Here is a 72,089-nt window from a genome sequence, read left to right as displayed (position 1 = left end):
CCAGAAGCAAGCCAGAAAATTCAATAAGGGTGTTCAAAATTTTAACACCCTTTGCTAGTGATTAAATGTTCGCGTAGCCTTCTTGCCTCTCTAATATTCACACCAAAGTTAACAAGATCGAGGCATAATACAAGGCAAATTACATGCAAAAATATGGAGTTTTAGCCTAACATCAGCTAGCGGGCTATGCAAGGGTGTTCAAAGTTTATTTTTTGATCAATAACAAATAGTATTTTATCCTATACACAGTTTAATTTTTCAGCAAAGGGTGTTCAGTAAACCACTGTCACGACCCAATTTCCCCTCCGTATGACATCGTGACGACACCTAGTCTCTATGACTAGGTAAGCCTAACATTTTGCGGAATAAATAAAATAAAAACATAATTTTAGCAACTAACTGTAGCAATAACAACATAACTGAGTATTATGCCACTTGGCATGTACAATAACCAACTCCTCAATATACTACACAACATTCCCGAAATTCGGAACATCATGAATCACAAACTACAGGAGGAAAATCTAGTGTCTCTATACATCAGAGTCTAACAAAAGAAATACAGAATATAATTGACATGAGGAAGAGTAGAAGGGGACTCCGAGATATGTGGACGCGACATATATACCTTGAAGTCTCCAAAGCTGTCCCGACTCACTGATAGTCCGGCGGATAAGGAGCACCTGGTTCTGCACACGAAAAATATGTGCAGAAGAGTAGCATGAGTACACAGAAACACAAGAGGAGATCTCCCGAGATACCGTCTCGTAGACCTAAATATAAATATGCAGTACAAGGGGATCTCCCAGAATACCGTTCCGTAGTCCCAAAGTAAATATACAGTACTTGGGGATCATCTGGAATACCGTTCCGTAGTCCTAAAGTAAATATGCAGTACAAGGGAATCTACTGGAATACCGTTCCATAGTCCCAAAGTAAATATGCAGTACAGAGGGATCTCCCTGAATACCGTTCAGTAGTCCCAAAGTAAATATGCAGTATAAGGGGATCTCCCGAAATACCGTTCCGTAGTCCCAAAGTAAATATGCAGTCAAACAATAGAATTCAATAATTACGGCACGAAATTCTACAGCTCAACCTAAGTACTAGTTAAGGAAAGACAGGTAAATTCACTAAATATGTTGTACGTAGATCAAGTAAATAGTTAAGGCAAGTAGGCATGCTATTCTAGTCTAGCAGGATACTACACATCCTGATGAAACTCAAATAATAAGGAAATCGGGTTATTACTTAGTAGAAAAATCGGGGTTTTACATAATTAGCCCATGTACATACTCGTCACCTCACGTACACAACGCTCATATATCAAAACAGTACAAATCCTAAAGGGAGTTCCCTCACACAAGGTTAGGCAAGCCACTTACCTCTAACCAAGCTCAATCAATCGGTAAGAATGCCTTTTCCACGAATAGCAGACTCTGAATGGCTCGAATCTAGCCAAAATTATAGGAATCAATTTCATAAGAAAATACTATATTTTTCAATAAAAATCCAAAATTAACTCAAAAATTGCTTGTGGGGCCCACATCTCAGAAAATCCAGTGAAACTCACCAAATCCGACAACCCATTCAATTATGAGTCCAACCATACAAGTATCACTTAAATCCGACTCTAAATCGTCACCGAAATCTCAAAAATTCAGTTCTATGAGATTTCGAAATGTGTCCCAAATTTCCATCTCAAAACACTAATTAAATGGTGAAAATAGTGATATATTTGTGTGTATTGACCAAATCCGATTTACAATCACTTACCCCAATATTTGTCCTTGAAAATCTATCAAAAATCGCCTCTCCTCATGCTCCAATTTGTCAAAAATGGCAAATGGGACGAAGTCTCGTGTTTTATAACTCTACCTAGGCATCCCACGGTCCTGCCTCGATCCTGGACCTCGATCATGGCTTTGATCATGGCCCTCAATCATGGCTTCGATCATGGTCCTCGATCCTGGGCCTCAATCCTGACCTTCGATTATGAGCCTTCGATCATGGCCCTCGATCCTGAACGTTAGATCATGGCCCTCGATCCTGAACCATCGATCATGGACTTGATCTTGAGTCTTCGATTATGACCTCGATCCTGGCCATCGACCCTGGCCCTCAATCCTATCCTTCAACCCTGGGATCAATTTGTGGGCTTTGATTTCTGTATTTCCAGCAGAAGAAAAATTGCAGCAGCTTTTGCACCAACTTTTGATCCGTTAACTATCCGAAACTCACCTGAGGCCCTCAGGACCTCAAACAAATACACCAAGTCCTAAAGCATCATACGTACTTAGTCTAAACCTGAAATCACATCAAATTACGCTAAAACAACGAATCACACCCCAATTAAAGCTTAATGAAACTTAAGAATTTCCAACTTTTATATTCGATGTCGAAACCTGTCAAATCAAGTCCGATTGACCTAAAATTTTGCACACAAGTCATAAATGACATAACGGAACTATGAAAATTTTCGGAACTGGATTTCAACCCCGATATAAAAAAGTCAACTCCCCCGGTCAAACTTCCAAACTTAAATTCCTATTTTAGCCATTTCAAGCCTAAATGAGCTATATACCTCCAAAACACAATCTGGACACGCCCCTTAACCCAAAATTACCTAACGGAGCTAACGGAACTGACAAAATTCTATTCCGGAGTCATCTTCATACAGGTTTGACTATGGTCTAAATCCTAAGGCTTAAACCTCCATTTAGGGATTAAGTGTCCCAAAACACTCCAAAAACCAAAACAAAACCTCCTGGCAAGTAACAATAGCAAGGATAGATATGGGAGAAGCAGTAAATAGTGGATTAGGGCTATAACTCTCAAAACTACCGGTCGGGTCGTTAAATCCTCTCCCTCTTAAAACAATCGTTCGTCCTCGAACGAGCATGGAGACATACTTGAAGTGGTGAAAATATGAGGATAACGGCTTCGCATATCCTGCTCAGTCTCCCAAGTCGCCTCCTCGACCGGCTGTCCCCTCCACTGAACATTCACAAAAGCAATGTTCTTTGATCTTAGCTTTCTGACATGCCTGTCTAAAATAGCCGCTGGCTCCTCAACATAAGATAGATCCTTGTCCAATTGGACTAAGTGGGAATCCAACACATGAGACAGATCGCCGTGATACTTCTGGCGCATCAAAATATTAAATACCGGATGAATTCCAGCTAGACTGGGAGGTAAGGCAACCTCATAAGCAACCTCCCCAATTCGCCGCAACACCTCAAAGGGACCAATAAACCTTGGGCTTAGCTTGCCCTTATTTCGGAACCTCATAACGCCCTTCATAGGCGAAACCCGGAGCAAGACCCCCTCTCCAACCATGAATGCAACATCACGAACCTTCCAATCCGCATAACTCTTCTGTCTGGACTGGGCTGTGCGAAGTCTATCCTGAATCACCTTAGCCTTCTCCAAGGCATCCTGAATCAAGTCCGTACCTAATAATCTGGCCTCGCCCAACTCAAACCATCCCACTGGAGACTGACACCACCTACCATACAGAGCCTCATACAGTGTCATCTGAATATTGGACTGATAACTATTGTTGTAAGCAAACTCTGCAAGTGACCAGAACTTGTCCCAAGCACCCCCAAAATCTATCACACAAGCACGTAGCATATCCTCCAGTATCTGAATAATGCGCTCGGACTGTCCGTTAGTTTGAGGGTGAAATATTGTACTCAGCTCCACTCTAGTAACCAACTCCTGCTGTACGACTCTCTAGAATTGTGATGTAAATTGCGTACCCCGGTAAGAGATAATAGATACTTGCACGCCATGAAGCCTGACGATCTCACAAATGTAGTTTCGAGCTAGTTGCTCGGAAGAATAGTTAGTCATCACAGGAATGAAATGAGCCGACTTGGTTAGCCTATCCATAATCACCCAAACTGTATCAAACCTTCGATGAGTCCGTGGGAGTCAAACAACGAAATCCATAGTGATCAGCTCCCATTTCCACTCCGAAATCTCCAACTTCTGAAGCAACCCACCTGGCCGCTGATGCTCATACTATAACTACTGGCAATTTAGACATCGGGCCACATACTCTACTATGTCATTCTTCATCTTCATCCTCCTCCACCAGTAACGCTGTCTCAAGTCCTGATACATCTTTGCGGCACTCGGATGAATAGAATACCGCAAATTGTTAGCCTTTTGGAGAATCAACTCACGCTAACCATCTACATTGGGCACACATAGCCTTTCCTACATCCTCAATGCACTATTGCTCTAATAGTGACCTCTTTAGCATCACCTTGCTGGACTATGCCCTTAAGGACAAGCATATGAGGGTCATCATACTGACGCTCCCTGATACGATCATAAAGAGAAAACCGAGAGACCACACAAACCAATACTCGACTCGGCCTAGAAATATCCAATCTCACAAACTGGTTGGGTAAGGCCTGAACATCCAACGCCATGGGCCTCTCTGCTGCTAGTAGATATGCTAAGCTCCCCAAACTCTCTTCGCGGTGACTCAAAGCATCGATCACCACATTGGCCTTCCCAGGGTGGTAAAAATAGTGATATCATAATCCTTAAGCAGCTCCAACAACATCCTCTGACGCAAATTAAGATCCTTCTGCTTGAACAATTGTTGCAAACTCCGGTGATAGGTATAAATCTCACAAGGAACACTGTACAAATAATGCCGCCAAATCTTTAAGGCATGAACAATAGCTGCTAACTCAAGGTCGTGGACATGATAGTTCTTTTCATTCACCTTCATCTGTCTGGACGAGTAGGCAATCACCCTACCGTCTTGCATCAACACTGTACCGAGATCAATCCGCGATGCATCACAATATACATTATACGACCCCGAACCTGTAGGCAATACAAATCCTGGTGCTTTAGTCAAAGTTGTCTTGAGCTTCTGAAAGCTCTCCTCACATTTCTCTGTCCACCTGAACGGATCACCCTTCTGGGTCAGCCTGGTCATATGTGCTGCAATACATGAGAAACCCTCTACAAATCGACGGTAATACCCCGCCAAATCAAGAAAACTCCGAATCTCTGTAGCCGAGGAAGGTCTGGGCCAATTCTGCACTGCTTCAATCTTCTTCGGATCCACCTGGATCCCATCACTTGATACTATATGACCCAAGAATGCCACTGAGTCTAGCCAAAACTCACACTTTGAAAATTTTGCATATAACTTATTTTCTCTCAAAGTCTGAAGCGCAGTCCTCAGATGCTGCTCATGATCCTCCCAACTCCGGGAGTATAACAGAAATGTCGTCAAGAAAGACAATGATGAATGAGTCAAGATAAGGCCGAAATACACCGTGCATCAAATGCATAAATGTTGCTGGGGCTTTGGTCAGCCCAAATGATATTACAAGGAACTCGTAATGACCATACTGAGTCCTAAAAGCAGTCTTCGGGATATTTGGCTCCCGAATCTTTAACTGATGATAACCTGAACGTAAGTCAATCTTGGAAAACACTCTGGCACCATGTAACTGATCGAATTAGTCATCAATACGAGGCAATGGATACATGTTCTTCACTGTGACTTTGTTCAACTGGATTTAATCAATACACATCCTCATAGAACCATCCTTATCAAGCAATTCCTGTAACTGCTTCTTCAACTCCTTTAACTCTATATGAGCCATACGATATGGAGGAATAAAGATGGGCTGAGTGATCGGTAACAAATCAATGCCAAAGTCAATATCTCTGTAGGGCGGCATGCCCGGAAGATCAGCTGGAAACACATCTGGAAAGTCCCTCACTACTGGAACTGAATCAACTGTAGGGTTATCAATACTGACATCTCTCACATAAGCTAGATACGCGTCACACCCCTTCTCAACCATTCGTTGAGCTTTAAGAAATGAAATAACTATGCTGGGAGTATACTCTAAGGTACCTCTCCACTCTAATCGCGGTAAATGTGGCATAGCCAGCGTCACAGTCTTAGCGTGATAATCAAGAATAGCATAATGGGGCGACAACCAGTCCATGCCCAAAATAATATCAAAATCCACCATGCTGAGAAATAATAAATCGGCTCTGGTCTCAAAACCACTAAGTGCAATCAAACACGACCGATACACACGGTCCTCAATAAGAGAATCTCCCACAGGAGTAGACAGATAAATAGGGGAACTCAAAGAATCCCGGGATATGCCCAAATATAGGGAAAAATAAGAGGACACATAAGAATATGTAGAGTCTGGGTCAAATAATACCGATGCATCTCTATGACAGACCACGACAATACCTGTAATGACAAAATCAGAAGTGACTGCCTCTGTACGAGCAGGAATGGCATAATATCTGGCCTGGCCTCCCCCTCTAGGGCGACCTCTACCTCCCCGACCTCCACCTCGAGCTGGCTGAGTAGGTGGGGTGGCAGTTGGTACTGTAATCATAGCCCGAGGACCCGGTGGAGCACGCTGTGCCTGAGAAGTCTATGGAGGTACACTCCTCCTAAATCTGGGGCAATCCCTCACCATATGGAAAATGTCGCCACACTCAAAACAAGCTCTGGGAGGGCGTGGCTGCTATGACTGGCTCGAGCCTGGTCTGCTGGACTGGCCACCAGGAACACCCCGGGCATGAGGCACACTAGATACTGGCGGTGCATAATAAGGCTCCTCGGGCCTAGAAGGAGCTGGAACACCACTGGCGACTAGAAAAGCTGAATGAATGGGGCGACTCACATAACCCCTACAATGGTGAGCTGCTGGGACACAAGCTCCAGAATAATAACCAGTCTCTCGAGACCTCTTGGCCTCTCTCTCCTCTCTATCCCTGGCAAGAATGCCCTCAAATCTCCTGGCAATACTCACAACCTGCTCATAAGAAATATCCATCTCCAACTCCCTGGCCATATGAATCCCGATGTTGGGGTGGAGTCCCTCAATAAATCGTCAAACCCTCTCTCGGACTGTGGCAACCAAGACCGGTGTATGTCGGGCCAAATCATTAAAACAGACTGCATACTCTGACATAGTCATAGATCCCTGGCGCATCTGCTCAACTTCGCACGTCATGAGTCCTTGAGGCTCTGAGGGACATACTCTTTCTAAAACATGCCCGAGAACTGAGTCCATGTAAGTGAAGCTGCCTCATCCAGACTACTCAGCTCTTAAGCACGCCACCACTGATAGGCTGCTCCTCTAAAATGGAATATAGTAAAAAAAAACCACTCGTCTCCGCTACGCCCATAGTACGGAGAATACGATGTCACTCCTCCAGAAAATCCTGAGCATCATCTGTAGACAATCCGCTGAAGGTAGGTGGGTGGTACTTCTTGTACTTATCAAGTCTGAGCTGCTCCACCTCAAAAGCTGCTGCCCTAACCTTGGGCTGAGCTGGAGCTACCGGCTGAATTGGTGCAATCTCTGGAACCTAGTCGACCTGAACTAGCTGCTCTGGAGTACCGGCGACGGGAGTCTGTGCTCCTTCCCCGGCCTGATATGTGGCAAGAGCAAGTGGAATCAATCCAGCCTGAGCTAAGGTGCTGAACATGCTCAGAAACTAGGCTAGAGTCTCCTGGAGGGCTGGTGCAGAAGCAGGTACCTCAGGTGTCTGCCCTCCAGCTGGAGCTACTGGGGGCTCCTCTTTAGCAGCTCGTGCGGGTGCTATGGCTGCACCACATAAACGTCCTCGGCTTCTACCCCGTCCCCGACCTCTCACGGCTCTAGCAGGGGTCGCGGGTGCCTAGTCATCAGATCATCTTGTACATGTCCTCACAATATGTGAGAGAATAGAATAAATAAATTTAGAATTTTTGAAGTCAACAATTTTCGAACGACAAGGAATCAAAGTAGTGAAATTTTCCTAAAAATTCCATAGCCTCCCGAAGATAAGTACAGACGTCTCCGTACCGATCTGCAAGACTCTAATAAACCGGCTTATGGCTCACAACACCTATGAACCTAGAGCTCTGATACCAACTTGTCACGATCCAATTTCCCCTCTGTATGATGTCGTGACAGCACCTAGTCTCTATGACTAGGTAAGCCTAATATTTTGCGGAATAAATGAAATGAAAACATAATTTTAACAACTAACTGTAGTAATAACACAATAACTGAGTATCATGCCACTTGGCATGTACAATAACCAACTTCTCAATATACTACACAACATTCCCAAAACCCGAAATATCGTGAATCACAAACTACAGGAGGAAAATCTAGTGACTCTATACATTAGAGTCTAACAAAAGAAATACAGAAGATAATGGACATTGGGAAGAGTAGAAGGGGACTCTGAGATCTTCGGACGCGGCAGATATACCTTGAAGTCTCCAAAGCTGTCCCGACTCACTAATAGTCCAGTGGATAAGGAGCACCTAGATCTGCACAAGAAAAATATGTGCAGAAGAGTAGCATGAGTACACCAAAACGCAAGAGGGTATCTCCCGAGATACCGTCTCGTAGTCCTAAATGTAAATATGCAGTACATGGGGATCTCCCGGGATACCGTTCCGTAGTCACAAAGTAAATATACAATACATGGGGATCTCCCGGAATACCGTTCCATAGTCCCAAAGTAAATATGCAGTACATGGGGATCTCCCAGAATACCGTTCCATAGTCCCAAAGTAAATATGCAGTACATGGGGATCTCCCGAAATACCGTTCTGTAGTCCCAAAGTAAATATGCAGTACATGGGGATCTCCCAGAATACCGTTCCGTAGTACCAAAGTAAATATGCAGCCAAACAATAGAATTCAATAATTACGGCACGAAGTTCTACAGCTCAACCTAAGTACCAGTTAAGGAAAGACAGGTAAATTCACTAAACATGATGCACGTTGTTCAAGTAAATAGTTAAGGCAAGTAGGCATGTTATTCTAGTTTAGTAGGATACTACACATGCTGATGAAACTCAAATAAGAAGGAAATCAAGTTATTACTTAGTAGAAAAATCGGGGGCACAATTAGCCTGTGTACATACTCGTCACCTCACGTACACGACGCTCATATATAAAAACAATTCAAATCCTACGGGGAGTCCTTTTTCCCACACAAAGTTAGGCAAGCCACTTACTTCGAACCAAGCTCAATCAATCGGTAAGAATGCCTTTTCCATGAATATCCGACTCTGAATGGCTCGAATCTAGCCAAAATAATTCGATACAGTCAACAAAAATTATAGGAATCAATTTCATAAGAAAATACTGCATTTTTCAATAAAATCCGAAATTATCTAAAAAATCGCATGTGTGGCCCACGTCTCGAAAAATCTGGCGAAACCCACAAAATACGACAACCCTTTCAATTATGAGTCCAACTATACCAGTTTCACTCAAATCCGACTCCGAATCGACAGAAATCTCAAAAATTTGTTTCTATGAGATTTTTAAATTTTTCCCAAATTTTCATCTCAAAACACTGAAAACAATGATATATTCATGTATATTGACTAAATCCAAGTTAGAATCACTTACGCCAATATTTTTCCTTGAAAATCTATCAAACATCGTCTCTCCTCAAGCTCCAATTTGTCAAAAGTGGCAAATGGGACGAAGTCCCCTGTTTTATAACTCTACAGAGGCAGCCCTCGGTCCTGCCTCGATCCTGGCCCTCGATCATGGCCCTTGATCCCGGGTCTAAATCTTGACCTTCGATTCCGAGCCTTCGATCACGGCCCTCGATCCTGAACCTTCGATCATTGCCCTCGATCCTGAGTCTTTGATCATGGACTCGATCAGCCTTCGAACCTGGCCCTCGATCCTGGCCATCGAACCTGTCCCTCGATCCTGGCCTTCGACCCTGGGCTCGATTTCTGGGCTTCGATTTCTGCATTTCCGTAGAAGAAAAATTGCAGCAGTTTTTGCACCAGCTGTTTAAGTCCAACTTTTGATCCGTTAACTATCCGAAACTCACCCGAGGCCCTCGGGACCTCAACCAAATGTACAACAAGTCCTAAAACATCATACAGACTTAGTCGAAGCCTCAAATCACATCAAATAACGCTAAAACCATGAATCACACCCCAATTTAAGCTTAATGAAACTTAAGAATTTCCAACTTCTACATTCGATGTCAAAACCTACCAAATCAAGTCCGATTGACCTCAAATTTTGCACACAAGTCATAAATGACATAACAGAGCTATAAAAATTTTCGAAACTGGATTCAACCCCGATATCAAAAGGTCAACTCCCCGGTCAAACTTCCAAACTTAAATTCCTATTTTAGCCATTTCAATCCTAAATGAGTTATAGACCTCCAAAACATAATCCGTACATGCCCCTAAACCCAAAATCACCTAACGGGACTAACGGATCTGACGAAATTCCATTCCAGAGTCGTCTTCACGCTGTTCCAACTATGATCCAAATCTTACGGTTTAAACGTGCATTTAGGGACCAAGTGTCCTAAAACACTCCAAAAACCAAAACGAAACCTCCCGGCAAGTCACAATTGCAAGGGTAGATATGGGAGAAGCAGTAAATAGAGGATCAGGGTTATTACTCTCAAAACGACCGGCGTAGTCATTACAACCACCCTTGGCCATACATAGCTTCGCCTCTGGGCGCCCCGTATCAGGATATTTTTTATTTCAAGACTCGAAACTGAAAACCTTTGGTGGAGGATAGAGAGATCCTAATATGAAAACATCCTTCAAACTTGAACAAATATTTGCAAAAACGATCATCAACAAGAAACTAATTAATGTTGCTGAATTGCTCATATAATTCGTCTACGTATAACATTAATGGAAGCCATTTGGTAATTCTCCAAATGGAAAGAATTTGATTACTTAACCCCAGTAACGTAAAAACCAAAGATAACCCTTTTTTATTCCTTCCATGCATCATATTCCACAGTACTATACTCACACGCAACTTAATCTCAAACAAATTAAAGAAATATTGAACAATGCCATACAAGTCTTTTCATGTCACTCAAAAATAAATCTCAACTAAGTATAACACTGTCTATTAAAAACTCGAATATATCTAATCCTTATAAATTACCAAGACATACGCCACAACTCAAACTGTAATATAGTGTCACATGATTACTCGATTGAATTGAACCAGTTGTAACTTCCAACTTGAATATTTCTTACTTCAACGTACCCTTCACAATCAAATCCAAATCACTTCCTTTAAATTCCAAGATGTTGACAACATCAAATCTAGAGAGAAACTTTCTTTTTGCAATCCATATCCTTAACATTCTGCGTTTGTAAATCAACTACCATACTGCAATTCATTTGTATACCAACACTCTTTTTAATCACCAAAATCTTGACCTTTCCCTTAATACTTGTGGACATACTCAAAGGCAATTCCCCTTCCACCAAATCACTTGCTAGCCTAGGAATGCCTGATAATTTGTCTACCATAACTGTAACATTCACAATCATTCGGAACGTTCGTCGAGCCTTAGCATTCGCTGCTGGCGTTAAGACTTCTACGATGACTCTGTCATCGTATATCAGACTAGTAGTTGCCTCGTTAAACTTGAACGAGGCCGCGTTAGGGTTTTTAATAGAAATATCTGCAGAGACCGTTATGTTCACGTTGGTTTGTAGATTGGAACTACTAGTGAGATAACTCAACCCGTCAAATTTGATTGAGTTCATTTTTATAGTAGGCTTTTTCACCTTGAAAAAGGTGAATGCAAGAATTACGATGATCACAACTAGGATTATTGTTGTGATACCACAACAACTGCAACATTTGATGCATTTTTTACGATGTCGTTTTTTGGCTAACTCCACACTGGATATGGACGTGGAATTAATGCCTTCTTCGTTTTCTACGTGTATACGGTGGGATGCAGGTGCCAAAGGTCGAACTTGATCTCTAGATTCAATCATGGTGGAATTTGGAGATTGGGGTGGAGACATTTTTGAAAAGTTTGTAAAAATTGATGATGATAATTTTGCTATGAAATGGGAGTATTTAAAGTGACAAATGGTATAGAGCTGACTACTTTCAAGCCAAAGTTGAATATTTCTAGCTGTTTTAGGCTTTGAGTTTTTCTAGATATTCAACTAGTTTTGACCCATTAATAGCCAACTTGAGAGCATTGATGAGTCCAATTATGAAGTATCTAAGCCTTGACTTCTTTGGAAGGAATCTTTATGTTTTTTCATTATTTTATTTATCTAATAAGAGGATCAAATTTTCAAAATGTACTTATTTTAAGAAAAGCATTTTATATTAGAAATGCTTTCCGAAAAAAGTATTTTGGAGCTGTAGCAGCTTGTATAACGCTTTTAGTAGTATTAGTGTAACACTTCTCAAATCTATAAAAGTTTTAATATATACTAAATATAGTTTTTTTTTTAAATCTTAAATTATACTTCTTTTACGGATTTAAACCCTTGTGATTGACTTTTGAGTTACTTCTCTATTTTTAAATAATTGGATATACAATTAGGGGAATATTAATAATTTAAATTTTATTAATTATTAAAAGTAGGTATAATTAAATACTAGTTAAGTCAAAACAAAAAAAATAAAAAAAACAAATAAGGTAGCACGTGCCTTAGCCCATATAGGGTTGTGGAATGCAAAGGATTAAGCAAAGGCTTATACAAGAAACAAAACGCTGTTTTGTTTACGCAGCAAACGCAAGGCACGCAGGCGAAAAAATAATAATTCTAGGGTTCTTTACAAATCACTAATTCTTGGACTCAAGTATATAAAATTCCCTATTGTCAATTATCCTAAGGTAGTGATAGGTAAGAATTGAATAGTTAATTTTCTTCTTTTTCAGTATCAACAGTAAAGTTCCGTGTTTAGGTGCGAAACTTTGAAATTAATTAAAATACACTAGATGTTTTAGAATCAATTGTTTGACTAGTGTCAATTGGACTAGGGCCTACGTATAGGCTCGAGAAGTTTTGAGGTGAGTTGATATAACCTTTTACTAAAGTGATTTAACTCACAAAAGCATGCATACAAGGTGTTTGATGAATTGCTTAAAAGAGTTTATATTTACTTAATTGGAGCGAGTGAGTACTTATTAACTTAGAACTGTTCTAGCTAAAGTTTAGATGATTTATTATGATATATGTGCATAAATTTTCAGATTTTTGTGTTATTCTTATATGCCATTTTCATGTTGAATATTTATGAAGAAGCAAGAATCTTTAGAAATACTTTTGAATGTTTATTTCCTTCTTATGCCATGCTTTACATTTAAGGATACCAACATGAGTATGTATAGGAAAAGATTTAGACTTGAAAAGTCACAAGAAGAAGTTTTAGAAAGAAAAGATTTTTGGGAGTATCCTTTATTTTGAGAAGGGGTCATCGTCCAGGTCGGGGGTCCTGACCAAGGCATTGACTTCCTAAAACTACTTGTGCCAAAGTAGGGAGCACACGAGCCGAGGGTCTCGTTGCTGAGAATTTACTTAGCCAGGTTAAGGTATGATACATGAGCGTTGAGAACCATGAAGTGAGTGCCACCTCATGGATTGGGCCTATTCGTTTAGGTTGGGATCGAACCCGTGCCGATCACACGGCTCTGTTGGGTTCCGAAGACAATGCCGAATACATAGAGTGGGATGAAGTCGAAGACGATCAACTTGCTAATTTATTGGATTCCGCAGACGATATTGATCTGGATGCTATAGAATTTATCTAAATTGGATGCTAATTGCTTTTTCAATTGACGACGAGAATATACGTACTCTAATATATTTAGTAGCTAATTTAGTTTGATAGTAGATAAAGTTAAAGTTACAAGTTTTGTAATATTTTCTCTAAGCTATGACTCTCAATCAATATATTCTGAAGTTTTACTTGCATATCTTACATAAATTTGTAACTGGTTAGTACTATATGGTCAATGTAAATATGGTCCTTGTTAGTTTATTAAGATTAATTGTCACCTTCTGATGCTACTGTCATCTGGTTATTATTGTAGTTCCTTATTAATTTGGTAATTATATATACAAGTTATCCAGTTGCGGAGCGAGAAGATTTAAGTTCAATATTCTGCTGTGATTGTGTACTAGTGTATAATGGATTGTAACTCCTCTATGTGGGTATAGATTGTTCAAAGGACTAAGAAAATCATATTTTCATTAATTACTCTATACTTGCATTGTTTACGATGCTCAAATGTGGCTTAGTATGTCAATTATCATTAGATCTAAGCTCTAACGTGGTACTACTACCACTACTATATATAGTATATCTTTTGTATACAGCATGATCAGTGCGATGGCTGGGGCGCACATGCGACTTCACACCTACGATCAAACCTCTGCAGGTGCGAAAATACCAGAAGCAAAAATTCCAACAGTGGTTTTAAGTCCGAATTTGATCCATTAACCATCCGAAACTCACCTGAGGGCCCCAGGACCTCAACCAAATTTACCAACAAGTCCTAAAATATCATACGAACTTAGTCGAGTCTTCAAATCACATCCAACAACACTAAAAATACGAATCACACATAAATTCAAGCCTAATAAACTTTGAAACTTTCAATTTCTACAAACGATGTCAGAACCTATCAAATCACGTTCGATTGACCTCATATTTTGCACAGAAGTCATAAATGACATAACAGAGGTATTTCAATTTTCAGAATCGGATTCCGACCCCGGTATCAAAAAGTCCACCCCCCGGTCAAACTTCCTAAAAATTAAACTTTCGGCATTTCAAACCTAATTCCACTACGGACGTCCAAATAATTTTTCGGACACGCTCCTAAGTCCAAAATTATCATACGGAGCTGTTGTAATCATCAAAATTCAAATCCGAGGTCTTTTATACTTAGGTCCACATCCGGTCAACTTTTCTAACTTAAATTTCAATTATGAGACTAAGCGTCTCATTTCATTCCGCATTCCTTCCGGACCCGAACCAACTAACCCTATAAGTCATAAAATAACTATAAAGAAAAAATTGAGCAGTAAATGGGGGAACGGGGTTATAATACTCAAAATGACCGGCCGGGTCGTTACAGGAATATATGAGTGGTAATACAAATACAATACACAAAAATATACATCGTAACACAAAGGAAAAATTGAAGTTTACCACTCGGCTTGTGGATTATGTATACTAGGGGAGAAATTATTTCCTCGCTCCTCATTCGCCCGTGGAGATAAGTTTAGATCCAGCCAAACGCTTTCAGCCGGAACCTATTCGGCTAAAACTGCTCCAAAATAACTACCTGATGATTGAGGAATTTTCCTACTTTACGCAACCTCATTATTGCGAGCGTCTTCAGCCTTGACGTATATTTCCAACATTCTTATCATAATAAATTCCTGGTATTCATCCAGAGTCCTCAAAATATCTCTCAGAGTTTCATCATCTTCGATGTTAAATTCAGCATAACAAGCAACCCCTTACGGAGTCACAGAATACGGATATCTTCCGGTTATTTTAAGATTCACCGAACGTTTGCTCACACTCATTGTTTTACATAACAACGATACTAATGTATCGTACTCCATTGTAAGTGGCAACTTAACATGAGACTGTGGTGATAAACTATAGCTTACTGAGTTATTCGGCACCACAAACGCACCCCCCAATATAATAAAATCCTAATTTTTCGCTCTTCAGACATTATGACAAAATGCAAAATAACTTAACAAAGAAAAATTTTACAAGACTTGAGAGTATTTCTGAATGAATTTTTACAAAATCCTTAACGTCCTTAAATAAGGCAAAAACCATTCCGGGGGGGGTTAATTATTTGAGGTATAGCGTCTTAGCTTAAGACGTTATACCTATTTAAATTATTGTTATGTTAGTTAAGCCCAAAAGAATTATTTATGGGCCCACATAATACATATTGCATCTTAGGAAAAATCGTTATATATATTTTGGTCACTATGTATTTTTTCGACATATTTTTGTTTTTTGAGTCCAAAAGAACCACATTTTAGTTCCGGATTCCTCGGTTATCTCTATTGGCAATCAATTTTTCTTTTCTTTTTATTTTTTCAAATATATTACTGTGCTAGTATTTTTTTAAAAGTAGTCCTTGTTATAAATATATTATATTATGGATGTTCATTTAGTACTCCATTGTAAATAAACTTCCTGAAGAAGCTTATCCATATGAGACTCTGCCGTAAATATGTTTATCTATTTAGTACTCTATTGGAAATAAGCCTCCTAGAGAAGCTTATCCTTTCGGTACTCCTTTATGGATAAATATTACATATGGTAGAAGATTATCTATATCTGGTACAGTAGCAGCTTACATCGCAGCTTAGAGTAGCAGCTTATACAACAGCTTACAAGCAGCTTACAGCAGCAGCTTGCAGTAGCAGCTTACACAACAGCTTCCTTTCTTCTATAAATAGAGTAGAATTCAGTTCATTAGTACATAAATTTAAAGTTTGAATAATATATCAATTTATCTCTATACAGTCTTTATTTTATAACACGTTATCAACATGAGACTCTACCATCTAGAGAAAATACTTTGAAAGTATCAGAGGTACGAACTTTTTTTCCCTAAATAATGTCAAATATTTCTAAACTTGAGTTTGTAGCCCTGGATATATCGGGCAAAAGCTCCATGTCTTGGGTGCTTGATGCCGAAATTCATCTTGATGCGATGGGTCTGGCAGACACCATCAAAGATAAAAATCAGGCATCAAACCAAGACCATGCCAAAGCAATGATATTCCTACGCCATCACCTTGATGAGGGCCTGAAAATGGAATATCTTACTGTTAAAGATCCAGTCATACTGTGGAATAATTTGAAAGATAGATATGACCACCTAAAGATGGTCGTTCTTCCATAGGCATGTTATGATTGGACTCATCTAAGGCTACAAGATTTTAAATCTATCAGTGAGTATAATTCTACTATGTTCAGAATTATTTCCCAATTAAAATTATGTGGTGATAATATTACTGATCATGATATGTTGGAGAAAACTTTCACCACTTTTCATGCCTCGAACATGCTCCTGCAGCAGCAATATCGAGAGATGAGATTCAAAAAGTATTCTGAACTTATCTCACATATTCTTGCAGCCGAGCAACATAATGAGCTATTAATGAAAAATCATAAAAGCTGACCTATTGGTTCTTGTCCATTCCCTAAAGTGAATGAGATGAACTTTCACCAAGCTAAGCGTGGAAGAGGACGTGGCCCCAGTCGTGGTCATGGCTGTGGTCGAGGAGGAAACTCTAATCGTGGTAATAATAATACACCAAAGAACCCTCCTCACCACCAGCAGTGGAAAAGGAAGGAACAAAATCATGAAGCGGTGCAAGCAGCAAAGCCAGAAAATACATGCTATAGATGTGGAGGAAAAGGGCACTGGTCACGTACATGTCGTACACCAAAGCACCTGGTTGAGCTGTATCAAACCTGCCTGAAAAAGACAGAGAAAAATGCTGAAGCAAATTTTATTTTTGAAGATAATTTAGACTTCATGCATTTGGATGTAGCTGATTATTTTGCACTCCCGGAAGGAGAAACAAGTCATGTGATCGGTAGTGAATCTGTAGAAATGTAAATATTTTAATTTTGGTTGTTTGTAAATAGATAGTATGGTTATGTAATTGTTGTACATAAATAAAAGTTATGCTTTGATAATGATGTTTACTATCATATTTATTTTGTTTATATCATTTTGAAGAATATGGATAATCCCCAAATTATGTTTGGATCAAAGACAAATCATGAAGATATTTGTGTAATTGATAGTAGAACAACTCATGTCATATTCAAAGATCAGAAATACTTTTCTTATTTGCATAAGAAAAAAGCAAATGTTTCTACAATTTTTGGTAATATAAGTTTGATTGAAGGCTCCGAAAGGGCTACTGTATTTTTGTCTAGGGGAACAAAACTTATTATAAACAATGTTTATTCTCCTCCAAGTCCCGAAGAAACTTGTTGAGTTTTATAGATATCGCCGAAATAGGTATCATGTTGAGACAATAGATGAAATGAACGTGGAATATCTTTGTATTACAAAGAATATTTCTGGCCAGAAATGCATTGTAGAAAAGTTACCAACTTTATCTTCTGGCTTATACTATTCAAAGATTAGTACAGTTGAAACGCACTCTATCGTAAACCAGAAGTTTACTGATTCAAATACTTTTGTGCTTTGACATGACCGTTCGGGCCATCTTGGATCAATAATGATGAGACTAATTACTGAAAATTCGAGTGAGCATCCATTAAAGAACCTGAACATTCTTACAAATGATGAATTTTCTTGTGATGCTTGTTATCAAGGAAAAATGATCACTAGACCATCACCAATGAAGGTTGGCATTGAGTCCCCTGCCTTTTTAGAACATATACATGGGGATATATGTTGACCTATTCACCCACCAAGTGGGCTGTTTAGATATTTTATGGTCCTAATAGATGTATCTTCAAGATGGTCTCATGTATGCCTACTATCATCTTGCAACCTGGCATTTGCAAAGTTATTAGCCTAAATAATTCGATTAAGGGCACAATTCCCAGATTATCCTATAAAGGCTATTCGCCTTGATAATGCTGGAGAATTCCCATCTCAAGCTTTTGATAATTACTATCTATCAGTTGGGATAAAAGTTAAACATCCTGTAGCTTATGTTCATACTCAAAATGGCCATGCAGAGTCATTTATTAAACGTCTGCAATTGATAGCAAGACCACTACTTATGAAAACAAAATTACCCACTACTGTTTGAGGCCATGCTATCTTGCACGCAGCATCACTTATCCGTCTCAGACCGACATATTATAATAAATATTCTCCGTCACAATTAGTTTTTGGTCATGAACCAAATATTGCCCATCTACGAATTTTTGGATGTGTTATATATGTGCCAGTAGCACCATCACAGCGCAGTAAGATGGGCCCCCAAAGAAGGTTAGGAATATATATTGGGTTTGAATCACCCTCTATTATTCGCTATCTTGAACCATTGTCGGAAGATTTATTTACTGCTCGATTTGCAGATTGTCGATTTGATGAAATATATTTCCCACAATTAGGGGGGAAAGAAAAAGGAAATCAAAAGAGAAATTGTGTGAAAAGTTTTATCATTATCTCACTTTGATCCACATACCCCTATATGTAACCAAGAGGTCCAGAAGATCATCCATTTACAGAATATAGCGAATCAAATGCCAGGCGCATTTACTGATTTAAAAAGGATAACTAAGTCGCATATCCCTGCAGAGAATGTGCCTATCCGAATTGATGTCCCAGCAGGCCCATCTACTAGCAAGAGAGCTAGTGTACCTAAAGCACGCCTGAAGCATTGTAGGCCTTTAGGTTCTAAGGATCGAAATCCTAGAAAAAGAAAATCGTCAAATGATCAAAATGATATTATGAAGGGATCTCCTGAAGAGACCCAAGATCTGATTAGTTCTGAGATTCCTGAAGAAATCAATGAACCCGAGACTCAAGTGAGTGGAGAACTTTTAATAAGTTCTACTAGTGATGGGATTAATTTAAATCGATCTGAAATAGTGGTAGATAATATTTTTGCATATAATATTACACTAAACATTATGCAAGATAGTGAAAATCTTGAATCCCGATCTGTCGAAGAATGTTGACAAAGATCTGATTGGCCAAAATGGCAAGAGTCAATTCAATCGGAATTGAAGTCACTTGCTAAAAGAGAGGTCTTTGGACTAGTAATCCAAACACCTGCTGGTATAGAGCCAGTTGGTCATAAATGGGTTTTTGTGCGAAAAAGGAATAATAAAAATAAAGTTGAAAGATACAAGGCTCACCTTGTTGCACAAGGATTCTCACAACGACCTGGAGTCGATTATGAAGAAACATATTCACCCGTTATGGATGCCATAACATTTCGATAGCTCATCAGTTTAGCCTTACGTGAAAGACTTGAAATACATCTAATGGATGTGGTTACAATTTATCTGTACGGGTCACTTGATAATGAAATTTACATGAAAATCTCTGAAGGATTTAAAATGCCCGAAGCATATTCAAAACCTCGGGAAATGTATGCAATCAAATTACAAAGATCTTTGTATGATTTAAAACAATCTAGGCGCATATGGTATAATCGCCTCAGTGAATATTTGCTGAAATAGGGTTACATAAATGATGTTATTTATCCATGTATTTTTTATAAAGAAAATGGCTTCAGAATTTGTTATACTTGCTGTTTATGTTGATGACATAAAGCTTGTTGGAACTCTAAAAGAGCTCCAAAAGACAATTGAATATCTTAAGAAAGAATTTGAGATGAAAGATCTTGGAAAGAAAAAACTTTGTCTTGATCTGCAAATTGAACATTTAGCAGACAAGATCTTTATCCATCAATCTGCCTATACAGAAAGGGTCTTAAAATGCTTTTACATGGACAAAGCACACCCATTGAGTACACCAATAGTTGTTCGATCACTTGAAGTGAATAAAGATTTGTTCCGACCTCCAGAAGAGGATGAGGAACTCCTTGGTCCCGAAGTACTCTATCTCAGTGCAATTGGTGCACTAATGTATCTTGCTAATGCTACAAGGCCTGACATAGTATTTTCTGTTAATTTACTAGCAAGATATAGTTTTTATCCTACACAGAGACATTGGAACGGGATTAAGCATATATTGCGATATTTAAAGGAAACTCTTGATATGGGTTTGTTTTATGCTAACAAAGATAGTGCAGATCTTGTTGGTTATGCAGATGCAGGTTATTTATCTGATCCCCATAACACTAGATCTCAAACCGGGTACATGTTTATATGTGGAGGTACTATCATATCATGGCGCTCCACAAAGCAATCTATTGTTGCTACTTCTTCAAATCATGATGAAATAATAGCTATTCATGAAGCAAGTAGGGAATGCGTATGGTTGAGATTAATAATTTATTTTATTCGAGAAAAATATGGTTTGGAATGTGAGAAAAGACCCACAATTTTATACGAAGACAATATTGCATGCATAGCCCAATTAAAGGGAGGATTTATAAAAAAAGAGATAGAACGAAGTACATTTCACTAAAATTATTCTGCACACACGATCTTTAAAAAAATGGTGACATTGATGTGCAACAAATCCGTTCAAGTGACAATCCGGCAGATTTATTCACTAAATCTTTACCAACTTCAACTTTTGAGAAGATGGTATACAAGATTGGAATGCGGGGACTTAAATATTTGAAACAAGGTTTTTATTAGGGGGAGTAAAATACGCGATGTACTCTTCTTTTCCTTACTAAGATTTTTTCCCACAGGACTTTCCTTATAAGGTTTTTAATGAGGCAGCTAGCAATGCGTATTACTAAATATGTGTACTCTTTTTCCTTCACTAGGATATTTTCCCACAGGGTTTTTTTCTAGTAAGGTTTTAATGAGGCACATTATCTTTTAATGAATATCTAAGGGGGAGTGTTATAAATATATTATATTATGGATATTCATTTAGTACTCCGTTGTAAATAAGCTTTCTGAAGAAGCTTATCCATATGAGACTCCGCCGTAAATATGTTTATCTATTTAGTACTCTATTGGAAATAAGCCTCCTAGAGAAGCTTATCCTTTCGGTACTCCTTTATGGATAAATATTACATATGGTAGAAGATTATCTATATCTGGTACAGTAGCAGCTTACACAGTAGCTTAGAGTAGCAGCTTACACAGCAGCTTGCAGTAGCAGCTTACACAACAACTTCCTTTCTTCTATAAATAGAGGAGAATTCAGTTCATTATGTATATAAGTTTGAAGTTTGAATAATATATCAGTTTCTCTCTATACTTGTCTTTACTTTACAGTCTTTATTTTATAACAGTCCTCCTCCATTTCTCTTTTCCTCATTTTCTAATCTTCCATATAATTTTGCTTCTTTCTTTTTATTGTTTTTTTCTTAGTTATTAAATACTATTTTGTATTTTACTAGCTATCATTAGTATAAACAACTAATTCTAAACTCATATCTATATTTTGTAATTCAAAAAATATAATAAATCTTAAATTCCATATTACATTTATATTAGTTGGTAAAAAGGTTAAATTCATTATTAAAGCTTTTATCAATTGTTTTAAACTAATATACTAATTTTTTGAAAGATAGTCAAGTTACCGATTATTTTTTATTTTATTTGAAAGTGGGTTTCAAAATTGAGCTGACGCCCTAATTTTGCGCCACATCTGTAAAATTGCTCTTATATTATACTAGTTTTAGAGTACACGCATTACGCTTATATCCACGTCAAGGAGTATAAAAGTTTTAAAAATTATAAATATCAATAGAAAACAATATGCAGAAGATACGATCTATAAGAAGCAACATTGATTTCTTACTGGCCAAACAATATTGGCTTCTTACCAATACTAATGAAAAATTTTATATTTAATTTCTCTGACTTAATATTGAATTTGAAATGACCGAATATCTGTTATATACTTTTATCACGATTCTTTTTTAATATTTTTCTAATGACACAAAAAAGAAGTTGAGCCGTTTAGTCTTCTACAAATTCTGTGGATGATGGGGTTGGTCCTATAGATTCTAAAAAATTGATAGGTGATAATGTAAAATCTAAATATAACTAATATTGAGTTCATATTCTACAATAAAGAAATTAATATTTATAAACAACAAAAATCATTCGTTGGAATAATAAAAATGAAAGAAAAATAAAAAATGGCAATTCATTTAAAATATACTTTGTCTTCTACTATTTCATTATCATTCCTTCAAGTCTGATTTTTTAACCAATTTGACTCTTAATGAAATATTATAACTGACTTTGCTATATTTTTCAATCTCATTCACTGTAAATGCTCTTCTTAAGGGGGGGGGGGGGGGGAATCATGTAATCAAAGAGTTTTGTCAACTTGAAAATTCTTTTACTTATATAATGAATTTGGAACTTTTTGAATATGATTCATTTGCTAGATATTCAATTTAAAGACTTATTAATCATGTTTTCTCAACATTAAAGGAACTAACTTAATTTTTGTTGATTCAAATTCTTGATACGAGCTTATTCAAAATTTTAAATATTTAACTTTAATTATAATTTCATCCAATAAATCTATTTTCAAATGATAAATATTTTATCAACATTTTATTTTTGGATCTTTCTAATTGCATAGTCGTTATTATTATTGACTTTCGCACCTTGATAGAATCTAAGGGTCCACCAAACTATATAAAGAACCACGTTCTCTATTAGTTCTCACAGAACACACGCACACTGCAGTAAGTAAATGACACAATGAAGTTTTACGTGGAAAGCTCCCAGCTCACGGGATTAAAAACCACGACCTACCCTTGTAGGATTTCAACTTCACTACTGAGCATACTTTAGATTACAACCTATTGTAACCTAGAAATTAACCTTTTAATCCCTCACTAACTTGTAACAACTCTATTACAAGCCACTTTGTAATAACCCTATTACAAAGACTTACAACTCGACTTACTCTAGACAAGACACAAACACAAAGGTTTATGATTTACAAAGGTTTCCTACACAATGCTTCTAACTAAGCTAAGTAGGAATTACAAGTAAAGAACTTTAACAAAGGTGCAACACAACTAAGGACATGTAATAACTCAATACAGGGAACTGGTCCTTGTTATGTTGTTCTTTGTTCTTGATACCCTTGAGAATCAATAGTTGGATTGATGTACCGGTTTAGAGAATGCTTGATGGATTCTTCAACGTTCAAGTCATGTTTTCCTTTGGTTTAATGTTAATATAACATTCATGACAAACTTGAATGATGCAAGCATGTTTGGTACATGAGCATTCCCAATGAAGTTGACTGTTGCACTATTGCGTGCAGGCAATAACTTTACAGTTGTTGGAGAGTTGACTGGTACTGTTACCAGGGGAACTGGTGTCCATCTGTTCCCCTCGTTGTTTCTTTGACTTTTGAAGAGTTAATTTACGTCTCCAGCTTGAGACTTGTTATTCTCACGTACTTGAGGATGTGTATCAGGTTCCTTATCTGGTTCTTATCAGTAAGTTTGTTAGATCATCAAAACATAATAAATGTACATATGACCTATCAATTTCCTCAATTTTGATGATGACAAACTTATAATTGAAGTTCCCCCTAAGAACCAAAATGACATACACATATCCTGTTGTCACGACCCCAAATTCCCTCCGTAGGAGGTCGTGATGACACCTAGTCTCTAAGACTAGGTAAGCCTATCAATGCAGAATAATAATAGATATCTGAAATAAATAAACTGCAATTCAAATAATTATAACTCCCAAAACCCGGTAGAAATATGTCACAAGCTTCTAAGAATTTATTCTCAATGTCTCTATATATCAGAGTCTGAAGAAAATAAGGAAGCAACATAACAAGAATAGAAGGGGACTCCGGAGTCTGCGGACGCTGGCAGATATACCTCGAAGTCTCTGTGCGCAGGTAACTCACCGATGTCTGGGCTGGTATGATGTACCTGGATCTGCACAAAAAGATGTGCAGAAGTGTAGTATGAGTACACCGCAGCGGTACCCAGTAAGTGCCAAGCCTAGCCTCGGTAGAGTATTGACGAGGTCAGGTCAGGCCCTACTGGAAAATAATAATGGCATGGTAAAATATTTAATAATATAGTAAAATAAAATGACAATGGAAATGAATCAAGTATATGTTACCATTTAATTACACAAAATAATGGAAAATAATATCTCGTGGAAACAAAACAAAATTTCTTTCAACTTTAAGAAAATCACAACAAATAATCAAAGGCAACTGCGGCCATAAATCAATATCAATAAGGGCACTCACGGGATACCGCCTCGTAGTCCCAAATCATAAATAAATTCACAATATCTCATTTTCTTATATCACCACGGGATCTTTCATAATTTATTTTAAAGAAAATAATTTTTCCGAAATAGCATCTCGCGTTTTAGCCATCCTTATCACACCGCATGACTTCTAGTAGTTCCCCCTACTAGCCACACGTATCAAGCCACCCTTATCTCACCGCATGTGTTTCAACACCCAGACCTTATACCACCACATGCATATTAATATCACAATATATCACAATTTGCACCTCAAGTGCCCAAATAATTCAACTTGCCAAAATAATTCAACAACAATATTTTTTCACAATAAAGAGCTCACGGCTCATGCCAAAATAAATCATCAATAATATTTTTCTACAATAAAGAACTCACGGCTCCATTACAATGAGTACGAAAATCTTACAAAAATATTCAGGAATAAATAATTCAGCAAAATAATATTTCAAAATCTTTAATACGTTGCTTCAATACCAAATTTTAAAATGTCAAGTACTTCATATTAATAATATTTAATTTAAACAAAATCAACCTTCAAATAATGCACAGAATAAAAGAAACCAAGTTCAAACTAAACAGGTAAAATAATAAGCAGGAAAAGGTCAAGCAAATTTAAATTATAAACATTAAATCAATGATGAAGAATATAACAACGTAAAATTATTTAATTAATATGCAACAGTGATCTACACAATTTAAAGACATAATCTTCTACATTTAGCCCTTGTACACACTCGTCACCGCGTGTACACGACTTTCAACACATTATAATTTATCACTTTAATACAAATCCTAGGGGAAATTTCCCCCACACAAGGTTAGACAAGTCACTTACCTCGACTTGCTCCAATTTAACTAAGTAGTATGCCTTTTTTCAATTTTCCGACTCCGACCGACTCGAATCTAGTCATAATTAATTCGATACAGTCAACAAAAATTATAAAATCAATTCCATAAGAAAATACTACATTTTTCAATAAAATTCGATATTAACTCAAAAATCGCCTGTGGGGCCCATGTCTCGGAATCTGGCGAAAGTTACGAAATATGAACGCCCATTCAACTACGAGTCTAACCATACCAAAATGACTAAATTCTGATACCAATTCGACCCTCAAATAATCAAATCTATCCAAGAGGGTTTTCAAAATTTTCCAACTTAAATCACCAATTAAATGTTAAAAACAGTGATAGATTCGAGTAATCTAACCAAGATTGAGTTAAGGACACTTACTCCGATACTTACTCGGAAAATCTCCCAAAACTCGCCTCAATACGAGCTCTAATTTCGTTAAAAATGGAAAATGGGACGAAGTCCCATTTTCAGAATTTAAACTCTCTGCCTAGTCATTTGCCCTGCGTGATCGCGAAGCACAGATTTACACTGCCCAGGTTTAACCCTATGTGATCGCAAACAATGCCACGTGATCACGATGTACAAGATTCCAACTCTACGCGATAGCATCCCTCTTCACGCGATCGCATAAAGCAAACGTGTGGCCCAACTTCCTCTCAAGTTTCCTCTTCGCGAACGCGGTCTTAGCCACGCGTTCGCATAGCACAGCTTGCCAAACCTAAGCGATCGCGGACTCGCCCACGCGATCGCATAGCACAAAATTTCCAGCTGCCCAATTAACCCTACGCGATCGCAACCCTTCTCATGCTATCCCATAGAAGGAAACCAGAACCTGCAGAAACCAGAACTTTAGCTATCAAGCCAAGTCCAACAATGATCCGTTAAGCATCTGAAACTCACCCGAGCCCCTCAGGACCTCAACCAAATATACACCCAAGTCTTAAAACATCACACGAACTTGCTCGCGCGATCAAATTGCCAAAATAACACCTAAAACTACGAATAGGACACCAACTCAAAGGAAAATTTCAAGAAAACTTTAAAACTTATATTTTCACAACCGGACGTCCGAATTACGTTAAATCAACTCCGTTTCTCACCAAATTAGGCAAATAAGTCATAAATATTATAGTGGACCTATACCGGGCTCCGAAACTAAAATACGGATCCGGTGTCAATAAATCCAACATCAGTAAATTCTTAAAAATCATTAAGCTTTCAAACTTTTAATTTTTGATCAAAATTTCATATCTCGGGCTAGGGACCTCAGAATTTGATTCCGGGCATACGCCCAAGTCTCAAATCACGATACGGACCTACCGAAACTATCAAAATACTGATACAAGTCTGTTTAATCAAAATGTTGACCAAAGTCAACCCGGTTGAGTTTTAAAGCTCTAATTCACATTTTAATCCATTTTTCACATAAAAACTTTTCGAAAAATTTTACGGACTGCACAATCAAGTCGAGGAATGATAAAAAGTGCTTTTCAAGGTCTTAGAATATATAATTAATTATTAAATTTAAAGATGACATTTTGGGTCATCACACCTCTATTTCCCCTAAATTTGTTCCCCCTTAATTATCTTGCCCCCTTTTGGCATCATAAAAAGACCAGTAACAAGCAATAAGCAAAAAGAAGTCTAGCTTGGTTAACTCATGCCATATGTGTCATGACCCAATCTTTCCTCCGTTGAGTATCGTGATGACACCTAGTCTTTGGAACTAGGTAAGCCTAAAAAGTGCAAGTACAATATCAAAAGGTGACTCCAAAGCCTGCGAACGCAACAACAGGTTTAGCTTGAATCTCCACAGCAAAATTCGTACTACTAGCGAGCAGTCAAATGACTCCACATTAATTGGCTCTACACAAAAATGTGAAAAAGTATAGTATGAGTATACCACAGTCGGTACCCAGTAAGTATTAAGAATAACCTCAGTGGAGTAGTGACGAGATACAGTTAAGACACTCACTAGTCAACTAACCTTTGCAATATAGCAGTATACAATAATACTGGAAAACAACTAACAATGATAACGACAAAAATCAACTAGTGATATAACATCAAGGCAACATGAACATCATAATTATTGCTCAGACGAATAAGGAACACAAGTACAATCATTTTATCAAGTTCTTCAAATATAAATCCTTCACATATTATTCCTTAAGACAATTATCTTTCGAATATATTTCTTTTGAATAAATATCTTTCGAATATACTTCTTTCAAATAAATATATTTTCAAGTAAAAGTCACCATGTGACACCTCATTTCACAATCATAAACATTATGGGTCTCAGCCCACTTCCATATTTTTCACAGCATCTTGTGCCCATATTTATATCACAACCACACGGACAACTCACGTGTCAATAATAAAATCACCATATTTTCCCCGGCACCTCATGCCCATATTTCGTTTATAATCACACAGACAACTCACGTACCAAAATATCAATTTATATTAGATCCGCAGGATCAATTCATTTTCAATAAAGTAAGTTTACAACTTTTAAATCAAGTAAGAAGGCATCAAAGAAATGAGTTTATTTTTGAACTCGTTTGGGTGAAGAAAATGATATTTCAATTAAAATGAAGCATGCGATGACTACTAATTTGGATGTAAAAATTATTAATTAAAAATATAATAGCAATTTTTTTTATTCGAAACAACTCAAATCTCGAAAACTAGTAAACACAAATCCTTAGAGTCTTGTACAAAGAGCCAGAACCAATACAGTACAACAAGAAAAAGAAACACATAATAAAATTAAATACTACATCATTGAAGGACACAAGAATTTACATATCACGGAAAAACAAAATAACCAAAAGCAAGTGCAAACATAGTCCCAAAGTAAATGCTCAACATGGGATCTCCCGAGGTACTGTCTCGTAGTCCCAAAATAAATATGCAACAACAAAAATGCCCCCAGGCCATCACAATTCAATCCCCGACATAGCCCGCCTTGTTTCGCCATGTGTGCAATAGTAAAGTAAATGCCCACCTTGTCTCGCCACACGTGCATAATAATATTCCCACCTTGTCTCGCCACATGCGCAACCCCCCCTCCCCCCCCACACACATATATATAGCCCGCCTTGTCACGCTGCATGTGCATAAATCAATAATAACAATATCACGATAGAAACCTCGTGCAAACACCCGAACAAACCTCCCAAAAATATAACGTGCCAATATCACATATGTCACGACCCAAACTAACCCTTGTCGTGATGGCGCCTATCGTGGAACTAGGCAAGCCGACTCATTTCCAAAATAAACCAATATTCTCATTTCAAAGATAATTTCAATGTTATTTAACATAAAAACCTCTATAAAGAAGTTCCCAATCAAAAAATAAAAGTGCGGAAGGAAAAACCCGACATCGGGGTGTCACTAGTCATGAGCATCTACTATAATCTGTCTAACAATATCAAGGCTAACTCAGCCTGGAAGAATAGCTAAATACTACTAGAGGAAGATAAGAGGGAGAAGAGCAGGGGCTGCGATCGCCAAACAGCTACCTTGCTATCTCTAAGAAAATCTGCAACAAGAACACTCAATAACCGCTACCGTGTCCAGCCACACCTGGATCTGCACACAAGGTGCAGGGAGTAACGTGAGTACGCCAACTCAGTAAGTAACAATAATAAATAAAGACTGAGCAGTAGTGACGAGCAATAGAGCATATAACGTTCATATCAGGAAATCTCAGTAAAATACCACATGCTCTTAAAAATCAGGATTTGAATCAAACATCTCGTTTAAACCCATTTCCAATAAAAATCATTTTTTTTTATTTTCCAATAGTTTTTCAAACAAAGGCTTTATGCAAAGGTGAGCAAAAATGATGAAATCATAAACAGCCACTTGGGCAGACCTCACAGTCACTCGTGCCACTCGGGCATACATCACAATCACTCTTGCCACTCGGGCATACCTCACAATTACTATTGCCACTCGGGCATACCTCACAATCACTCTTGCCTCCCAGTCACTCAGCACTCGGCACTCGCACTCAGTAGGTACCTGTGCTCACTGGGGGTGTGTACAGACTCCGGAGGGGATCCTTCATCCCAAGCGCTATAATCTGCACGGACAACTCACGTGCGATAATAATAAAGTATGCTGCAGGCGGGCAGCCCCGATCCACACTCATCCTCACAAATCAGGCCCTCGGCCTCACTCAGGTATGCTGCAGGCGGGCAGCCCCGATCCACACTCATCCTCACAAATCAGGCCCTCGGCCTCACTCAGGTATGCTGCAGGCGGGCAGCCCCGATCCACACTCATCCTCACAAATCAGGCCCTCGGCCTCACTCAGTCATAAGTATCTCAAGCCACTCGGGCATTTCAGTAAAATATGGCATTCGGCCCAAAATATTTATATGCATCAAAATAGAGTCATAAACTGACTTATGTGGTAAACAAGCATAAAAATGACTGAGTATAGATTTTCAATCGAAAATAATGAGAGGATGGTAAGAAACAGCCCCTAAGGGTCCAAACAGCATTGGCGCAAGGCCTAAACATGGCATTCAGCCCAATTTACAGAAATTCTTTCTAAAACATATAAGTATCATATAGTTTCAACAAAGTATGCAACTTTACAATTGCTACGGGATGGACCAAGTCACGAATCTCCAACAGTGCACGCCCACACGCCCGTCACCTAGCATGTGCGTCACTAAAAATAGTAGAATGATACAAAATTCGGGGTTTCATACCCTCAGGACTAGATTTACAATCGTTACTTACCTCAATCCGAGCAATTCTTTATTCCAATAAGCCTTTTCCTCGCGATTCGGCCTCCAAACGCCTCAAATCTTAGTCAAAATAATTCGATACAATCAACACGAGCTATAGGAATCAATTCCATATGAAAATGCTAAATTTCTAAAATAAATCCGAAATTAACTCAAAAATCAACAGTGGGGCTCACATCTCGGAACCCAACAAAAGTTACAAAATATGAACGCCCATTCAAGCACGAGTCCAACCATACAAAATTTTCTAAATTCCGACTCCGATTCGGCCTTCAAACCCTCAAATCAATTTTTGAAACATTTCTATTCTAATCCCCCAAATCATGAAATAAGTGCTGGAAATAATGTTAGATTCATGAATAACGGACCAAATCAAGTTAAGATCACTTACCCCAGTCCAATTTGTGAAGTTCGCCTCTGAAAATTGCCCAAACCGAGCTCCCCAACTATTTTTATGTCAAAAATGGCCAAAAGACCCGTTTATAGAGCCTCTGATGTTTTCGAGCGTCACATGTAGCGTGGGGTGCTGCCTGTGGCGCAATTTCCAGTACCCTTAAATATCCCAGCGCCAGGGCTAGTGCCCCACGCTACCCTGGGCGCTTGCGGCGACGAAAAATCTTTTCCAATACTGAAATGGGCATAACTCTCTCATACGATGTCCGAATTCGACGATTCTTTTTGGTATGGCTCCGAAATTTCAATACGGATCTAATTATTCAATCAAATATTAATTTGGAACACATTTGCTTAATGTGATACCACTTATTCTCGAATAAACAACGTCGGAACATGCTACATTTGATGCCGAAACACCTGCAACCCAAAACCGACGATTCACACAAGTCAAAGTACATCATATGGAGCTACTCATGCCCTCAAACAACCGAGCGAAGTGCAAATGTTCAAATCGAACGTTCGGGTCGTTACATCCTCTCCCACTTAAATATACGTTCATCCTCGAACGTGCCCAAAGTTGTTCCAAAAGCCATCAAATCGCTGTGTAACTTCCCCATGCACAAACGCGGGGGTGATCCCACGTCACCCTATCCCATACAGGTCCAATAGCACAGCATAACCGAAATTTCTCAATTCAACCTAGCCCACAAACCTTCGAATCAAATTTCCAACATCCGAAATTTCCTATAAGATGAGATGTTTGCATCTACATACCGTATAAGTCTGAACACTCTCTACCAAAAGCCGTAACCATAACTCAAACACTCAAATTCAATACCGCATAGCTTGAATGCTCAAAGAAATGATTTCTAATCACAGTATCGACTCAAATCAACCCAGTGCCGGTAATAACCTCATATTAGACAATACCTCTTTTTCAAAACCTTCGTACACTGCCGATGATTAAAGAAACATACCAAATTCATAGCCATTGATTAGACCAACAGGTCATGGAGCTCCCGTTCCTTTAACAAGAACTATAGCCAATTTCAAAGCCGACTTCCGATATTATCCTCCCAATTATACCACAATCAAATCCGATAGCATCCATTCTAGGCCCAATGATCTCGTCTCATCCCACACGACCACTCCAGTGAAATGACACATCACTACAATCTAAAGCCACAACTCGTGCAATCCGTGCACCAGATAACAACATTCCAAAAGTACCCAATCGTAATAATGACCCAAACAGGAGAGCCGTTCCGCAAGCTCGATGAGTACCACCCCAACGCAATGCTAAGAACCAATCACACACCGCAGAACCATAACACACGAATCTTACATGAGGGATCATATTTCCACATAACTCTGCTGCAATACGCGACCCTATCCAAATACTGGTCCATATGAAACACCTCAAGCCACCTTGCTAAATCAATAACCATGCGCAAATCGACATCAAGTACCCAAAGTGCATTACCATAACCACGGAGAAGCAAACTACACCATGCCACATAAAACCCGAAAGAACATAACCAATACGTCATCAACCAAGCAATATCCAATACTATTCTCGCTCAAATTCCGCTATAAGGCCACAATAGAGCCGCACCTTATGTGCATATAACCAACGAATCACAACTCCTCGTAGCATAGAAGAGTAACTCACAGATCATTTCAGAACACGAATAAGCTTCACATCAACCGAATGGCACATCCTTCAACAATAGTAGTATGGAGTCAATCAATCCTGCTCGGTGTAGAATACACATCCTAATTGGGCCTACCAACGGGCCCCCAAATCAACTATGGTCAGCCACCAATAGATAAATAACCTTCGAAAGTCTAAAATGACGGAATCATAATACCTTCTATCATCTGGCTAGCTCCGACCACAACTTCACAGTCCACAACCATGAAATAATCTATTCCTGAGAACTCTCAATCTCCAATTCCATAGAACACATGAATCACCATATTTGATTCCACCTCCACCGCCCGAATGCCTAACACCTCTCTCATATACAATCATCCAACGAGAAATACTAAAAAAAAATCTTCAGTGCCACCTCACAAAAATTTGAATATCAACAATCGATCAACCAGGAGAGTGTCGCAATACCAGCGAAGTACCCATAAATCAAAACATACTACCCCTTCTGAAATGTACACTCTCATAAAGAAATACCAGATAGTGATATCATTTACCTAGACATCGGAAACCGTCCATGCTGCCTAAGAATTTATGTCCTTCCCTTCAAAATTGAACTGTGACCTTGTACATGTAAATCCTATTCCCGCATAACACCACATCTAATATGCCATCATGTGACAAACATAAGAATTCTATTATCAACTCCGAGTCACTAGCAAATTACATACCTTATTAGTCAGAAACCTCTTTCTTGCTTCTTTCAACGAGGAAATCATAACACACAACACGTTCCATACATCGGTAGAAAATATCCGGTTCAAACCATGGTAGAAACCATCATGAACACTTTGAAATCCATTTGCACATAACCAAGCTATCTGAACTAAATTCCTCTAACTCCACCAAGCCACACAAGTTGCCAAATCCGAGAGCATTGCCACGAAATCCCTGTAGATACTAGCCACGTCAGAAGTACCCAAAGAACCGATCATACCCATTACTATGCTAACCCAACCTACTACCAAGTTGTCCTATTTCTCCAAGTCCTTTCCAAATTGCCTTTAAATTTCTATTTATTTTTTTCCTTGTTAGAAAACTACTACCCTTAACTAAAACTTGCCCCACGAACTCTAGCATAGAATCACACCGCCCTAAGGCTTATAAGCTGCTGAACTCCCTTTTTATGTATCCCAAAGGTTCCACAACCAAAATGCTTACTCCGATGAGACTTCATGTGATCCTAAAACTGTTTCCTTCACCTTCTTGATACTGAAATGCATAATTCACAATGATATAAGATGCCACGAGTCTCAACACCGTTCAATACAACTCCCAGTTTTCTACCCATATTTATAAATCTTGAATGCATTGGAACCATTCTTGAGAGTCATCCACTCTACTCAAATCTTGAATTATCCAACCAAACGGACCGAAACGACCTATGCCCCGTTAGCACACCAACACCCCAGGGAATAAAGAGTAACCCACACTCATACGCAACCGACCAAATTCCCGCTCCATGTACACTACATTCTCTGTGAATAACCTCTCAATTATTTTATGGTCCTCCCATAACCATAGAGTATAATACAACTTGTGTCCAGAAATTCTTTTACCCGAGTCATCCTCGATCTCGACCTCTGCAAGTCATAACTGATTCACCGGTATACCCCTAACCAAAACTAATATGACTCATAACCGTGCAATAACCCAGTCGATAGCAAACTCCCCCACTTAGCCTTAAGCTGAAATTATATAAAATTAGAACCTGTAAGGATTTTTTCTTCTCAATTACCAAGGTCTCACACCGTTAACCTGCCAGACTTCTCGAAGTCTTTTATTAATCCTTTCACGAACATTCTGAATCTCCAGCCAAAATCACGTACGCGACCTCCTACCGGGTAGCAAGTAGTATTCCTCACAAAAGCTTCATCAACATCACGCCACCGTTAGCTGCACATAGGAGATAACTCACATGTGGAATTCCTTACTGATATCTTCCAATGACATTGCACTGAGTGCAACGACCACTAAATCCGTAAATTCTCCTGAGTTCATGCTCGCCCACCATTTGTATAAGTCTGCACTTTCCCTATTGACATCAATTGTATGTCAACAATACCTTACAAACTCAAATCATATTGCACCTGACACGATAATCAGATCTTCACGCCTCTATTCATTTCAAATACACTCCTTTCTGCCATATTCAAATTTTTTTTCCTTTGAACACTAACCATTACTCCAAATAGAGTCTGCATGACGATTCACATACTAACATGATTCCAAACCATTCTACACTCTCTCAAGACGCACGACTACCCTACCATTGAATTCATATGCCAATCTACCACTCTTACTTTGGTTAAATCACCTCATTTAAGAAACTTCTCAACCTCTACTTCTCCCACTTGACCTGCTAGTACTTCAACCACCGCGAAATACTTCCCGTCATGTTTTCCCTCATACTTTGCTACCCAACTGCTGCATCAAATCGAAAATCATCTTTGTCGCACCTGAACCAATAAAATGTTACCGACTCTAAGTCTCTTCGAAGATCATCTTTCTCGAGCCATCAACATCAGAAATACCCACCACAATTACTACACAATCAGTTACTCTTCTTGATTCCAAACTCATTGACAAGACATGAGAATTTAATTTGTCCCAAAATTTAACAACGTGAAAGATCTTTCAAAACATTTACTCGAGACCGTTCGTCAGATCAAAATGAAAATCAAGCGCCCAATGGACTTCCTTTACATTTCAAGGAAACACTTCTCGTCACATTCAAATCATCTTATCATATCTCGCAGTTATATCATACTCATCACAAAGCTATTCCACCGCTCATCGAGCCACAATTTCCACTTGTAGGGGCATTACCGGACATAGGAGTCCAAATGTATAGGTTACAACTGAAGCTATCGAGCCAAAGCTGTGATCTAAACCTGGCCTCAAGTCCTCCAGACAGGCCCACTACCAAAATACATAACACATCTCAAACATCGTTCGTAGAATTACAAGCTGGCGATGTACAACTGATACCTAGCGCTCATGTGCACATACGAGATGCGTGGAAGGAATTCAAAGAGTTATATTTCAAGCTAAATCAATTTCGCACGATAGAATACAAGGAAGTGAAATTTTCCTAAGGGTTCTGCAGCTTCTCGAAGATAAGTACAGACGTCTCCGTACCGATCCACAAGACTCTACTAAACCCGCTCATGACTCGTGAGACCTATGTAACCTAGGCTCTGATACCAATCTGTCACGACCCGAACTAACCCCTGTCGTGATGGCACCTATCGTGGAACTAGGCAAGCCGACTCATTTCCAAAACAAACCGATATTCTCATTTCAAAGATAATTTTAATGTTATTTAACATAAAAACCTCTATAAAGAAGTTCCCAATCAAAAAATAAAAGTGCGGAAGGAAAAACCTGACATCGGGGTGTCACTAGTCATGAGCATCTACTAAAATCTGTCTAACAATATCAAGGCTAACTCAGCCTGGAAGAATAGCTAAATACTACTAGAAGAAGATAAGAGGGAGAAGAGCAGGGGCTCCGATCGCCAAACAGCTACCTTGCTATCTCCAAGAAAATCTGCAACCAGAACACTCAATAACCGCTACCGTGTCCAGCCACACCTGGATCTGCACACAAGGTGCAGGGAGTAACGTGAGTACGCCAACTCATTAAGTAACAACAATAAATAAAGACTGAGCAGTAGTGACGAGCAATAAAGCATATAACGTTCATATCAGGAAATCTTAGTAAAATACCACATGCTCTTAAAAATCAGGATTTGAATCAAACATCTCGTTTAAACCCAGTTCCAACAAAAATCATTTTTTTTTATTTTCCAATAGTATTTCAAACAAAGGCTCAATGCAAAGGTGAGCAAAAATGATGAAATCATAAACAGCCACTCGGGCAGACCTCATAGTCACTCATGCCACTCGGGCATACCTCACAATCACTCTTGCCACTCGGGCATACCTCACAATCACTCTTGCCTCCCAGTCACTCAGCACTCGGCACTCGCACTCAGTAGGTACCTGCGCTCACTGGGGGTGTGTACAGACTCCGGAGGGGATCCTTCATCCCAAGCACTATAATCTGCATGGACAACTCACGTGCGATAATAATAAAGTATGCTGCAGACGGGCAGCCCCGATCCACACTCATCCTCACAAATCAGGCCCTCGACCTCACTCAGGTATTCTGCAGGCGGGCAGCCCCGATCCACACTCATCCTCACAAATCAGGCCCTCGGCCTCACTCAGGTATGCTGCAGGCGGGTAGCCCCGATCCACACTCATCCTCACAAATCAGGCCCTCGGTCTCACTCAGTCATAAGTATCTCAAGCCACTCGGGCATTTTAGTAAAATATGGCATTCGGCCCAAAACATTTATATGCTTCAAAATAGAGTCATAAACTGAGTTATGTGGTAAACAAGCATAAATATGACTGAGTATAGATTTTCAATCAAAAATAATGAGAGGATGGTAAGAAACAGCCCCTAAGGGTCCAAACAGCATTGGCGCAAGGCCCAAATATGGCATTCAGCCCAATTTACAGAAATTCTTTCTTAAACATATAAGTATCATATAGTTTCAACAAAGTATGCAACTTTACAGTTGCTACGGGAAGGACCAAGTCACGAATCCCCAACAGTGCACGCCCACACGCCCGTCACCTAGCATGTGCGTCACTAAAAATAGTAGAATGATACAAAATCCGGGGTTTCATACCCTCAGGACTAGATTTACAATCGTTACTTACCTCAATCCGAGCAATTCTTTATTCCAATAAGCCTTTTCCTCGTGATTCGGCCTCCAAACGCCTCGAATCTTAGTCAAAATAATTCGATACAATCAACACGAGCTATAGGAATCAATTCCATATGAAAATGCTAAATTTCTAAAATAAATCCGAAATTAACTCAAAAATCAACAGTGGGGCCACATCTCAGAACCCAACAAAAGTTACAAAATCTGAACGCACATTTAAGCACGAGTCCAACCATATAAAATTTTCTAAATTCCGACTCCGATTCGGCCTTCAAACCCTCAAATCAATTTTTGAAACATTTCTATTCTAATCCCCCAAATCATGAAATAAGTGCTGGAAATAATGTTAGATTCATGAATAACGGACCAAATCAAGTTAAGATCACTTACCCCAGTCCAATTTGTGAAGTTCGCCTCTGAAAATCGCCTAAACCGAGCTCCCCAACTATTTTTATGTCAAAAATGGCCAAAAGACCCGTTTATAGAGCCTCTAATGTTTTCGAGCGTCACAGGTAGCGTGGGGTGCTGCCTGTGGCGCAATTTCCAGTACCCTTAAATATCCCAGCGCCAGGGCTAGCGCCCCACGCTACCCTGGGCGCTCGCGGCGACGAAAAATCTTTTCCGATACGGAAATGGGCATAACTCTCTCATACGATATCCGAATTCGACGATTCTTTTTGGTATGGCTCCGAAATTTCAATACGGATCTAATTATTCAATCAAATATTAATTTGGAACACATTTGCTTAATGTGATACCACTTATTCTCTAATAAACAACGTCGGAACATGCTACATTCGATGTCGAAACACCTGCAACCCAAAACCGACGATTCACACAAGTCAAAGTACATCATATGGAGCTACTCATGCCCTCAAATAACCGAGCGAATTGCAAATGTTCAAATCGAACGGTCGGGTCATTACAACATCTCATAAATTGCACCTCAAGTGCTCAAATATTACAACAAACAGATTGCACATCAAGTGCTCAAATATTACAACTTATCACAGATTGCACATCAAGTGCTCAAATATTATAACTTATCACAGATTGCACGTCAAGTGCTCAAATATTACAACGTATCACAGATTGCACGTCAAGTGCTCAAATATTACAACTTGCCACAAAAATCAACAATACATTATTTTCCACAATAAGGATCCTATGGTTTGACCATAATGTGCACAAAAATCTTAACAAAAATATCCTGGAGTGAATAGCTCAACAAAATAATATTTCACATAACAATCAAGGTGGCAATCACACCAAATCATCGTATAATATAATTTCAACAAACAAGGATCTAGGCATGACAAATAGAGGATTTAATAAGTGCCAATAATTTTCAATTTAATACCTAAGGGCGTCTAAAGATTTTAATCAATAAAATCTGCACATATAAACCAAGTACGTACTCATCACCTCGCGTACATGGTTTTCAATTACACAGTTTGCACATAATACTCAATGCCTAAGGGGTATTTTTCCCACTCGAGGTTAGGCAAGATACTTACCTTTTTGAAGTTATGCCAATATTCCATAATCGCCTTCTTGCTTGAATTGACCTCCAAACGCCTCGAATCTAGCCACAAATAATTCGATACAGTCAATGAAATTTATTGGAATTAATTCCATAAGAAAATGCTAATTATCCAAAACAATCCGAAATTTAGCTCAAAATTCTCCTGTTGGGCCCACATCTCGGAACCCGACAAAAGTTATAAAATCTGAAAGCTCATTCAACAACGAATCTAACCATACCAATTTAACTCCAATTCGATAACAAAATCTCATTTAAAACCCCAAAAATCGAACTCAAGAACACTTCATCTTCTTCCCCAATTTTCCACCCCAAATCATAAATTAGATGATAAAATCAAAGATATAATCGCGGGATTTAATTAAAACCAAGTAAGAAACACTTACCCCAATCAACTCCGCGAAAATCCCTTGCCCAAATTTGTGATCTCTAGCTTAAAATATGAAAAATGGGCTCAAACCCTCGTTTTGGAAATCTTATATTCTGCCCAGGCCTTTATGCATCGCGAACGCGGAGAAAGGGTCGCGTTCGCGAGGAAGAAAATGAAGGCTGCTACTACGCGAACGCGAAGAAGCGAATGCGAATGCGAAGAAGGGAAAGGGCAGACCTTCACGAACGCGAGAGCTTGAACGCGAATTAGGCGGGTCAGCAGAACACGATGACAGAAAACAACAGTTCAAAATAGGAGGAAATGACTCGTGACCCATCCGAAACACATCTGAGGCCCCCGGAACCCCGTCCAAACATACCAACAAGTTTCATAACCTAACACGGACTTGCTCGGGGTCTCAAATAACATCAACAATGTCGAAACTATAAATCGAACCAAGAATCGAACTTATGAACCTCCAAAACTTCCAACACCGAAAACTCGTGCCGAAACCTACCAAACCAACCTGGAATGACGTCAAATTTTGCAGGCAAATCCCAACTAACATAACGGAGTTTTTCCAACTATAGGAATCGCATTCCGACCCCGATATCAAAAGGTCCACTTCCGGTCGAAATCTTCAAAAAATTGACTTTCGCCATTCCAAGCCTAAATCAACTGTAGACCTCAAATGCACAGTCTGGACACGCTACTAAGTCCAAAATCACCATACGAAACTATTGACGTAATCCAAATTCCATTCCGGAGTCGTTTCCTCAAAAGTCAAACTTCGGTCAACTCTTTTCATTTAAGTTTTTAAATAAGAATTGTTCTTTTAATTTAATTTGTGAATCTTCTGAAAATCAAACTCGACCACACCCGCGGGTCATAATACCTATTGCGAAGCTTCTCGAGACCTTAAATCACTGAACACGGCATTAATTCTTAAAACGAAAAGTTGGGTCATTACATTCTCCCCCTCTTAATCATACGTTCGTCCTCGAACGTGCTAAGAATTATTCTGAGGACATTAAACTACTGAATGTATTCTTACACACATACTCGCGGGTGATTCTACTTCACCTCAAATGTAACATGGATCCGACAACGCCATCTCAGTTGAGATTATTTCTTTTATCCATACTTATAAACCTTAAAACCAATTTCTTACTCTCCAAACATTTTCAAAAGGCTTGATTTTCACATCAACGCACGGTATTAGTCTCAACTGCCTATAGCAACTCGTGCCTACGCACACATCAACTTTCTTGATAGTGTTGAAGTACTTCGAAATTTTTCCGAGGTGTTACATTCTCCCCCGCTTAGGATCATTCTCCCTTAAACATATAACATAACTTATCTCTTCTTTTGCACGTCTCAAATCCCCAAATTTTCCTAACTCCCAAATTTTTCAGAAATTTCGGCAGAGTCTCCCCTGTAATTGGGCATATCCACCTGCTATGGTAACACCAAAATAACTCCTAACAACACATCCACAACCCAACAAAGCACCACAATGTATATATCAATAACACTAATCCCAGCGTTACAAGCACTGCATTATTATAATGATATCAGGACATAAAGCATATCATATGTATACTCATCACCATATCTCTGGTCTTAACAGTTATTCATAATTAATTCCAGCATCATCAATTAACCTCATATTAACCAAAACCTTGTTTTGAATTTTGTTTTTACAACACTGACCACAGAAAGTGAGGCATGAAGACATCATAACTATTTACCCGACTTAACGAGTCATATTTTACGCCACCTGGCACTCATCTCATAGGCTAAAACTCAATGTTTATAGCACGAAAATGGCTAAATATGCACAAAAATATATACAAGAATTATCAAATAAGTCTACCAGGCATGACTCCCTATTAATACTATAGTACAAATTAAATTTCACAAAATTAAAACTTATAAAATTTTCACCACAAGGACTTCGTCCTTACATAACTTCTACCGTGGTTCGTAGCCCAGTTTAAATGTTTCATCTCATATAAAAATAATATGAGGATCTCGTCCTTAACTCCGAATCACAAGTATTTTTGCACACTGTGCCAACTTAAATATTCAATTTCCTTTCTTTCTTCTTTTCAATAAATTACATAAATAATTTTCACAACACATAATGAACCCTCATACCAATAAGGTATATAATTCATAAAATTGAGATCAATTATTCCGAAGTCACATCAAAACCCACTATAGTGAGTAATATAAAGTCACTGTTGGACGTATAGCCCTCAGTAGTGTACAAAATAAAAGTGATAGACACGGGCTAACATTTTCAAATCTCCTAACAGGGATAAACATATATGTGGGTCACAAAATTATGAAGCTCACCCATAAGCGGAGCATAATAGGAGGACTCACCTCAATATTCAGAACTGAATCAAATTAAGGGAAAATATCCATTTGTAACAAATCGGGATCGTACCTATAACGACACCATCTGGTGTATCAGCCTCAACCAAATCATAACGATTATATCAACGGGTCGGGCCGCCACCTCTTAGGCACCCTCTACTAGCATGTCCTCACCCCTAACTGGCTGTGCTCGTAGAGTATTAACTGGAATAAAGCATGTAGCTTGAGTGCTCTAATGAAATCCATCTCTCCCAAGTATGGGACAATCTCTCATGATGTGCCTAGTATCACTACACTCATAACAACCTACCTGAGGTCGTGGATGCTCGTGCTGAGTCTGTGTCGGATAACTGAAATAACCACGTTAAGAATCTTGTGTCGGTGGTGCACTAAAAGTATTAACTGGAGCACTACGAGTACTCTGAATTGCGGACTACGTTGACCGAGCCTCCGCCATGATGAGTCATAACTGCATAGTAGAATCTACTAAATCCTCCAGAGTTCCGAGACCATTTTGGCCTCCTTAGACTCCTTCTCCTCCCTTCAAACATGTTCTAATATCCTGGCAGTCTCTACTACTTGCTGAAATGGAATGCCAGTTTGCAACTCTCGAGCCATACATATTTTAAAATCATAATCGAGCCCTTCAATGAATCTGCGGACTCGCTCTTTAACTGTAGGAACCAAGATAGGTGCATGGCGGCCTAACTTACTGTAGCTGATAGCATATTCTGACACCTTCATGGTGCCCTGATGCAACCGTTCAAACTCTGTGTGCCATGCATCCCAGAGAGTCTGGAAAACAAACTCTTTCAAAAAACCTCTCCGAGAAATAAGCCCAAGTTGGTGGTATGGCATCAGTTGGTTTACCTTCTTCATAAACGTGCCACCATTGATACACTGCTTCTGACAGCTAAAATGTAGTAAAGGCAACTCTGCTCACTTCCACAATACCCATATCACGGAGAATACTGTGATACATTTCTAGAAATCCCTGGACATCCTCGGTAGTTGTGCCACTGAAGGTAGGTAGACTATACCTTTTAAATCTCTCAAGTCTCTTTTGTTCTTTTTCTTATGCCTTTGGCCTGACTTCAGGCTGAACCGGAATAACAGGATGTACCGGTACTATACTCGGAACCTGACCAATATGAACCTGTTACTCTGGAGTACGGGCAGTGGGAGTCTGAGTTACTCCCCTAATCTGTGAAATATCTGTGAAATATTTGGAGTACGGGAGTGGGAAGGATTAGGAAGTCTCAATTTGATGCACTCCCTCCTTGTAGGGCCTTCAGTGAAAGGAAATCGTTTGTACTTCCAGTCATGTGCTTTGAGCAACCACTATCCAGTACCATTGTTGGCTGCTACCCTTTACTGCTCCTTGCACAAGGAAATCAAGGGTTAGACTTAGGAACCCAAACAAGTTTGGGTCCCTTGTAATGAGGAAAGGGGTGAATGAGGGTTCTTTTGGTTCAAGTAGGCATCATACGTCTTTTATATGAGGGACCAGGTTCTCTAACAGTGTTATCTTTTTAGCAAAAACTATATTTTTCTGTTGAGACTGAAACCTGCCCTTATAGGTTTCCTTAAAGTACCCAGTGTTACCACAGTGAGTGCAGAGCCAGTTGTCAGGTACAGTAACGTACTTGCTATGAGGGCTGTAGGGAGTTTTCTCCCTTTGGAATCCGATTCCCTGCCTGTTTCCCCCATTGTTCGTATGCATGGCAGTGATAGCATCAGAGGACCAGGTCCACTTGAGTGAATTTTCAAGATCACTCTTGACTCTACCTAGATCTTCCTGAAGTTGTTTGTTTTTCTCGAGTTCAACACACAAACTAGATTTCACTGATTTTAGCTCATCTTCAAGCCTAAGATGTGTTTCATCCGCAACTTTCTTTCCCTTTTGAAGAATCTCATGCCTACCTTCTCCTTTTAGTTCCTCAATTGTATCCTTCAGATCTACAACAACTACTAATAGGTCATCTCTCTCATGCTCTATGTTAGCAACCTTTTCAGTTAATGCTACTTTCTCCTTTTTAATACACTCAATGGTCTCTTTTAGATCGACCACAACAACTATTAGATCGTCTCTCTCATGTTCTATGTTAGTAACCTTTTCAATTAAAGCATCTTTTTCTTTCTTCAAATTCTCAATGGTTTCCTTTAAATCTACCACAACGACTACTAGATCATCTCTCGACTGTTCTGATTCTCCTAGTTCCATAGTTAATGCATTTTTATCATTTATAAGACTATGATAAGTATCAATTAAAATATTTACTAAGGACATAAGTTTTTTTGGAGAATAGGATTTCAGATTTCTTTGAACATCTAGAAAGTTTACCTCATCATCATCGTCGTCATCTTCATCATCGTCAGACTGTTCCATCAAGGCAAAGATAGAGTCATACTCAGCTGCTTCAATTTTCACTGTCATCATGGAGATGTCACCTTGATCATCATCTTCTTCAGATTCGCCGGTAATATGATACATTTTGGAGAGATAAATGTATCTTGCACTGTAAAAGTACTTATGGAGCAGACCATAAAACCTTATTTAGCGGTAATAGGTAATTTAAAATTTTATGTTGTAATAAGAAAATATGTATAGAGACGTGATGTTCTGCATGCAAAATAATACAACTTAATATATGAACATATTATTATTTTAATATTTAACTAATGTTCCTAAGTCCATGTGCATGTGAAATTCGGCAATGAGTGGATACCTTTTAGTATCTGCTGTGTATATGCTACACAATAGATATTGTTGGTTAATAATAGAGCATGACTGGAATTCCTAAAATATAGAAAAGACAATTAACAGGAACTTGGGAGATGGGGCTCATGGTTTCTGTGAATGAAAAATTACAATGATAAAGGAAGAAGAAATTTTGCTTTGGTAAATACAAGCACAAGTAATGTTCTTTTCTGTCCATACTTATGAACAATGAGACCGTATTCTATGGAGAACCAATTTCGTAGTTCCTAAGTATACTTGTCAATTCATATTTAGTGTTGATCAAAATCTTAAATATTATAAAAATAATTAAATGACTATTTTTAAATATTAAAAAATAATTAAATGATTATTCTTAAATATTAGAAAAATATTTAAATGACTATTTTGTCCAGTGTGAACTCTATTTTTAAAGCGTAAAAAAGGCGAACGGCATTTCACTAAAGGCCTTCGTGCCTTAAATATAACTAGTCTTAGGATACGCGCGTTGCGCGTGTACCCAACTTCAATAAATAAACTTTTTATAAAAATCACATAAATAGTATATTAAAATTATATCTGAATTACAAAATAAAAGTTTAAACTTTTGAAATTGATGAATATTAACCCAATATAGATAACTCAATAAATAAAGAGAAACTATCTCATAGAATTCCTCAATCATCATTCTATATATTCAACTTAAACTCATTGCCATCTCTATAATTTTATCACCTTAACTTCTCAAGCTATCATACTTCCTTTTTAATTTCAGTAAGAACACATAGCATTTGAAGATTTAAGAGTTTTTTAAATTTTTTTTTTTTTTGAAAAGCTATGTTCAAGTTCATATTTTTGTGTTTGTGGTAATTTTCAAGTTCATTCTAATAGATACAAACATGTTCAACTAACTAACAAAAGACAGTCTATTTTTCTTTAATCAATAAGAACTACTATACGAATTGTTTCTAACAGATTAAAAAAAAATTACTATAGCAAAAGTAGAATCCATCAGCTACATTTTGAACTATAAATTTTAGTTGATTTTAAAATCTTAAATATTAAGAGAATAATTAAAGGATAACTTTGTGTAATGTAAAATCTATTTTCAAAAGGAATTTTTATTTAAATAGCCGAACGGATTCACTATTTACTTTTTCCACTTGGTAGGCATATATTATATATTCGTTGGCTATTTTTAGTTAAGCGGTTGGATGACCGGCTATTTAGCTTAATTCTTCATTTTTTAAGTTGAAAAGCTATCAACATTAAATTTAGTTAAATATCTTCTTTGTCATACTTTTATCATAATTATTCAAAGATTTGTCAATAACATGAAGAAAATCAAAATTTTGTTTGTTTGAAATTTGAGAGTAATGGTTGGTCCTACAACTCCTAGAAAATAAAATGAATAATTGATAATTTAGAGCCTACAAAATAACTAATGTCAACCATTATACCACAAATTAGATGATATAAAGAACTACAATTAGCATCCAATGGATTAAAGAACTAAAAAGGCAAAAAATATTATGAGCCACATTTAATAAAAAATCTAACAAAAGATTGATGATAACTTTAAACTCATCAAAGTAATGATAAAAATGTTATTTCACTACATAATAAGAAACTAATCATGTAAAAGAAGTATAAATAACTTATAACATGCTTAATTTTAGTTGAAATGAGAAGTCTTGTATGTCAAGAGTTTCACATATAATATACTAATTTTTAACATACTTAACATCACGTATTCTAAATAGCCAGCTTAAAAGTTTCACTTTTCACATATTTTACGTCACACAATTATTCAAATAAATAAAGGATTATATTAGTAAAATTGCCTAATTTTAAGTTCTTAAATATTAAGAGTTTCTACATTGATCAAATAAGGAATGACTTAATGGCCATAATTTTAGTTGACTTCAAACTCCTAAACTTTAGGAAAATAATAAAACGACTACATTGCCTAGTTTGAAATCAAATTTTAAAGGGTAAAAAAGGCGAACGACGTTTCGCTAAGGGACTTCGTGCTTTTAATATAATATAGATATAGATATAGATTCTTACTATATATAGATTCATATATCATTACAATATTATACTATATTTCAGATTAGATCACACAAAACTTCAATTTTAAAGAAATATACATATAATTTTCTTTCTCAAATTACACGATTAGGTTATTTAAATAAGACTTTTTTACACCATCAGAAAATTCTAAAGTAATTATAATAACTGTCTTAAATAATATTATCTTGTTCAATAAGTATACTTTACTAGAAAAAAACAAAAACCATTAATGAACAAGTGATCAATGGTTGAATTTCCTTTTTGAGATTAATAAGGAGTAGTATTGCACTTAAAAAATCCTAGTGTAATGATATTCAAGTTAGTTCTTGGTGTATTACTGTATTTTCTAGTGAAACAACGTTCGACTTGAAGCTAGTTGTTTTGTGACAGTTTAAACGATTCTTTCGCTACGTAATAGGTATATATAATTGATGTTTTTGTTCTTTGATTAATTCTTTTTTTTTTTTTGGTAACAATGTGAAAATTACCATTAACAAGCCAAATTAATACACCTATAGAGCACTTATTTCCATAGCCACCTTCTAGGAAGGACACTCTGAACAATAAGCCTCCGACAGCAGCTAATTACAAATATGCAGAAGAACTATAATTCAACTAAGTATTCTATGTAAAAACTATCTACTCCTATATGTTTTTTTTTTTTTTTTACGATCTAAGTACTTCTTTCTCTATACAATTTCTCTCTTTATCTGTGTTGCTACTTCTATTGGTTGTAGTATAGCATCCTTAAACACTTTGTAATTCCGAGCTCGCAAGGTCTGGTATGTCATGGCTCCCCAAACAGCTGCTATCAGTTCCTTTGAAAATTCTTTCCAACGCTTCCTCTTGATACATTCCAACACATATTTCAGCTCTCCAGCGGGGAGCTGAACATTAATCCATTGAGTAAGTTCAACTCTCAAAGATGTGATCCAATTACGGTCCACAAATAAATGTGTACTTTTCTCCATGACCCGATGGTCACATAAGTAGTAATTGGGATTCTCTACTGGTATGTGCAATCTGAGCAATCTTTCTTTTGTCAATAGCCTACCATAGACTACTAGCCAAACGTGAAATCTGTATTTAGGTAGAGCTACTGAGTTCCAAATGAGATCTGCCACTTTCATTTTGTTGTGCTCTCCCTTCAGCTGCAAGTAGCTTTTAGTGATTGAATATCTTCCCCCAACTGTGAGAATGTATCTTGTCTAGTCATACTGTCACACCCCTTTTCTACCCCAAAAGATATGTGTTATGGATTGTGGATTAAATAGTTTTTCCAATTAAAGTGACAAATATGAGTAGAGATTATTTTATTTATAGAGTTGCCACTTAGAATTGATTTTTCGGTGTTCCAAGTCACCTTTTATTTGAATCTTTAGTCAAAGGAAGGTTTGACTCTATTTTTATCGATTCGCAAAAATAAAGTTCGGGTAAGAAATTATGTTGACCGGGGAGAAGGTGTAAGGCATTCCCGAGTCCTGTGGTTCTAGCACGGTCGCTTTATTGACTTAAACTTGACTTGAATTAATTTTGGACAAACTGTGTTTTACTGAAATTTTATGTTTTACTTATCCGCTTTTAATTATTAAAATTATTAAAGAAAGCTTTGAATAAAATTGTCCTAACCGCACCACGCAAGCGAATGTGCGACCGAGATAAATTTAATTGATTTTTTGTCATAACCGCACTACGCAAGCGAATCCGCAACCATGACGAGGATTATTAGTACATCATTACTTTTGGAGAAAATTACTACATTCGAAGAAATTAATTTTTAAATTTATTATAAGCTACTATCGCGCTACGCAAGCGAATCCGCAACTATGGAAAATAATTAAATTAAAATAATTAACTAAAACTATTGGATAAGGTATGAGATTGTTCAATTAATTTATTCAATGTTAAACATCACGCTACGCAAGCGATTTCGTGAAGTTAAAGCGCACCTACCATTTGCCTAGCATTTAAATTAATCAATTAAGAGGTGATTAAATTATTAGATTACTATTACTAAGAGAAAGAACCACTTTAATTAATCTATTTGAGCAAACATGACTTTTAATCAATTGGGTCAACTTTGTAGTACCACTTTTAGTTAATCTATTTGAGCAAACATGACTTTTAATCAATTGGGCCAGCTTTGTTTACAAAAGTTAGTCTAGTACATTACTTAAAGGGAAATGGGCCAGCAGTAACTCAAGCAAAAATGGGCCAGCAGTGACTTGAAAAGAAAAATGGCTAAATAAACTTTTAAAAGGCATTGGGCTTGTTGGGAAGATTATTGGGCTTCTGGAATGGGCACAAGTTTAAAGCCCAATGGCCATCAGCTGCAGATTAGCACAGGCAGCCCCCTTGGGCTAAATTACGCGTCTAGCCCATTTTACTCTAAACCAAAACCTTCAATTAATTTGCAACCTCAACCACTTGTTTAATGACTTAACCACTTTCTAACAATAAATAAAGGTCTTTACAGAAGTGGTCACATGTAGAATCTAAAACTCATCACAATAAACTATGGTCACATGTAGAATTTAAAATTTATCACAATAAACTAAGGCTTTCAGGCATGACTCTTTTGTTCTTTTCTTTAAAGAATGGCCTAACATAAACTGGCCAGAATTACGCAAGGTGCAAGAACAGTCCTTAAACACATTACAACCTACTTGAAACATCTCATTTTATATGCATCGAAACTATATTAGATAGTAAAGTCCAGTTACACATGAATAGAGTATTTGAACATTCAGGGATTCATGTTTACATATCAATCCAACAAGATATACTTAAACAATCAAGAAAACTATCTGGCATTTCTTTATCTAGATGGATATTCTCCCAGTAGTCAAGATGAGTTCAAATCTTCTTGTTAATGTGAAAATATCTTCAACACAAGATTAAAGAGTTACCTGGATATAGAATAATAAAGGTACAACAGTAGACTCAGCGAGAATAGCAGCAAAAATTAGCAATAAAGACAGCAACACCTCAGTGTTAAAACAGCCCAGAAAACCAACAAAGATGCTTGAAACTAGTAGCTAAACAACTTCAAAAATTGCCTAAGGAATCTTTCTATTTTTCTCAAAGGTTTTGCACTCTAAGAAACACTCACAAAACTCATATTTTTCAGCTTATTATTAGTATTTAGTTGCTGATTTTTCTCAAAGATATGTGTCTTTTTAGAGTGTAAAGGATGATCTCTAAGTGTCATAGGGTGTGTCTGAAGTGAGGAAAGAACAACCCCTTAAATAGGCAAATAAAGTCACTTTTTAGACATATTTTGGTTCACTAAAAGTCTGTCCAAAAAAGGACTGACTTTGTGTGCTAAACATTGTTCAAAGATTGTCCAAAAGGTGAAAGGACAGCCTGAAAATATGCTATATCAAAAGCAAGAAGAAATAATGTCATTTCAGCCACCCTACTAGTAAAAAGTAGGCTATTAGTACCCTATTTTATGATAAAATAACCTAAACTTCAGCTCTTACAATATTAGTACCAACCTATGTGATTCAAAACCAAATCAAGAAATAAGTAACTAAAACTGATTAAATTGATAAGGCAAACATATTTGGATTGCGACCAAACTGAGCGAACTAGATTAAAATTCGTTCAACTTATGCAAAGTGACATAAAGTGACTGAAACTATAACTATTGTACGAAACAGAAATTAAACAAGCATTGTTGAACTAATCGGACGAAATATCAACGATGACTACAACTTGCTAGATAAACACGGATCCGACGACACTAAAGATTGGTTGATCGATAACTAACCGCTAACATTAACATAAGTAGCTAAACAGAGATAACTAACAAATACACCAACTTGAAATTCTAATTATCAATAGTTGATCACAATAAACGAATCAAAACAGAACCTAAAATCAGAACATAGAAACTAAACAACAAAAAAAGAAAGAAAAGATTAGGAGTTGTACCAAACGATTCAAAACGGCTGCCCTTAAACTCAAAGATGACGCGAACAGCGGCAAATCGACTCCCAAAGCTCAGTTTTCTCAATGGCTTTTGCTGGAAAAAAGAAATTTCGACATACCGAAATTGATTCCAAGTCAAGCCAAGGGTAAAACGGAGTTGTGGGGTCGTGTGGGTGGTGAGGCAGTAGTGGTAGATGGCAACGGGGTGGTCGTGCGGTGTGAGGTAGCAGTAGGGTGGTGAGGTCGGCGATGAGGGGAATTTTAGGGGTGAAATAGGTAGAAAGGGATAGATCTCAATGAGATCTATCCGTTTATGTATGACACGGAGTGTGGGAGGTTAGATCTTGCCGGATTTGAGAGCGGCGACGGCTAGGGTTTTCTTCAAATTTAGGTAGATTTGGTGATATTGAGGGTGATTTCGGGGATTTGGATATGGGTAGAGGATGAAGAGATGAGAAGATTGGTATAATTTGGAGTGTTTGGAGGACGGCCGTCGCCGTTAGGCGATTTTCGGTGGCGGGGGAGAGGCGACAGTGATGGGTCTGGAACAGAGGAGAAAGAGAAAGAGAGAGGAAGAAGAAAGAGGGAGAGAGGAGAAGACAAAATAGGGAAAAATTAGGAATGGGGTCTTTAAATACCTAAGATAAAGGTGATTTATGACCATTGGATCCAATTAAGATGGGTGGATGGGATTCAATCTCATCCACTTAAACGAAACTACGTCGTTTTGGCATGTTTGGTATGGGCATGAAGGTTGGGCGGGTCCGGTGCTCTTGGGCCAATGAATTGGTCCATGTTTTGGGCCAATTTGTTCTTTAAAATGACAAGACCAAATTCCTTTAACCCCGTCACTCAATATTTAATAAATCTAATTCTAAAATCTACAAACACACAAAAAATAAACCTAACAAAGTGCAATGTATGAGAAAAGAAAGATAGAAAATTAGATATTTACACATACCAGCTTTGCATCTGGTTCTTGAGGGAAGGTGCATTATGACTCCATATATCTGAGTCTATTTTTATACACACACCATGTACCCATCTCACTCATAGTGAGTCCTTCTTTTCTATAAATTGCCTCAATAACTTACCCAATGAAGCAATGTTCCAAGTTCTACAATTTTTGACATTTAAACCTCTTCTACTCTTAGGCAAGCAGACCTTATCCCAAGAGACTAAGGATGTTTTCTTTTGTTCCACTGTTTTACCCCATAAGTACTCCCTGCACTTCCTATCAACTTCTTTTAGGATGCTCTGTGGCAGGATGAAGACTGAACCCCAAAAGTTGTGTATAGAAAACAGGACAGTATTGAGTACTTGTAGCCTTCCAGCATATGATAATTGTCCTGCATAAGTAGTTGTTATCTGGCTTGTAATGTTGTTGATAAACTGTTGTTTCAAGCTTACTCCATTTCTTAGATGACAAGGGTAATCCTAAGTATCTAATAGGAAAAGTCCCCTGAGCAAATCCAGTCTTTTCCAACAATTGAGCTTTAACTTGATCAGGCACACCAGCAACAAACATATGTGATTTATCCCTGTTGGCAATAAGTCTTGTAGCAGCACTAAAATGGTTTAAAGCCTCTAGGACTCTGTTGATTGAGTCTTCATCCCCTTTGTAGAATACCATCAGGTCATCCGCAAAGATCAGATGAGTAAGTTTTAGAGATTTATACATTGGATGATATTTGAAGTCTAACAGCAGACTCATACAATTCAGGACTCTAGTTAAGTATTCCATTACCTACACAAATAATAAAGGAGATATAGGATCTCCTTGTCTAAGCCTCTCTGACCATCAAAATAGCCCTAGCTTTCTCCATTAATTTTGGTAGTGAACTTTGGATTGGATATATATGTCATGACCAACCTAATGAACTTCTTAGGAAATCCAAACCCCCTAAAAGCTTCCTCCAAAAATTCCCAACTTACCATATCATACGCCTTCCTGAGATCTATTTTCATAAGACATCTTGATGAGGTTTTTCGATTATAGTGTCTGAGGAGATCATGGAATATTAAGATATTATGGATCATAGACCTGCCTTGAACAAATGCTGATTGATTATGTGCAACTATATGACTCACTGCTTCCTTGAGTCTCTGTCACGACCCAAAATTTCTCACCGACGGGACCGTGATGGCGCCTAATATTACACTTCCTAGGCAAGCCAACGTTAGAAAATCGTTAAACCAATTCCTTATTTCCATTCATTAAATAATAATAATTAACTCAATTGAAATATAATAAGTGCAGAATATCATAAAACGATATTAATTACTACCACCCGGATCTGGAGTCACAATCCACGAACATTCTAGAATTTACTACAAGTAATAGTCTGAAAAAAATACAACTGTCTGAATGAAAGAAAACAATAGGACATAAGAAGATAGACGGGGACTTCAAGGTCTGTGAACGCCGACAGATCTACCTTGAGTCTTCGTACAGTGGACCAATAGCAAATCTCGATCAACCTGAGCCGGTATCAAAATCTGCACAGAAAGTGCAGAGTGCAGCATCAGTACAACCGTCTCCATGTACTGGTAAGTGTCGAACCTAACCTCGACGAAGTAGTGACGAGGCTAAGGCAAGGCACCTACAATCAACCTGTACAATTTAACAGTGTATACGCAAATAACAGGAATGAAGAACTAAACAGGAAATGTCGGGAGGGGAGACATACTGAGGGGAATACAGATAAAGAACTACAATAGAATGATCACCGGAGCAGTCAATATACCATAAATCAACAGGAATAGTGAATACAGTAAAGAAAAATGCACGGCATCACCCTTCGTGCTTTTACTCTCAATCTCACCATAAAATTAATATAAATAGCACGGCATCACCCTTCGTGCTTTTACTCTCATATCATGGAACGGCATCACCCTTCGTGCATTAACACTCACAATATGGCACGACATCACCCTTCGTGCATTAATACTCATAATATGGCACGGCATCACCCTTCGTGCATTAACACTCTCTCTTACCATAATGCAATGCATAAATAACAATAGGGAGATAGAATAACAAGTACAAACCTTACTTCAACATTTGATTCCATAATATCAATCTCAACTTTGAAATAAAGACTCAATTATCACTAGAAAAATTCATAAACATAGTAAGAACGATAATTTGGACAACACTAGTATAACACGTAGCAATTTGGCATAGGAATGAGACAATATCAGAAAAATAGAGAAACATAAAAAAATAGGTAAATTGGCGGCGCATAGGTACTCGTCACCTCACATATACGCCGCTCACATGAATTAATCTTAAGGTTCCTAATTCCCTCAAGTCAGAATTAGACACAACACTTACCTCGCTCTGAAGGCCACTTAATTCATAATCACGGCTTTTTCTTTGGAATTCACCTCCAAATCACTCGTATCTATTCAAAAATGACTCAATAATATCAAATATTGCTAAAGGAATTAATTATAATGCATAAATTAAATTTTCCAATTTTTTCTCCAAAAAGTTGAAAAATCGACCCCGGACCCGCTTGGTCAAAACCTGAGGTTGGGACCAAAATCTTTTTACCCATTCACCCCCGAGCCCGAATATATAATTAGTTTTGGAATCCGACCTCAAATTGAGGTCTAAATTCCCAAATTCCCGAAATCCTTATTTTCTACCTTAACCCCTAATTCTACCATGAAAACACTAGATTTTAGGTTGAAACTTCAAGAAATATAATGGGTAATTGAAAGAAAATAGTTTAGAATCACTTACCAACAATTTGGGGAAGGAATGACTCTTGAAAAATCGCCCATCACAATTTGGTTTTTGAGAAAAATGAGTTTGTTTGCAAAAATCCTGTTTTAGATTATGTTAAGTGCTGGGCGACAGTGTTCAATGCGTTCGCGAGAGCACTATCGCGTTCGCGAAGTGTATGGGCTGCCAAGCCTTCGCGTTCGCGTAGGCTACCATTCCCTGGTCTTCGCGTTCGCGAGACATTGCTCGCGTTCGCGATGAAGAAAAGGCTAACTCCCCATCCTCAGTGCCTAACGTTACGCGTTCACGAAGGGTAACACCCCCATTTCTTCGCGTTCACGAAGAAGAAATCCTCAGCTGCCCAGTTTACTCTTCGCGTTCGTGAGAGTACCTTCGCGAGCGCGAAGAAGGACATGCCAGAACACAGATTCTGCAGAAAAACCAAATTTCCTAAGTCCAAAATATCTCGTGGCCTATCCGAAACTCACCCGAGCCCTCGGGGCTCCAAACCAAACATGCACACAAGTCTAAAAATATCATACGAACTTGCTCGCATGATCAAATTGCCAAAATAACACCTATAACTCTAAATTTAGTACCAATTCAAATGAAATTCTCAAGAACACTTTAAAACTTATAATTTCTCAACTGGACGTCTGAATCACATCAAATCAACTCCATTTCTCACCAAATTTCACAGACATGTCTTAAATATCATAATGAACATGTACCAGGCTCTGGAATCAAAATACGAACCCGATACTAAAAATGTCAAATATCAATCAATTCTTAAAAATAAATAATTTCCAGACTTTTAGTTTTCATCAAAAATTCATAACTCAAGTTAGGGACCTCCGAATTCAAATCTGGGCATACGCCCATGTCCCATAATTCGATACGGACCTACCAGGACCTTCAAAGTACGGATCTGGACACGTTTACCAAAAACATTGACCGAAGTCAACTAAAATCAACTTTTAAGGCAAAAATTCTTATTTTCATTAGTTTTTAACATAAAAGCTTTCCGAAAATCTGTCCGGACTGCGCACGCAAATCGAGAAGGATAAAAATGAGATTTTTACGGCTTAAGAGCGCAGATTCGAGTTCTAAAATATAAGATGACCTTTTGGGTCATTACAGTCTCCTACACAATATATTTGAGATGCACTTGTATAACACATTACGGCAAGCTATAGGCCTATATTGGCTTGCACTTTGAGGATGATCAATTTTTGGAATAAGGACAATGTTTGTGGCATTGATATGTCAAAGCGTCTTCCCATTATGAAAAATCTCAATACCAACTTTAGTTATATCTTTTCCCACAATACTCCAAGCTGCTTTATATAATCCACTTCCAAATCCATCTGGCCCAGGACTTTTGTTTTTCTCAATACTAAACAAGGTTGCTTTGACTTCTTCCTCTGTGAACTCCTTTATAAGCTGCATTTGTTGTGTTGTTGACAAAGTGTTCCCCCTCTTAATGATTGTTGGATGAGCTGGCACTTTAGTTGTTGCCTTCTTTTCTAGCAGGTCTTGATAGCAATCTATAAATACCTGAGCTATGTTATCTTGATCAGTTTTTAGCTCACCCTGGTCATTCTTAATTCGAGTTATTACTTGCTTCAGTTTCCTGTGCTTTATGACGGAGTGAAAGTAGCTAGTATTATCATCTCCCAATTGCAGCCAAGTGGCTTTACTCCTCTATTGCAAATACACTTCTGCTAAGTAAGATGATCTTTTTGAATTTCAGGTACTTCTCCTTTTCCATTGCTTGAAGTTTAATATCAAAAGGTCTAGTATGTAATAGAGCCTGAGCCTGGTAAAGAGCCTTTCTATCCTCTTCTGCCTCTGCTACTATATTACTAGAGTAGTCTTTATTCAGCTTCTTTAACTTCTTCTTGGGCAGTTTCGGCCTCTTAACTATCTGAAATATTTTGTACCCTGCAACTTGCACCAGCCATCCTTCTTCTACCAGTCTTGTAAAGTGAGGATGTTGACTCCAATTGTTGCAATATACGAATGATTTCACATGATTGGCCCTGTCTTCAGCCATGACTACCTTAGCAACAAGAAAATGGTCTTACTAGAGGGTAACACATCCAACCATGCTCCATTGTTAAATGTCCAATCTATTTTAAATAGGATTCGATGCTCATGCTAATCACTCCAAGTATATCTGCTCCCTTTGTCTCTGATATTGTTATGTGTTGTATTATTATGTAATATTGTCTTATGAAATGAAGTTGTAATGTATTATTAAATATCTATATATCTATATAAAGGAGGGCCAAAGAGTGTTGATGTGGCATCTCTAAAAACTAAAGAACTCTATTTATTTTTTAACTCATTTTTTTTGTTTTTAAAAAAAACTTATAAATGAAAAAGGGAAAGGGAAATACGTTAACGTAAAAGACTAAACAGTTTTACTTCTGAAAGGTCACATTGGCAAGGTAAACGACTATCGGTTTTGTTTCTGAAAGGTCACATTCAAATTAAAACTACCATTTATGCTTCCCGAAAAAATGATCACGTATTTCACTGTATTTCTTCATCCTCCAGTATCTATCTACCTATGGAATGTGTGAAAATTCTAAACAGTGTCTCCTTGTTCTTTCTTGCAACGTCTCATTTTCTGAAATTGTTATCAATTTTATGATTGCTTAATTAATTAAAGTGCTCCTATTCTTCTTTTTATGCAGTTTTGATTTGAAAATTTGAAGATAGTTAATTGCCCACCAAAAATAAATACTGCGGAAGGTTGCAGCGATGCCGCTCAGGTCGCGAATGCTCATGACTCTCTTGATGTTTGCAAATCATGCGATCAACTCATGAATTTCTGCCACATAATTACTCTTTGATTTTTCATGTTGCCTTAATAATATTATAAATTTTGTTATTTTGGTGAAGGTGTTATTTGAAGAAAATACTGTTTTAGAATTAGGTTGAATAACTTATCCAAAACGATAAACATTCACTTCATTCTCGTCATCTGGGAAGGTAAGCTACACAAGAAAGATGTTTTTAGTCCTCTGATCTGTGCAATAATAGTTGTTTCCATTTTTGACTTATGTTAACTTGTAACATTTCTACAGAAAGAAAAGGAAAACAAGTTCTGGATAGAAAAAGTTATTTTCGTCGAGATTGCTTCATTATATTGCGGCAGCCTTAATTTATCAACTTTACGAGAAAATTCCCATGTATATATATAGATCCCACATATGCATTTCCCAAATAGCCATTACATACTCATTTCAGAGATAGCCATTTAATCCAACGGCTCAGCTTCTCTACTTCCCAAATCTCTCTCCATATCAAAATTGCACTAATCTCTTCTTTCTCTCCACCCCCCCCCCCCCCCCCCCCGAATTTTTACTTGTTTTTATTTTAACTTCTTTTTTATATAGTTTTTTTTATCTACTTGTTTCATTTCTGTTGTGAGATTTGTTTCATCTCGTTTAGTGTTGAATAATTATGGATTCTAGTTGTTTCAAGATATTAACAAATTTTGATTTTTTTTGTTTTTGTTTTCGTATGCTTTAAAGTGGTGGCTATTATTTGGAAACTATTCCTCTGCTATTGCCGATTCAAAATAAAATTGCGGATTTGGAGGACATGTTTACCTATTTAATTTTCGTGAAGTTGTAAATGGATTTTTAATTTTTTTTTAAAAGAGTTTAAGGTACATATAATAACGATATAGGATTTGGCTTGGCACTATCACTTAATAGTAATAACATGTAAATATTTTGAAAATTTTTAAATTAATAATATGGTAAAATGGTAAGTAACCTGATATCACTTGTTAAAATTCACTGATAGTGTAGAAAAATAATTACACTTAGATTCACATTAGTTAAATATAAATTATTGCAAAACACAATATTGTACACCTAAATATATGTAGGAAAAGTCTGAAAAAAAATTGTCCACGAAGAAAAGCTCTTGGGATAAAAAAGAGTAATAGTATTTTCTCTGTTAGCTCTGTGTGATTATCTTGTTTTTTTAGTATGATTGATCAAACCTATTGCTGGAAAAATGAAGTTTCCTTTCATTAATTTAGTCTCTTATTTTATTTTTCTTCTCTCTTTGTCTTAGATTTTGTCCTGAAATTTTCCTTCTATTAATAAAATTTTTCTTTTTATTTTTCTTCTCTCTATCTTATATTGAATTTGAGTATAGTTTGTTTGGTTTACGTTGGAAAAATTAATCTAAGCATAAGATCTTGTATAAGTTAATACAGTATTTGGTTGGTCGCATAAGAAATAAGTAATTGCCACATAACAAATTCACTAGTTGATTGACAGTGAAATAATACAGTCAGACTTCTTTATAACAACATCTCTATATAACAGTCATTCACTATAAAAATCAAGTTTTCTGCGAAATCGAATTTTAGGTAATAATTTACATATCTATAACAGCTTTTTACCTATAACGGCAATATCCGTATTTATAGGGAGAACGCTCTTTTTAAAATTACTCATCTATAACAGTCATACAGAATATTTAAGATTACTAATAATAATTCTATAAATATGCACACAATTTTTTCCATTGAACAATGTTTTAATTTTCTTGCATAAAACATAAGATTTGAAAATTTATACATGACATATTTTCCATTTCATATCTTTTTGTGGAAAATTTGGACACGAATCTTCGCAAATTCAAGTGTTATATCAGTAGTAAAAGAATGAAATCTACAAAATAGTTACAATTATAAAATTCTTCTATCAATCTTGAAAGATTTTATTTTTCTAGTAGCTTTAAAATGCGTGCCTTATAGTTTAAATATGTGTACGTTTAGTATGAATTTATTAATAGCGTATTAGTTTTTTTCAATATTTACCTATTGAAATATGCATATCTTTTAAGATTTTAAATTTGAATAATTTTCTTATCTTTTATATGTAGTATTAACAAAAAAAATTAATTTTTGGATAAATTTTTACAACAACCAAAAAATATTTAAACGTTAAATGTTGTTATAGATGTATAACAGTTATTCAGTGTAAAAGTCACACAATATCGGATCAATTAAGATTGTTACAGAAAGAATTGACAGTATCTACATTAAGTTGCGCCAGAGTTTATCTATTATAGTATGCCAGATACAATTTGGAATTAAACACAGGCATACTTGTAACGTGTAGATCTACTATTTAAAAATAGAGAAATTTTCAGAAACCACTATTGTTTAGTGGTTATTAACTTCCTATAACTATCATATACATAATTACTTCCTATAGTTACTATTCAGTTGTTATGGTAGTATATTTGATATATTCGTGCTGCTGTATTCATGCATATAACAGTAAAAAACGCTTAAAATTCAGGGCAGTCTAGTTGTAGGCGCACGTATTTGCGCCATGAATTCATGAATACAGTAACGATAATCACCTTAAAAATAGGTCTGTACAACTGCCTTGTTACACCCTGTGCGTCCCAAGGTGACGTAATGAATATGAGACTTTTTAATCATGATTTAAATGATTTTAAAGTCATAATATGGCTATATATGATGTTTGGATAGAAAATATGAAGTTTGAAAAAAATCGGATTAAAGTTGCGGAAACACCGACTAAGGATTTTTCTTGTAACAGAGCTTTTTGAGAAATAAATTTCGTGTGCTATATAAGGTCATTTTGGGACATATTATATACCAAATTGAAGGTCTTGGAATGTAGTTTCCAACGCTCTTAACTGTTCATTCATACGGCATCGAGATAAAAAGATATAAGCGTCGAAAAATGGGCGAATGAGAGGGTGCCAAGCTAGCACCTTTTGACTGTTCAAAAGTTGATAAATATGTCTTAACCCGTCTGTCTCATCATTTTCACATATAACCCGACCATAGAACACCATAGAACCTGCCTTTGAACTCTCTAATAGTGTTTCAAAGAATATTATCATCCAGGGCACGGAATCAAGAAGCGATAACATTAAAACGATCCTTACGACGTAAGTATCGCTATATCGCCTCTTTTTTTCTTTGTAGTTTGAGTTTTGGAAAGTATTTCATAGTTAAGAAAATATATACTTTCTGTATTTAAGTGTTTAAATATCAAGGAATGTTGATAAATTCGTATCCTAATAGTTAGAACTCACGGGACGGTGATCGGAAGCCGTGAGTTCGAGTTATTTAACTTGTAGTGGACTGTTTTGTGGACTGTTTTGTGGGCTGTTTCGTGTTACCTTTGGGCTGTATATTTTTCTACTATTTAATAAAGTTTTGGAGGATAAATGGTGTGGAGAAACACCACATAATGACGGAATGGTGGGCTGGTCGTTCATCGTTATATTCTTTTAAGTTGTTTGACACTACTTTGGTTGTCGTTTTATGTATGAAGTGATTAGGGCGTGTGGGCTGTTTTGTGGTATATTGTGATAGATATAAGGTTATAAAATAATTCTTACATTTTGTTATTGTTGTATTCTTCTTGTTGTTGGTATATGGTATTGGAGGAGGGCCTAGTTACAGGGGAGATGCTGCCCAAATTTACGTAAACGAGCTACTAGTTTAAGTTGAGAACTTAGCCTTTACTCAGCACTGATTTTGAATCTCCTTATGATGTGGTAGATTGGGTTGAGTTGTTTGAAGAATTTCTTGGAAGGTATTAAGGACTCAACGGAGTTAAGGTATGTTAAGGTTATCCCTTCTTTCTTTTTGGCATGATCCAAATAATACAAACAAAACGAGCAAAATACGCAACTTTCATAAATGACTCTATTCATAGAAATACTAGGGGTATCTATATTCTTGATTCCCTATGTGAATTATTATTATATACTCTATTCATGGGTCTCCTAAAAATACGGATTTGATAAAGTTTGTCTGGAAGGCATATTGATTTTATGATATTCGAGAAATCTTATTAACGTATTTCTTATGCATTTTATGCATTTATACATATACATTGACCCATGACCAGAAGGCGTTATATACGCGTATATTATATGTATATGGGATATGAAAAAAGGTTAAGGCGTTATATACGCACCACCACCTGATCAGCTGGTATACATTGATGATTTTACCCACAGTGGCTGAGATGATATGATGGGATGCCCTCAGAGGCTTGATGATGTTATGTACGCATATACCTATGCATGGTATGACATTTATACGCACATGCATGACATTATAAATTTTCATGATTCACAGAGCTATTCAAAATTACAGGTTGAGTTCTTTACTCCATGTTTCTTTTAGGTCTTTTATATACTACTATCATACCTTACATACTCGGTACTTTATTTGTACTAACGTCCCTTTTGCTTGGGGACGCTGCGTTTCATGCCCGCAGGTCCCGATAGACAGGTTGAGAGTTCTCCTAGTAGGCTATCAGCTCAGCAGAAGGTTATTGTGCACTCCACTTGCTCCGGAGTTGCCTATTTGGTCAGTATGATTTGAATATGTATTATTTGGTATGGCGGGGCTCTGTCCCGACCTTTATGATATTTATGTACTCTTAGAGGCTTGTAGACAGATGTCATGTATACGGATACTGGTATGGCCTTATAGGCCAGTACGTCATATGTATAAGTCAGTATATCAGGTTGGGTCACCCTATATTGAGTATTGTCTCAGGTTTTATTCTACTTATCTCATGACAGCCTCTCGGGCTCATTTACCTATGATAGTATTATATGAAATATAAGTTATGTTGGTATTCGGTTGAGTAAGGTACCGGGTGCCCGTCGTGACCCATCGGTTTGGGTCGTGACATGCCTAATAACGGAATAATATCAATTAGCATGATGCACTCCTAATATAACTCAACAAAATCAATTCTAACATGCCTCATTATCAACCCAATTAATTAGAATAATTTTTCAGTCATATATAATTGTTCATGTATTTAACTTTTGTATTTAGTGTGGTTCGATATTTTTTTTACTGTTGCATTCATTAGATTCAACGTTTGTATTTACTATATTCGCTATTTTATATTCAGTGTATTCAAATGTATTTATATTAACAGTATTTTAATTATTTCTATTACATGTTATTACTGCTGTATTCAGTATATTTCATTGGTTGTATTGATTACATTTCTATTTGTATTCAGTATATTTTATTATATTTTAAAATTAAATGTATTCACTGTTTATATACTGTTCTATTTTAATATTTATATCATGTATTCATGCATATTGTACGTACAGTATGCATAAATACATGTGTATTAAGTTGTATTAAAAAACTATAGACCTTCGAAATACATAAATACAGGCAAAAAAATATATTTATACAAAAATACAATGTGTTTGGATGAATTTGTACAACATACAATGTATTTGTGTCATTGTATATAACTAAATAGCAAATAAGAGAAGAAAGTTCGTCGGATATGGTATTTTTCGGCCAAGAAGAGAAGAAAGTTCGTCGGATTCGTACAACAAATTTATGATAAGAGTTCATCACACTGCTCCTAAAATTCACTCTTTTCTGTTTCCTGGCTGCCTTCTACTCTATTCTAATGTCTCGTTTGCCATCAATACTAAGGCGTGTATCTTGAGTTGCTCGAAGAGAGAGAGATATTTTAATGTCTCGTCCGCCATCAATACTAGGGCGTGTATCTTGAGGTGCTCGAAGAGAGAGAGAAGAAAGAGGGAGAGAAAGAAGAAAAATTCGGAGAGAAAATTATGTGTTAATTGAAACAAAGAGAGAAGAAAACATAAATAGCGTATTTTGCTATAAAATATAAAAGGTAGCTGTAAAAAAATAATAATTTAAAATGATTTTGGTTTATAATAAATATGATGTATATCTTTACTGTATGAGGTAAAATTTCCTTAAAATAAGAGTGCATTTTCAAAGTAAGTTGTACAACAATCTCTTTATTATTAGTCACTGCATTATTATTATTTTCACATAAATAATCCCTACATTATAATCCTCACATAATTAATTTGTGTAAATCTTTTATAAGAGGAATCTTTGGAGTCGTTCCTTGGATAATCTTCTCGTAGCGACTCGAGTTCTATTCAATTGCCAAAATATCACTTTGAATTTTGTATATAGTATCTTTATACTATTTTTACATCTTTTAATCATATTTTAACATGATTGTCAGTTATATAAACATTATACTATTATCTAAAACGGAACTTTTTCCTTTTCATTTGGATCTAGACCAAAAATCCAAAATAATAACTACTCTCTTTAAAAGGAAAATTTTGAACGTTATTTTGTCTACTACTATGAGATTCACTTTTATTCTCTCAATCCAATTTCTCCTCTACGTCTTTTTTTATTAATTTAAATTTTTTTAATTTGGTTCCAATATTTTAGCTACATGAAAGTGTTAAAGTTGTCTCTTCATTCATATCGGAGTAAATGAGTTTATTCGATCAAGTATTTTCAATAGTTAAAATAGTGTTTTTGAGCATGTTTTCGATTTGTTATTTGTATTTTTGAAATAACAAATCGGTACAAGTACGAGCATTTATGTGACTGTTCCGCCATTTATTTATGAGCACTACTAAAATTAAGACGTAACCAGTACTTCAATTAAATTAAATATTTTCAAAGTTCAAAGAACCTTCACTTATTTGTTTAGTAAGTAAAAAAAAAAATAAATTATATCAACATGTATCGTGAATCTCGAGTTTTTTTCGAAGTCAAAAGAATCTTTCAATTATTTGCTTAATACCAAAAATGTATTATCAATATGTATCGTGAATCTCGAGTTTTGCTCTCCAAGTTGTTTTAAGTTATTTGCCCTTTTTCTTTTCTCTACAATTCAGAAGAAACAAGTTATAATTAGTAGTACTAGTTTCTACTATTATATTAATATTAATATAATTATCTTTTCCACCAAAAAACGTTAAATTTAGTTAATTTTGAAAAAAAATTACACAATCAAGTTACTTTTATCTGTTGTTTTCAAAATTATAAATTTCTTAAATCTTTTTTTCATATTATCGATGTGTATAAACTGGAATAGGCAGACCGGCTCATTTCTCAAGAACAATAACTAAAGAGTTTGATACTGCCATTTGAATTTGGAACCTACATGTTGATACTCACAATTTCGATACCCATACCAGTTATTTAGAGGGGATATCTCAAAAAGTTTTAGTGCACATTTCGATCAACTCTCTATTGTCTTTCTTTGGTTGAGCGCATGTATTTTTACGGTGCTTATTTTTTTAGTTAGGAAGTATGGCTAAGTGATCCAACTCACATTGGTATATCTCTTTTACACTGTTAGTGATCTTTCACGCCTATACATATTCACGTTGTCAGTGTGTAACTTATTCAGAGGCGGACCCAAGAATTTTACGCGATATCTGCACAATATTCTACTCCCTTAAAAGACTTTTAGTGTTTAGGATATCAAGTGCTTTAAATTAATCATTTTTAAAATATATACATAATCATATACAACATATTTGTCGAAACTTACGGAATCCGATGATCCTTCTAAAATAACACATGATTCCGCCTTTGCTTACACTGAAAATATATATAACTTGTTATAATATTTTAAGTTATACTTTAGTCTGTCAACCTACATTTATAATTTTTTTGACACCATTCACGCCTATTCAGACACATATTATGTCCAATCATTTTCTTACACATCAGCATCAACATTGACGTGGCACTTTTCTTCTCCCACTATATATAATATCAAATATATAGTGCTGTAAAGATAAGCTAACTTGTCCCATCTTGAATTACTATTTTTCCTACCAATAATACAGAGTATTAATAGTGAAAATAGACAGTACAGTGATAGATACATTTTTGTGATCAAGAATGGCTAATAGTTGTAAAGTTTTCAGTACCCTTTTAGCCATTTTTGCAGTACTAGCCACTGTTGCAGCTGTTTATGCTGATTCAGCAGAAAATGAAGGACAAAAGGTAGTGGCAGAGGAGCAGGAGTTTGTTTGGACTTTGGACCATACAAATTATTCTGATATTATTTCTCGACACAAAATGATTGTTGTTGAGTTCTATGCCCCATGGTAATTTTTCTTTCTTTCTTTTGTTCTTTGACTTTGAACAGTGTTAGTTTCTTGATTTGTATAATCAGATATAAGAAAATTGATTATGGTCAGGTTGCCACAGGGGCGGAGCCAATGAAGAATCTACGGTTTGATCCGAACCCACTGTGTATGTATTAAAAATTCAACTAAATAGCAAAAAATAGAGTCTGAACCTAGTAAATTAGACTGCGGTTACGATTCTGAACGAAACACATAAAGTTCAAATCCTGCCTTCGCCTTGCCTCTGTAAGTTGGTCAAAGTTCATTAATAGACTGGGATAGTTATTGAAGTAGTTCACTCCCACAAACACACACACACACACTTTTCACTCTGAGTCCACATACCACAGCCCCATTTGACTTTTGACTAATTTTGGAGTCAAAATCAATTTAGATTTACTCATCTGTTTTACCTATAAATATTTTAAATACTGTACAAGAATACTACTAGTACCACACCCAAGTGTGTGTTGACCTAGTGGTAAATAAAGTGAGAGGAGAACCGTGAGGTCTCATGTTCAAAGCTCAGGGAAGGCCAAAAATACTAGGTGTATTTTTCTCATTTGCCTAACTTTTGGTGGGAAGGGTTATCTGGTCTCATTTGCCTAACTTTTGGTGGGCAGGGTTATCCGGTCTCATTTGCCTAACTTTTGGTGGACAGAGTTATCCGGTACATTTACTACAACGATCATTTTGTTTGACTATTTGGAAATCAAACAGGTAGATCATCTATAGGATATAGGTAGTATTAGGCATGTAGTTATATCAAATGGACATCCTAATAGCTGCATTAATGAAGATTTTGCAATCCTAAAAGTCTTTTATCTTAAAAACAGATGCTAAAAATGTTGTCCTTTAATTTTCAATTTGATCTCCTATAGATGGATCTTACATTCAAAGATTATGACTTTGAGTCAAACACTAGAAGAATGAATAAGGAAAGTTCATTGGTTTAGATTTCAGTAGTTGAATAGCTATCTTGTGAATATACACTCTATGAAAAATTTAGACCTAATTGTCTCTGTCTTCTCTGTAATAGGTGTGGATATTGCCAGCAACTTACCCCTAAGGTACTAATTTAATTTGATATTTTCCTTGCTATTTAGAATGACTTATTTGGCTTTATCAATATTTGCTACGTACTCTCTCCATCCCAATTTATGTGGCACTGTTTGGATTTTTAGAGTCAAACGAGTTTTTCCGTGAATTGTGATTTTTTCATGTCTTTTAAATATTTTGAATTGTTAATTACTATGATATGTCTTGCATTAGGGTAGGTTGTCTACATCACACCTCTTGGGGTGCGGCCCTTCCCCGGACCCTGTGTGAACGCGGGATGCCTTGTGCACTGAGCTGCCTCTTTTAATTACTATGACTTATACTATTATTTTTGTAGTTTCCAAATAAGTAAAATTTTATTTTTAAAAAACTTAAAAATTCTTTGTCTGAATACACGGTCAAATTAAGAAGTTTAACTGTCAAAATCCGACTAGTACCACATAAATTGAGACAGAAGGAGTAACATATTGTTTTTGTTATTTTGTAACTATTTTTTCTATCGTGGCAGTACGAAGAAGCAGCTTCAGTGTTGAGTAGTCATGATCCTCCAGTTATTCTTGCTAAAATGGATACAACAATTCCAGAAAATGCAGAACTTGCAAGAAATTACACACATAATGGTGTTCCGAGCATTAAGATATTCCGGAATGGTGGCAAGACAGTTCATGATTATAAAGGTACTCGTGAGACAGACGGTATAATCTCATATTTGAAAAAACATGCCGGCCCTGCATCTCTTGAAATCAAATCAAAGGAAGATGCCGCAAGCCTTATTGATGAGAAAAAGATTGTTGTTGTAAGTATTGGCATTTTTTGACACAGGTTTTCAGGTCTCTTTATATAATGTATTTCAATTGCCTCATTACTAGCTTGTGGATAAAAAAATAGCATGTTGTTATTTTAGGTTGGCATATTTCCAGAACTCTGTTTAGAGAAGATAAAGAACTTCACAGCTTTAGCTGAAGATTTACGAGTAGATTACGACTTTGTTCACACACTGGATGCTAAATTCCTCCCTCACGGTGGACCGGTTGATAAGCCAACTATTCGTCTATTTAAGCCATTTGATGAACTCTATGCTGATTTCGAGGTATTGTGATTTCTTGTGTTTGATTGTATATATCAATTTGACAGAACTCTCTTCCTTTTTGGTTGTGTAGCTTTGAACGGTTTCACTAACAGTGTAGTTGTATATACACATAATATTATCCCAGGATTTTCAAGTTGAGGCGATGCAGAATTTCATTGAAGAAACTAGCGTTCCGATCATGGCTATTCTTGATGACAAGCCAGAAAACCAGGCATTTGTTAACCACTTTTTGCATAGTCCCGGGGATAAGGTACTCAACTTCCTAAATATTATTCATTGAAAGACAAAAAAAAGGGCAGCACAGTGCACTTAGCTCCCGCTATGTGAGAGATCCGAGGAAGGGCTGGACCATAAAGGTCTATTGTACGCAGCCTTACCCTGCATTTCTGCGAGAGGCTGTTTCCACGGCTCGAGCCCGTGATCTCCTGGTCACACGGCAATAACTTTACCAGTTACGCCAAGGCTCCCCTTCTATTCATTGAAAGACAGTAAAAAAAAAAAAGTGTGTATAAGAATATCCTCGGGAGATTTTCAATCAATGTTTGGAATTTGTAGGTATTTCTATTTTTGAACTTCACTACGGATCTTGATCTTTTCAAGTCCAAATACTATGATCTTGCCGCCACTTACAAAGGAAAGGAAGCGAACTTCCTCTTAGGAGATGCTGAGACCGGTAAAAGAGCCCTTGAGGTCATTTTCCTCCTCCTTTCAATCCAATCTGCATAGAATACTTTATAATATTTCCTAATGGGAGAGAAAACTGAGATGCATATTTGTTGTTCGATTGCAGTATTTTGGATTGAACACTGATCAAGTACCTTTGATTTTCGTACTTGCCATGGACGGCACAAAATACGTTGAGCGACACGTACAACCTGATAGCCTTGCAGCTTGGCTGAAGGATTTTAAGGTAATGACTTGAACCTGATTCTATGTTTTCCTAGTATTATTCTGTTGCTAACGCAATCGAACTTCAAGTATCTTACTCGTTTCTACGCACGACTGTGAGGACTTATTTGTCTTCCAAAATCTCTTTTTCTTGCTCAAATTTGTTTCAATATTTTCTTGTATGACTACAGGATGGCAAGTTGAAACCATACTTGAAGTCGCAGCCTATTCCGGAAGTCAATAACGAACCTGTCAAGGTGGTGGTTGCGGAGACTCTAGAGGATATGGTTTTCAACTCGGGGAAAGATGGTTCGTATCAACTAGTGCATCATTCTTTGAATAATAAATGCAAAAATAGTTATACATCGGCCTTAGTTATACTTTTCTATCTTGACTGGGCACGACGCTTAAGAAAGAAAGGAAGACTTTTGAAACTTGTAGTCTAAAATGAGTCATAGATATTTGCTATGTTGCGGGACTCTCCAAAATGCTGCCACACTCGCGTCGGATCCTTCAAAAATACACTACTTTTGGAAAATCTGACTACATTTTCGGAGAGTCTGAGCAACATAGTATATTTGTATGGTTATAAATCATTTTATTAAGGGTAAATTGGGAATTTTGAAATTAAATTGTTACTAAATATAGAAAGGTGTTATTCTTTTTTAGACTGGCTAAAAAGGAAAGACTGTCACATAAATTGGGTTGGAACGAGTATTATTTATTTTTTCGAGGGAGCGAAGGGGAGCATTAGTGAGTGAGTGCAGGGATTTTACTGCAGCCTATCATTTTGTTCTTGTTTTCTTGCAGTACTGCTAGAGTTCTATCGACTTGGTTGTAAATACTGTGAGGAATTTGCTCCGGTCTTGGATGAAATCGCGCTCTCATTTGAAAACGACGCTCATGTCCTAATTGCTAAGATTGTAAGAATCTCTTGATCCCATGTCTGTCTTCTCTATTCGTTTCTTCTTCTTTTTTTCCACATTTTTTATGAGATTAATCTTCTTACTTCTTCTGTGATCTGCTTTAGGATGGAACGGAAAATGATATACCTCGTGAACGATTTGAAGTTCAAGGATTCCCAACGTTATACATGATATCTACAGCTGGTAGTTTGTCGCGGTTCGAGGGGAATAGAACAAAAGAAGCCATTATTGAATTTATCCAGACTAATAGGGGTACCCCTGCTCCCTCTAACTTGGAAAAATCGGATTTACCAGTACCAGAACATGCACAAATACAAACAGATTCAATGAAAGATGAGCTATAAGAAGGTAATGTCCTTTTACTTATTCTTTGATTCTATTTGCATTTCTTGGACCATAAAATAGTGGAGAATACGAACTACGTTCAAACTTCTATATACCAGTCATCCTCTATAACAACACTTCATTGTAGCGGCCAACACAACATATTATATGTTCTCTATAACAAGTTTCGTTGTAGCAGCCAAACAATATCGGGCCAAATGATGCTGTTATAAAGACGTTGACTCGGCATGAAAGTTGATAGAAACTATTTCAAACTACGGCACCTAAGTTTGCTTTCTATTTTTGCAGGTTTAAGGGACTTAACATGATCAAACATCAGCTTCTTCTGTCTACCAATGCTATGTTTTCTTTCACCTAATCCAATTAGTTCCACCTCCCGGATATAAAAGAAGTGAAGATTCATATCGCTGACCCCAACTTGTTTAAGACTGAGTTGTAGTTGTTGTTGTTGTTGTTGTTGTTGTACCACTCTTTTCTTTTTCTTGATAGCAATAAGCGGGTTGTATTTGCCTCATCCTATGTATCCCACGCAGTTGTCTCAATTTTAGTGGCAACTATTAATATCAATAAACGTTGCTTAGTTTCTAGTGCTTTCCTGAGCCGATGGTATATTGGAAACAACCTCTCTATCCTCACAAGGTTAGGGTAAAGTCTGCGTACATACTATCTTCCTCAGATCCTACGGTGTGGATAATACTGGGTATGTTGCTAACATTTTCACCAAGAACTATATTAACCTTTTGTAAGAGCCTTTAAAATGAGTAAGAAAACCATTATGTGATTTGCAGAACTAGTTCTTTGATAGCTTATCAGCTGCCTTATTAGAGGAATAATTTCACAGAAAAGAAGATAAATAGGAATACTATTATATCTTATTTTGAAATTTAGTACAATAAGGGGGTGTTTGATTGATGGTTTGAAATAATTAAATATAGCGTAAAATTGGTTAATATAGTATTTGGTTGACCGCATAAGGAAAACGTCCTCTTCATCTGATATAAAGCAATCTCAATCTATATTCTATATATTATTAAAAGGAGAGGAAAAAGCCTCTACATTAAACCAAGCCGCAATCTCACAATAAGTCACTTGGCAATTTAGGACAAAGTTAGTTAGGTTAAGTAATAATTAGTTTTTTAAAAAAATTAAATTTAAAAAAAATTAAATTATGCATTATGTGTTGTTAATAATTATTTACTCTTTTCGAGTTAACAAAATTTGGAGTTTTAAAATTATTTTAAAATAAAAACGAAAATAATAAGAAGAATAAAACTGCCAATTTAAATTGGGGAGTAGTTTCTTTCAAATAAAAAATTAATATTGGATTTTTAAAGTTTGATACTTAATAAAATCTTAATACAATTTTAAATTAGAAATAGTTACAATTGTTATTATTTTTGAATGAAAGGAAAAAAAATTGAATCTAATCATCATTAATTGACAATAATAATAATAATAATAATCTTCTATATATATTATTAAATGGAGAGGAAAAGGCCTCCACATTAAGCCAAGTGACAATCTCACAATAGGCCACTTGACAATTTATGACAAAGTTAGTTACATTAGGTAATAATTAATTTTTTTTAAATTTAATTTTTAAAAAAATTAAATTATGCATTATGTGTTGTTATTATTTTACACAAAATAATAAAATAACATCTTTTTTGAATGAAGTAAAAAAATCAAAAATAGTATTAACTATGAAATTATTTCAATCATAAATTATAGATAAAATACTAATTTAAGGAAAAAAAGAAAGTAAGTAAATAATAATCAATATATTATTGATATATTTAGACAATTGAAGAATTAAGAAAGAGTGAAAGTGAAGCCAAGTGATATATATATATATATATCAAGTAACAAGCTAATAAAATGTCATAATAACAAATAAAATATTAACAAATATAGTAGATTATGTAATAAAGAAAAGTGAGGAACTGAAAAATTAATCAATGACCATCCGATTTTCTTATTGGTCATGTTTCATTGGATAAGAAAAAGAAAATTAAAATTTTATTCAAGCAATATCATATAATATGGTCAAACAAATTAGACCACACAATATGATTTATATTCTCCGCGCATCCCGCGGGTTCTATACTAGTACAACGCAATATCTTTGATCGTTGTATTCTTTCGAGAGCGATGCTTGGGCAAGGATATTACTTATTTTGACATCTTGTTTGGGCTTACAAGATTTATGCTCTTTCATAACTAATCTAGTGTTTAATTGGCAGTATTACACGACAGATATAATGAGGAATACGAAAATGTCGAAGATTTACTACTTTTTAAAGTTAATAATTCATGTACAACGATTTTCTCAATATTAATCACTATACGATAATTCATTTATTACTAATTCCCGCATGAATAATTCATTGTATAATTTCCGATTGCTGTTAAATATATTAATATATAATCTTGGGAGCAAATTTGCATAGCTAGTCAGGATGGCCGAGTGGTCTAAGGCGCCAGACTCAAGTTCTGGTCCTCGTGAGAGGGCGTGGGTTCAAATCCCACTTCTGACAAATTGTATTTTAGTTTTTTTGGCAACATTTAGTGGGCGTTTGGACATAAGAATTGTAAAATTCCAAAATATGTGGAAAAAACTTTTCAAGTGAAAATGATATTTGAAATTTAGAGTTGTGTTTGGACATGAATATAATTTTGGGTTGTTTTTGAAGTTTTGTGAGTGAAAATTTTGAAAAATAGTTTTTTTAATTTTTTCAAATTTTTGAAATTTTTTAAAATGCATCTTCAAGTGAAAATTGAAAATTTTATGAACAAATGTTGATTTAAGAAAAA

General features: G+C 36.7%; 2 protein-coding genes and 1 non-coding gene across 5 annotated transcripts; 2 read left to right on the top strand and 1 right to left on the bottom strand.

Annotated features, from left to right (window-relative positions):
• Window positions 1–11,140: 11,140 nt before the first annotated feature.
• On the bottom strand, window positions 11,141–11,857 carry LOC104105688 (late embryogenesis abundant protein At1g64065-like). Its single transcript, XM_009614056.1, has one exon. The coding sequence runs from the start codon at window positions 11,855–11,857 to the stop codon at window positions 11,141–11,143; it is 717 nt and encodes a 238-aa protein (XP_009612351.1).
• A 52,780-nt stretch (window positions 11,858–64,637) lies between these two features.
• On the top strand, window positions 64,638–69,865 carry LOC104119983 (protein disulfide-isomerase-like). Of its 3 annotated transcripts, XM_009631623.4 has the most exons (13): window positions 64,807–64,946; window positions 65,040–65,094; window positions 65,591–65,687; window positions 66,007–66,037; window positions 66,535–66,822; window positions 66,931–67,116; window positions 67,241–67,366; window positions 67,672–67,806; window positions 67,907–68,026; window positions 68,196–68,313; window positions 68,815–68,927; window positions 69,035–69,278; window positions 69,564–69,865. In XM_009631623.4, the coding sequence occupies exons 1-12, from the start codon at window positions 64,944–64,946 to the stop codon at window positions 69,272–69,274; spliced, it is 1,512 nt and encodes a 503-aa protein (XP_009629918.1). In that variant the 5' UTR covers window positions 64,807–64,943; the 3' UTR covers window positions 69,275–69,278; window positions 69,564–69,865. The 3 variants fall into 3 exon arrangements, with proteins under 3 accessions (XP_009629917.1, XP_070047795.1, XP_009629918.1); XM_070191694.1 differs by lacking the exon at window positions 65,591–65,687 and having other exon boundaries at window positions 64,639–64,946; XM_009631622.3 differs by lacking the exons at window positions 65,040–65,094; window positions 65,591–65,687 and having other exon boundaries at window positions 64,638–64,946.
• Window positions 69,866–71,728: 1,863 nt separating this feature from the next.
• TRNAL-CAA (transfer RNA leucine (anticodon CAA)) lies at window positions 71,729–71,812 on the top strand. Its single transcript has one exon. It is a non-coding gene; the product is annotated as a tRNA-Leu (tRNA).
• The last annotated feature ends 277 nt before the right edge of the window (window positions 71,813–72,089 follow it).

Source organism: Nicotiana tomentosiformis, chromosome 12 (assembly GCF_000390325.3).
Source record: "Nicotiana tomentosiformis chromosome 12, ASM39032v3, whole genome shotgun sequence".
Taxonomy (NCBI): domain Eukaryota; kingdom Viridiplantae; phylum Streptophyta; class Magnoliopsida; order Solanales; family Solanaceae; genus Nicotiana; species Nicotiana tomentosiformis.
The sequence above is the reverse complement of the archived record's forward strand: the minus strand, read 5'-3'. Positions and strand labels throughout refer to the sequence as shown.

Coding starts and splice junctions, on each gene's coding strand:
- LOC104105688 (XM_009614056.1), bottom strand. CDS start 11,857: ATGTCTCCACCCCAATCTCCAAATTCCACCATGATTGAATCTAGAGAT.
- LOC104119983 (XM_009631622.3), top strand. CDS start 64,738: ATGGCTAATAGTTGTAAAGTTTTCAGTACCCTTTTAGCCATTTTTGCA. Junction 66,823..66,930: donor ATGAGAAAAAGATTGTTGTT/GTAAGTATTGGC, acceptor TTGTTATTTTAG/GTTGGCATATTTCCAGAACT. Junction 67,807..67,906: donor CCGGTAAAAGAGCCCTTGAG/GTCATTTTCCTC, acceptor GTTCGATTGCAG/TATTTTGGATTGAACACTGA.